The sequence below is a fragment of the Arachis stenosperma genome, chromosome 2 (genome assembly GCF_014773155.1).
Source record: "Arachis stenosperma cultivar V10309 chromosome 2, arast.V10309.gnm1.PFL2, whole genome shotgun sequence".
NCBI lineage: Eukaryota > Viridiplantae > Streptophyta > Magnoliopsida > Fabales > Fabaceae > Arachis > Arachis stenosperma.
This window is the reverse complement of record NC_080378.1, coordinates 82,776,855-82,848,943: the sequence shown is the minus strand read 5'-3', so window position 1 is coordinate 82,848,943 and position 72,089 is coordinate 82,776,855. Positions and strand designations below refer to the sequence as shown.

General features: G+C 36.1%; 5 protein-coding genes across 7 annotated transcripts; all 5 read left to right on the top strand.

The window, feature by feature from the left end:
- Positions 1-22,764: 22,764 nt before the first annotated feature.
- LOC130963063 (uncharacterized) lies at positions 22,765-23,860 on the top strand. The gene is made up of 2 exons (XM_057889211.1): positions 22,765-23,703; positions 23,780-23,860. Exons 1-2 carry the CDS (start codon positions 22,765-22,767, stop codon positions 23,858-23,860), a joined length of 1,020 nt encoding a protein of 339 aa, XP_057745194.1.
- A 7,435-nt stretch (positions 23,861-31,295) lies between these two features.
- On the top strand, positions 31,296-34,374 carry LOC130960829 (putative pentatricopeptide repeat-containing protein At3g13770, mitochondrial). Its single transcript, XM_057886312.1, has 2 exons — positions 31,296-31,796; positions 32,417-34,374. The coding sequence occupies exons 1-2, from the start codon at positions 31,301-31,303 to the stop codon at positions 33,859-33,861; spliced, it is 1,941 nt and encodes a 646-aa protein (XP_057742295.1). The 5' UTR covers positions 31,296-31,300; the 3' UTR covers positions 33,862-34,374.
- A 12,499-nt stretch (positions 34,375-46,873) lies between these two features.
- On the top strand, positions 46,874-47,675 carry LOC130961229 (uncharacterized). The gene has a single exon (XM_057886986.1). The coding sequence runs from the start codon at positions 46,973-46,975 to the stop codon at positions 47,399-47,401; it is 429 nt and encodes a 142-aa protein (XP_057742969.1). The 5' UTR covers positions 46,874-46,972; the 3' UTR covers positions 47,402-47,675.
- Positions 47,676-47,764: 89 nt separating this feature from the next.
- Positions 47,765-59,054, top strand: LOC130961228 (uncharacterized). 3 transcript variants are annotated; one of them, XM_057886984.1, is made up of 17 exons: positions 47,765-47,843; positions 47,943-47,994; positions 48,120-48,293; positions 49,359-49,528; positions 49,627-49,711; positions 50,726-50,828; positions 50,926-51,010; positions 51,345-51,428; positions 52,025-52,425; positions 52,587-52,668; positions 52,762-52,938; positions 53,073-53,126; positions 55,998-56,084; positions 56,174-56,242; positions 57,315-57,361; positions 57,628-58,344; positions 58,635-59,054. In XM_057886984.1, the coding sequence occupies exons 3-17, from the start codon at positions 48,254-48,256 to the stop codon at positions 58,981-58,983; spliced, it is 2,550 nt and encodes an 849-aa protein (XP_057742967.1). In that variant the 5' UTR covers positions 47,765-47,843; positions 47,943-47,994; positions 48,120-48,253; the 3' UTR covers positions 58,984-59,054. The 3 variants fall into 3 exon arrangements, with proteins under 3 accessions (XP_057742967.1, XP_057742968.1, XP_057742965.1); XM_057886985.1 differs by having other exon boundaries at positions 47,822-47,994; positions 58,638-59,054; XM_057886982.1 differs by having other exon boundaries at positions 47,822-47,994.
- A 962-nt stretch (positions 59,055-60,016) lies between these two features.
- On the top strand, positions 60,017-60,758 carry LOC130960794 (uncharacterized). Its single transcript, XM_057886256.1, has 2 exons — positions 60,017-60,438; positions 60,557-60,758. Exons 1-2 carry the CDS (start codon positions 60,286-60,288, stop codon positions 60,749-60,751), a joined length of 348 nt encoding a protein of 115 aa, XP_057742239.1. The 5' UTR covers positions 60,017-60,285; the 3' UTR covers positions 60,752-60,758.
- The last annotated feature ends 11,331 nt before the right edge of the window (positions 60,759-72,089 follow it).

Here is a 72,089-nt window from a genome sequence, read left to right as displayed (position 1 = left end):
TTAGTAAGAAGCAACGACATATCTATTGATGACATCTCAAACTTTGGTGACTTCAACATACCAAACAATGATGGTATAGACATTGAACTGTTGAAGAGTGAAGACTCAAACAAACACAGTAATCACACGGTGCCACATTGACACAGGGGACGATGCAATTTCTCCAAAGTCATCAACAGGCCCTCTTCACAACATTACAGCCACAAACTGTTGGACTAGGACCAAGACATCTCCTATGTATACAAGTCTTTTTTATTTATGGTATAAATCTAATAAAACAGACGCGCATTATTCCCACATTCAAGAGTAAATATATGCACGTTATTCAATTACTTTCTATTTTCAAAGCATGCTACTCACGATACATTATGAACAACTCTTCTTCTTCTTCCTCCATGAAAATGAGTTTTTGCTAAATTGTTCGATCTCTTTCGTGCGTTCTCTCTTTGCCTTTTCATTCGTTGTTTTACCTACGTTTATCACTAGTATTCTTGCTTCGTTTTTTTTCGATTTTCATGGTTTTTGAAATCAAGCTTTGAAATTGTTTTGAAGATAATGGAATTTCAGAAATACACCCAAACGATTACAGAAATACACCCAAACGGTTACAGAAATACCCAAAGAATTAGAAAAATACACTCAAAAAATTTAAGAAATACATCCAAAATTCGTTGAAGTACACTTATGCATAATTCAGAACTCTTTCTCTTTCTCCTCCTCATCTTCTGCTGCTTCTTCTTTATTTTCTTATTTCATATTCTCATAATTTTTTTTGGGAGAAAAAAATCAAACAAAGAAGAAAAAAATACATAATGTTGCAAAATCAAAAGAAGAACGAGGAGAAACATGACGATGAAGATGAAACACTTCAAAAACGATTTCAGAGCTTGATGTCAAAAAAACAATGGAAATCGAAATAACGAAGAAAGAAAACAGAGAGAAAAGCACGTAAATGAAGAAAGAGAAAGAGAAGGCAAGAAATTCAAAAAAAGAAACGGAATCCTTTCAAAAATTAAAAATCTATTAGAGACGTGTTTGAGCGTATTATCAATTAGAAGATTTGTAAGACTTGTATAGCAGAATCACTTGTATGTAAAGATTAATTCTAGGAGGACCAAATCCTCTACAATCAAACTTGGTAGTGCTAGTTTCTTTGATTTCAACAATTTTCTCTTTCACAATATTACTATTGTGGATTCTCATAGAGGCCTTGGATTCCATATTCCTGATGGAGGTATCTTTTTATTTTTCTTTCTTTCTTCTATTAAATACATTCTCAAATTTAGTATTAAAACACTTTTTTTTTGGAGTTAGGATTAAGAAAATCATTTTTAGTAGAAAAATTATTTTTAATAAAAATTCTTAAATACTCCATTATATATATTCCTCCGCACTCAGGAACGGATTTATAGGGGGAGTGGAGGCCTTTTCCAGCTTTTTTTTAAAGAAAAATTAATAATAATGAGTTATTAAGTATGATTTAATTTTAAAAAAATTATTTAGTATTTAGTCTAGTATAAATAAAAGTTTAGTTTAACTTAAATATTAATGATTTTTAATATCTAAAAAATAAGTAATAATATTTAAAAAATCTAAAAAGAATATTAATCACAACTAGAAAATGGATTAATACAGACAGATTTACAGACGGATTTAGTCTTTATTACAGACGGATTTTTGGTTACCGACAAAATTACCGACGGATTTTGTCCCTCTGTAAAAGCCCCGTCGAAAATTATTTACCGACGGATTTTTTTCTGTCAAAAAATTACAGACGGATTTTCTCAGTTACCGACAGATTTTTCCTCTGTAAATTTTCTATCCATTTCCCAAAGGCGACGAACTTTTCGACGGATTTTCCGTCTGTAATTACAGACGGATTTTTCGTCTGTAATTTGAACTTTGGAAAATCATCTTACACTCTAATTACAGACAGAAAATCCGTCTGTAAATCCGTCAGTAAGGTAAAATAGAATTTTTTTATTTTTCTAATTACAAAATAAACTTATTTTCATACAAAATAAATATAAATTTAATAAATACAAATTTTATTGATGGTATAAATAGAAAAACACACCAGTGAGTACAAAACGCTTTCTTTATAATAAGAAGCAATTATTTCCATGCAATAATACAATCTAAATACATTAGATGACAAATAACTACTAGTGGACTCATCGAGATTCGATATCCTAATTTATGGATAGCTTCATTCTTTCTTGAGCTTCTTAGTGATGATGGCAATATACTTGCTTTCTTGAGATTCTTGGTCCATCAAAATTATTCGATGCTTTCCACTTTCTGAACAGAGGATGTCTACCTTACTATATCCGATCTACACTCAGATAACAAATAAGGCAGTTATTAGAAAAAAGAACCAAAAAGCTTATACCTTCCTTTCTTGTCAATTTTTGTTCAGTCAACTGTCAAACAAGAACACATTCAAATAATTAGAATAAAACAACAAAATTTGGTTTAATGAGGAGAAATAAGCTACAAGACATGTCCTAAATATTAAATTAAATTACCTTATCCATTATTATCTAAGAAACCTAAGAATACAACAGATAATGTGTGCACAAGAAAGATAATGGTAGCAGAAGGGGCAAATTCCAATAATGGAAGAAAATGTACTTGGCACGTTGCAACTGTATCCTTACAGTTCTGAAGGCTGTCAATAACAAGATTCGAAAGAATGAAAGGAAAAAGAAGGGTTAATAGTAACTATACTTAAAGGGAAAAAGGGAAGAAGTCTCATTAGACATTCAAGCCAGTAGCAACTAAGTTGTTTCACTCATTATGACATGACGAGTTGCCCCCTGCTCATTCTAACTAACAGCAAGTAATTTGAAGTTTTCTGTATCTATTATAAATGCATACTTGTGAAAAATTTCAGCTTAGGTCTCTCCACTTCTACTAGGGTTACATAAATAACATGGAAAAGATAGACCTACCTCCAGAAGCTGTTTGTTTTGAGGTAAATTCTTTATGCCATCTACCAAGATGTCTCTAGCAGCATCCATGTTGTTTGTACTCTTGAAACCAAGAAAGGAACATGGAAGTAACAGGATTGGTTAACTACACCTCAGATCAGCATGCAAAATGAGAAGGATCAATATTTACTCTGTTTATGATTATGATATGTTAGCTGCAACAAATTTTCAGGCACTTCATACAGAAAACCTTGTAGCTACTAATTGCTAGTAGTAACCATAGCCTAAAAACTTCATTTACAGCTTTTATAGAATGATGCTTAGCCTTTTAGAATGAAAATTCAACAAAAAATGATAAATATGCCACGTACCATATATTTTAGGTGAGAGAAATGGGCATATAAATTAGGGAGGGCATGCTATAAATTCTCCTCAGCTACAGCCATCTCTATTGCTTCTTTGTATATACCACAAGCTGACTCCAAATTTCCCTGCAAAAAAAAAATGTAACAAGTAGCACATGTAGTCATCTTTTCTGTATCAGCTTATCATCAAAGAGTAAAGCTTATCATCAAAGAGTAAAATTTATCAAAGCCTTCAAAAATTTCAAGTCAAAGATAGCGAAACTTTAATCTTAGCAAGTAACCTCAAACAAGAAAAGCTTATACCTTCCTTTCTTGTCAATTTTTGTTCAGTCAACTATCAAACAAGAACACATTCAAATAATTAGAATAAAGCAACAAAATTTGGTTTAATGAGGAGAAATAAGCTACAAGACATGTCCTGAATATTAAATTAAATTACCTTATCCATTAAACTCCAAGGAAGTAGTAGTAGTAGTAGTAGTAACAATAAACAAACATAATAAAAGTTGTTGAAGTTGAAGTAAGATATGGCCTAAGAAAATTAAATTACCTTATCCATTAGAGGAACTCTTCCATATGGAGTTGATCTCTCAAAGTATTGGCAATAGAGATGACCTAATCTATCATTAAAATGCAATTAATGAGAATCTTGTTCTACATTATTCATTCCACCTTCTTCTGAGGAACTCCCATCCCATCTCCATAACTTCTCACATTCACTCTCATCGCTCAAGGTATCACTACATGAATCCCTTGTTTCACACTCCCCTGTCTCAAACTCTTCCCTGAAATTCAATATCAATTCATCAATTAACTAACCTACTACTAAATCATTATGCTCACAAACATAATCCCCTAAACCAACAAAAAAAGAAAAAGTTTTGAGAGAGAGAGAAACCTGAATCTGTACTCAACAACTCTTGCACGTTATCAAGTTAAAGCTGAGTCTGTACTCAACAAAACAAAACAGCACTAAATTCTTGTAAATATAAGGTGTAGCAGAATATCAAAGACTCATAAACAACAGAAAAATTGTGGCATTTCCCTTATAATAGAAAAGGAGCATAAATACCTGAGCATTGGCTTTAAGAGTGAGATTTTCAGAGACGTCGCACTTGACTCTTGCATTGAGCCTTCCATCAGTCAATATTCTCCCCAACAGCATCAACTAAACCAAGCACAATAATATCATCGTCAATGAGTGTTGGAACTTACAACAACGAAACGAAACTAAGCAAAATCAGCCTTTGTTACAACAGTCAAGGTTCTCAAACCAGTTTTATCCACAGACTGAACCTTATTAGTACATGAATGAAACAAATAAATAGGCTTGTAGTGTTTCTATTTATGGTATGAGTTGCACTTTTATAATTATGGTGAAAGACACATCATCAGCTTATAATTTTGAGACAAGAAACTTAGCATGACTAATGCACTAGCAAAAATTTGTGGTAACCATCACATTTTTACAATTATATGTAAATACGATATCACATTTTTACAATTATATATACATTTTACATTTAGATTTTATTCCATTTCTACTTCACCTTGTTGTCCTTTCTCTAATTTTAAATCCTTATTTTATTGAGGGAACCAATGGTTGCAATAATACATTAGCCAAACAAGAGAGAAAACAAAGTCAGAGATTCATATAACTCATCTAAAAGAAAACAACGTGGCAATAAGCAAGAGCAGCAAGCAAAGACAAGTTAGAGTAATATAATATTAAGCAGCAGCCAAGAAAAGATCTTCCTACCCAGCCAAGAATATTAAGCAAAAACAAGAATCAATGATCTTCCTACCCAGCCAAAACCAAGCCTACTTGCTAATTAGCTTACAGTCACATGCATTCAACTAAATCAATTAACTAAGAATATCCTACCAGAATGTCAACATGGTTCCAGAGAAAATCAACATGAATCAGAAGCAAAATGAAAAAATGGAAGAGAAACTCACTTTTTCTTCTCCTTTGGAGGCAGAGATCAAAATCCAGAAACAGGGGAAAGATTGAAGCTTCTTGCTGTTGTTCAAAAGCTGCTGCTGCTGCATCATCTTTTAGATTCTGACAAAGAAAAGAAGATAGCTATAACTTCACATCAAATATCAGAGTACACCATATATATATATAGTAATCTAAATATGGAAAGAGATGCATGCTTTCTTAAAAAATTACCTGAATTTCCACACGAAGGGCTGTGATTTCCTCATCTCTCCCATCCTGTGTTTGTTTGCCAGCCTTGAGAGCACCCTATGACAATAAATAAATAAAAAAGTGAGTATTCCACGAAGGGGGCTGTGATTTCCTCAGTTCATATTTCTGTCACATATGATATGATTAATATCCATTCTTCTGGCATACCTCTCTTTGTCGCAAAGCAGCTTCCTTCCTACATAAATAGCAAACAAGCTAGCTTACCTGCTCAGAAGTTTGGTTTCTAGGGATACACCTTCTCTAAGAGAAGCAACCTGCCAAAATTAAAATAAACAAGGACACGAAAAATCAGCAAAGGCAGCACAAGGTGTAAAGTAGTTTCTATTGGTAAGTATTAAGCAAATGAAAAGTCAAATTCTTTCACGAATGAAAATATCAAAGTACCTTTGAAAACAAATCTTCTACTTCTCTTTCACGAATATCACCAGGGAGGTTCCCAACGTAGACTATTCTGCTCCCACGCCTACTCATTTTCAATCTGCGGCAATAAAATAATCAAAAAATAAGGAACAACAATAAAACTGAAAGGTGATTAGAAGACCTAAAATTAAGCTAATTCAGCCAGCAATTTCAATTCTCAGCAAAATAAAAACAGAACATCGAAAGGGAGAGAATAAAGAGGAAAATAAAATTGTACAATTGAATTAGAGAGAGTATATAGAGACTGTTGGGGGGCGGAGAAGGGTTGAAATGGGCGAAAGGGATTTTATTTTACCTCTGATGATGAGACGGAATTAGGGATCGGTAGGTTTGCAGTGGAAGGCCTCCAGGTTAGGGTTTTTCAATTTTGTTTGGAGGAAGGTGAAGCTACGGCGGCCATTGTTGAATTGATTCGAATTGGTGAAGCCACTGAGGGGTTCACCTTGTCGAGATCCTCACGAGAACGAGAGGTTCTCATAGTTCTTGTACTACTTCAATCGACTCTCGCGGTACTTCTGTAGCTGTGGTTAAGCTTCACCCATGGAGGAAGGAGCGACGTTTGAAGGCTTATGACAGAGTGAGCACGACGGAGGCTTTGAGATGGAGGGAGCGTCGACGGAGGGAGCGGCGAAGCAGGGGTTGGAAGCGCGACGAAGTTCTGGGATTAGGGTTGGAGGCGCGACGAAGCTCTGGGGTTAGGGTTGGATGCGGCGGCAGAGGGAGCCCGTACGACGCAAAGGACGACGGAGAGAGATCTGTGACGCCAGCGGCAGCGACAGCGGCGGAAGAAACTGGTGCGACGGAGAGAAGAAGCAACTCGGTGACGGCAATTAAAATGACATTTGATATGGGTGGAGTGTAAATGGATCGAGTGGATAGAGATAAGATTAGTGTTATCTCAATATTACCGACGGAAAATTTAAATTACAGACGGATTTTTTGTCTGTAATAATTTAATAAAATGTAGCGTTTTGTCTATTTAATTATAGACGGATTTTCCGTCTGTAACCATTTTTCACGGAAAAAAAATTAATTTTTCTGACGGAATTATCGACGGATTCTATTTTCCGTCTGTAATTTATGCTAATCTATTTTTTTGTTTTTCGACAAAAAATCCCTCTGAAATTCCCTCTGTATTTCAGTGGGATAAAATTCGTCGGAAATATCTGTCTGTAATAACTAGTTTTCTAGTAGTGATTACTAATATTTTTTAATTAAACAAAATTTTTCAAATCCCATAAAACGGATTTTTTTCTTATTGCAACCGTCCTTCTTGATTCTTTTGGTATTAATTCTCACTGTTTTAACGGCTACGATTGAGAGATATTTTTCAACTATGAATATTGTGAAGAATAATTCAGAAACAGGATAAAAGATGAATCTTTTGCTAATTGTCTTTTAATTATATTAAAAAAATTGTTGAAAAATTTGACACATATTCTATTATCGATGAATTTTATGAAACGAAGAATCGACCACTTCGTTAGTAAAAAGTACATACATATTTTTTGTACTTTAAAATATATTCTCTATCGGTATATTTTTATAATACATCTTATATTATATAATTTTTACATAATTTTTTAATATTATATTATTAGTCCCCCATAATAATATTTTCAGATCCGTTCCTATCTACACTGGTTTTAACCACAAAATCTATCTAAAAGTAAAGAAGAAAAAGTATAATAAACTAAAATTCAACTAAAGAATTAATTATTTTTAATCAATATAAATCCTTTTTTTTTGAAATGATTCTTTTATTCTAAATTATAAATCCTAAATCTTAAATTTTAAACCTTAACTTTTAAATTCTAAATTTTAACTCTAAACCCTATATTGTACTCTTCAAAAAGTAAAAATAAAAAAAATATATAGTAAAAAATTACTAATATTAATCAATTAAAAATTAATTCTATATAATTATTAAATAAAATATAATGCAACATTAACTTTGTGATTTAAAATTAAAGTGATTATAATTTTTTTCCCTCAAAAAAAAAAATAATAGAACTTCTCGTATTTATGTTCTTCCTCTAGTATCAACTGTATCGACATAACATATCTCATTTTAACATTATCAACTTATATCTATTTAAAATATCTACATGTATTTGTCTTCCCATGCATAAACAAGTGAACAAAAATAACATGAAACTATGAAAGCATATCCATTACCAATTGTTATAGTTTATATCACATGAGAATTTCACATTAATGCATGGATTATTTCAATTAAAATAAGATGCTTTGAACTTTTTTTTGCAGGAAATGTGAGTGACATTGTCTTCTCAAACATAAACACAAGCACAAGATACTATTGTAACACCCTACCATACAGAGTCTTATGCTTAAGTCATAATTCAGAGATGGCAAGGTATTACGACCTCTAAAATAAAAATTTAGTACGTATAGTAGTATGAATGATTGATTATAACTAGGAGCCTTTGTAGAAAAAGGGGTAAACAAAAGCCGCAACTCAAAAGCGCATCACTCCGATCGATAACGTAACGAACAAGGATAAACCAACGCGAGATTATATATATACAAAGGAGTGTCAAAAACAGGAATATCAAGACTCAAGATCCGGCTGCGAAGATAACCGGTCCGAGCATAATATATATACATATGATAAAAATAAGGAAAACCCCAAAGGAAACCCAAAGAGACACAAATACATAAAACCTATTCTCCAAAATCTCCCATAAGAGGAGTCATCACAGTTTGTATTATTTAATGGAGATAAAAGTATCTAAGCAAAACGTATAAACTAAACAGAGTTCCCAAGAACAAAGAATCTTCGCGAATCTAGAAGTCTCCAGCATGCCTTAGCGGGAAACCTCACGTCCTGCATCTGAAAACCACAAAATCCGCATGGGTGAGAACCAGAGGTCCCCAGCATGGTAACAGCTTCCACATATATAATACATAATAATAGAGGAAAGCCAAAGGCAATCCTAGAACTTCCTCCAGATAATATCAAAGCTTATAAACAAGCTAAACCATATAAGGGCATCTGACTAAAGATTCTTCAGTCTAACTAATACTTCCCTTTCCAATTCCTTCAAACCTCCCAACCACCAACAGGAGTATATTATAGCAAACACAGTTATATCAGACAAAGAATATACAAATAGGAGCAGTTAAGACATTTAGGTAATTAGCAAGTAATATGCAGTCAAATAGGCAATCTCAAACAATTCACATAGTATGCATATGATGAATGCCTGTCCCTAGTGGCCGATGATATCATCTGTCGGTTACCAAGCCAACCCGACGTGTCCGGTAGCTAACCCGGATACAGTCTCTCTGTTGCGTATTAATATCATTAGAGGGAATATGTGCCCTGTCACCATTAGAGGGTATCTGCGCCCTGTCGCCATTAGAGGGTATCTGCGCCCTGTCGCCATTAGAGGGTATCTGCGCCCTGTCGCCATTAGAGGGTATCGGTGCCCTGTCACCCTTACAACCAGAGAGAAAACAGAGTATCAAGTCTCAACCTGGAGCACGTGGTGGCTAGCCACTGCTACTACCCAGGGAAACTCGTATCTCAGATAGTGGAAGTGCAAAATCACAATTATCAATAATTCAGCATAAACATGCATGAATCCTCATCCATGGATCAACATCCATATCAGCCATCCGGCTCACGGTTCAGTCCAGAACCAGCCAATATTCATAGCATACACAGCTACTCCGGCTCACGGTTAAATCCATAACCAGCCAATATTCATAGCATACACAGTTATTCCGGCTCACGGTTAATTCCATAACCAGCCATTTCATTAACAATTACAGCCTTTCGGCCCATGGCATAACAAGCACTTCCACCACCATCCTCCGCATCTCACATAATCATCTTGATCCTCATTGATCATTCATATTTCCCTTGCTTCACTCGCAAGTTACCTCATTCACTAGCCCCTTTTTAATAGCTAGGCATGCCATAATGATTTAAGACATAAATGGTGAGATCGGAGGCTTAGAAGTATGAGATTTGGCTTTTAAAACTCAAAAATCAACTTTGGGATGAAAACAGGGCCGCGCGTACGCGCACTCCACGCGCACGCGTGGATGGCCTCAACAACTCATCGACGCGTAAGCGTCATGCACGCTAACGCGTGGATTCCAAACTTGCCCATCGACGCGCACGCGTCAACCACGCGTACGCGCGGGTGTTCTTGTGCCCCAGGCACAACACCGGCACAGTTCTGGCATAACTCTCGGGAAAATGACTGGGCATTGGGTGCAGCACAATCGGCGCGCCCGCGCACATTACGCGTACGCGTGGATGGCATGTTTCGGAAGATCGGCGCGCACGCGCCAGGTGCGCCCACGCGCAAGGGGTCATTCTGCTAAAAATTTTCTAAGTTAAAAGCTGCAGAATTTCACAGATTTAGACCCCAATCTTCCAACGGACATAACTTCATCATTTCAAATCATTTTTCACCCGTTCTTCGAACGGCATGGACATCCCGGATCCAATTTCATTTTTAAACAGATTTGGTACAAAACGGAGATCCGTAGTCCAAGTTATGTCCCGTCAAAGTATGCCCAAAAAACCATAATTTCATACAAAACCACAATATGCCATTTTCAAAACAAACCATTTTCAACTCTTTCCAAAATCAATCAAAACATACCAATTTCATCCCTTTTCTTTGAAATCAATCAAAATGTATCAAATTCAACATCAAGCCTCCTCAACTCACACATTGACACTTTACCACAATATACAAAATCACTATCTCATCATTTTAGCCCACTTCACCCAAGTGGCTCAAACTCAAACATATTGACATATCATATACTATTCCTCATGCCAATTCTCAACAACATCAATTCCAATAAATCATCATTTACATAATCAACATCATACTCACCAACAATATGGTTCAACCCACAATTCAACCATAACCAATCATCAAGCATATATCACAACATGCATATTTCTCATACATCATACCACCAAGGCATCAATAATCATCATCACATATATGACCACATCATATATCTCAATCATTCAACAACATCAACCATTCAATGCCTATCTTAGGGCCTCTAGCCTAAGCATTTCCTACCACATTACATATTAGATACGGGAAACCGAAACCATACCTTAGCCGATTTTCCCAAGCTCCACCGGAGCACTTCCAAACCACTTATCCACAAGCTCTCAAGGCCTCAACACCTCCAAGAACAGATTTTGCACCACCAAACCCTTTCCAAGCTTTTCAAAGTTACCAATCAAGCTCCAATATACACATATACACAACCTAAGCCACAATCATCATACCCATACACAACATCTCAAAACCCAAACATCATAAAACCACAAATTACACTAGGGTTGAGAGTCTTACCACATCCAAGGTCCAAGGAGACAAGATTAACCTTCTCCTTCAAGAGAGTTGGGTCCTATAACATCAAAGAACCCAAAATCTCAACATTTCACCCAAGAAACTCGAAAATAAGGGCTGAGATTTCGAACAGCAACACGTGGCCTACCTCAAGAATGGTTGTATGGGTTTTGTAGAGCTCTCCGCGGTGAACGCGTGGCCACAAACGGAGCGGCAATCGGAGCTCTAGATCAAAAGTTATGGTGGTTTGAAGATCAAGTGAGAGAAAGAACTTTGAGAGAGTGTTCTTCTCCCATAGCCTCCATTTCAGCGTGAATTGAGTGTTGTGAGGAGAGAGAATGCTGAAAACTAGGGTTTTGGTTAAGTTATGTTGGGCCAAGGGCCCACTTTGGGTCCGGTTGGCCCGATTTGGCCCGTTCGGTCTAATCTTGGTCCGAATTCTATAAAATTGGTACCAAAATTCTCGTCTCGATCTCCTCTATCACATTAAGCCATAAAAATCACATTTTAGGCTTTCTAGAATAAATTCTCATTTATGGGTTAATTAGCCGTTAATTAACCGGGTTTTACATCCTACCCACCTAATTGGGAATTTTGCCCACAAAATTCAAATGCAATTACCTGAGAACAAATGCGGATAGTCCGTTCGCATCTCCGACTCAAGTTCCCAAGTGTGTTCCTCAACACCGCCTCGACTCCAAGCCACTTTCACTAAAGAAACCTCTTTTCCACGCAACCGTTTGATACTAGTATCATCAATTCTGACCGGAGCCACTGGAAGCGTCAAATCTTCCCTTAACTGAACCGATTCAGGTTCCAACACATGGCTAGCATCAGGAGTGTACTTCCGAAGCTGCGACACGTGAAACACGTCGTGCAGGTTCGAAAGATGAGGTGGTAGAGCCATCCGATACGCCACCGGTCCAATCCTCTCTAGGATCTGAAATGGACCAATGTATCTAGGATTCAACTTCTTTGCTTTAATCGCCCTACCTACTCCCGTGGTCGGAGTAACCTTAAGGAAAACATGGTCTCCTTCCTCAAATTCTAAGGGCTTTCGCCTCTGATCAGCGTAACTCTTTTGACGACTCTGCGCCGTAAACATCCTATCACGGATTTTCTTGACTTGTTCAGTAGTCTCAGCTATCATTTCTGGCCCCAACAAGCTTTTCTCTCCAGCTTCATACCAACATAGCGGAGATTGACATTTTCTCCCATACAAGGCCTCATACGGAGCCATTCCGATGCTCGCATGATAACTATTATTGTATGCAAACTCAACTAATGGCATATACCGATCCCAACTCACCGGTTGGTCCAAAACACAAGCTCTCAACATATCTTCTAATGTTTGGATCGTCCTCTCAGATTGGCCATCTGTTTGAGGATGGTAAGCCGTGCTCAAGCTTAATCGGGTTCCAAAAGCCTTCTGAAATGCACCCCAAAACCTTGAAGTGAAACGAGGATCTCTATCAGAGATTATAGTAGCAGGTACACCATGAAGTCTCACAATCTTCTTTATGTATAACCGTGCTAGCTCCTCAAGGGTGTAAGTCATCCGAATGGGTAAAAAGTGAGCTGACTTCGTCAGTCGGTCCACAATCACCCAGATAGCATCAAAACCAGCCCTAGTCCTTGGCAATCCCGACACAAAGTCCATTGCAATACTTTCCCACTTCCATTGTGGAATCTCTAAAAGATGCAACATCCCAGAAGGTCTTTGATGTTCAATCTTTACCTTTTGACAAGTTAAGCACTTCGAAACATATTCCGCCACATCATTCTTCCTTCCCGGCCATCAGAACATTGCCTTTAAATCATGGTACATCTTAGTACTTCTCGGGTGAATGGAGAATCCGCTTTTGTGTGCCTCCTTTAAAATATCTTGCCTCAAAGTGCCAACATCCGGCACAATGATCCTACCCTTGAATCTCCATAACCCATCTTTTTCTTCCGACACTCTCCATTGTTTTCCTTGCTCAATAGCCGGTAACACCTTCCATAACGCTTCATCATTTTGATGAGCCTTTAGGAGTTCGGATTTAAAGTCACTTGAGATTTCTAATCGGCTCAAACACAAAGTTCCGGATACTTCTCGAGCACCGATTTTTAAACTCTCAAATCCCTTGAGCAACTTCTCCTCTTGTAGCATCATCCAAGCCGCATATAGTGACTTCCGACTCAACGCATCCGCCACTACGTTCGCCTTTCCCGGATGGTAATTCAACTCAAAGTCGTAGTCCTTCAACAATTCCATCCACCTTCTCTGCCTCATATTAAGCTCTTTCTGATCAAAGAGATACTTCAAGCTCTTATGATCAGAGAAGACTTGGAACTTAACCCCATAGAGATAATGCCTCCACACCTTCAAGGCAAACACAACCGCAGCGAGTTCCAAATCGTGCGTAGGGTAACTAACCTCATGAGGTCTCAACTGTCGTGAGGCATACGCCACCACATTATGGTGCTGCATCAGCACGCACCCTAGACCCTTCAATGAGGCATCACAATACACCTCAAATGGCTCATTCGGCTCGGGCAACACTAACACAGGTGCAGTAGTCAACTTTTTCTTCAATGTCTGAAAGCTCTCCTCGCATTCAGGAGTCCAAACAAACGGAGTGTCTTTGCGGGTTAACTTTGTCATTGGCAAGGCTATCTGTGAAAAGCCCTTGATAAATCTTCGGTAATAGCCAGCTAAACCCAGAAAACTCCTTACCTCTGTTACGGTGGTTGGTTGCTTCCAATCCATCACAGCCTCCACCTTTGTTGGATCTACGGCTATTCCCCTCTTACTCACCACATGGCCCAAAAACTTCACCTCACTCTTCCAAAACTCACACTTAGACAGTTTTGCATAGAGTTTCTTCTCCTTTAGAATCTGCAACACGGTCCTCAAGTGTTCCGCATGCTCTTCTTCAGTCTTGGAGTAAATCAGTATGTCATCAATGAAGACAACAACGAATTTATCCAGAAACGGGCGGAAAACTCTATTCATATAATCCATGAATACTGCAGGAGCATTCGTCAACCCAAAAGACATTACAGTGTACTCGTAATGACCATAACGAGTCCTGAAAGCGGTCTTAGGGATATCCTCACCCCTCACCCTTATCTGGTGATAACCGGATCGCAAATCAATCTTGGAGAAAACTCCAGCTCCTTGTAACTGATCCATGAGATCATCAATTCTCGGCAATGGGTATTTATTCTTTATTGTAACCTTGTTCAACTGCCTGTAATCCACACAGAGCCGCATACTCCCATCCTTCTTCTTTACCAATAACACTGGAGCACCCCATGGAGAAACACTTGGCCGTATAAAATTCTTTCCCAACAAATCCTCTAACTGAGACTTTAGCTCGTTCATCTCTAACGGTGACATCCTATAAGGAGCACTTGAGATTGGTCCCGCCCTGGGCACCAATTCAATAGCAAACTCAACCTCTCGGTTAGGTGGAAACTCATCAATATCATCAGGAAACACTTCCGGAAACTCACACACAACCGGAATCTGTTCCAACTTTTGGTCATCACCCGAAACGCCCGCGGTTAACAACATGATACCCTGACATTCGATCCCAGAACAGTTCACTATCATCGAGTTCAAGTAATAATTATTCACCACGACCGGCCCTTCCGTATCTTCCGGCATAAAGTATACCGACTTTGTAGAACAATCAAGCAGAACATGGTTCTTAGATAACCAGTCCAATCCCAAGATAAGATCAAGACCGATCATCGGTAAGCAGACTAAATTATGAACAAAATCACGCTGCTTGAACCTAAAGGAAACTTCCGGGCATCCTAGCCTAGTTACCATGGCTTCGTGGGTAGCATTATATACTCTTAGATCATAACCTAAAGTTACAATCTTCAATCCTAACTCATGGGCTTTCTCAAATGCAATAAATGAATGCGATGCTCCCGAATCAAATAAAGCATTTAAAGTTTGACCAGCTATTTCACAGTTACCTCGAATGAGTGTTTCGGATCCCTCTGCACCCACAGCTGAGGTGGTGAACACCCGACCAGTCTGTTGTGCCTTCCCAGCACCTTGTTTCTGCTTCTCCGGGCAGTTGGCGGCTTTATGCCCCGCCTTTCCACAATAGTAGCACAAGCCCCATCCGGCCTTGCATGGTGCTCCCGGATGGTGACTCCCACACCTAGCACAAGCTTGTTCATTCTGAGGTTGCTTCCCAAACCTTTTCCCTTGGGAATTGTTGTTGTTGTTGGGCCTCTTGAAAGAGCCTCCCCTCTTGAAAGACGGACCTCTAGGTGCAAAGCTCTTCCCTCGATTCTGTGGGAATGATCCTTTGTGACTTTCCTTCTTAGCGGCTGCCCTCTTCACACACTCTTCAACAACCCCACACTTGTTCACCAACACAACAAAAGTTCTGATCTCCATTGGTCCCTGAGCTCCATTTCCGTCGTTGCCATGGTTGTTCATCTGTTGACCAAGGGCATCAGCAGTAGCTTGCATAGCAGCAGCCATGTTCTCCAACGCAGTCATAAAGTTCACCGGGTCATTAGGGTTATTCTCCGGTGCACGAGCATTCGTACGACCTCTCGCACTACCTCTACCGCGTCCACGAGGCGCCATCTGGTTCCTATACACACCCAACAATCGATATTAAGTTGATCAGTCTCAATATCGAAAGTCTAGTGCTTCAAAGTCCCAAATGCATGCTCATGAACGTTTATGCCAATTATATCAAACAGATATACTAATAGCACATAACACACACACAGAGAATGCACAGAAGCATAGTCAGTCCATCCCTCAGGCTCTACAGGAACGAACTGCTCTGATACCATAATGTAACACCCTACCATACAGAGTCTTATGCTTAAGTCATAATTCAGAGATGGCAAGGTATTACGACCTCTAAAATAAAAATTTAGTACGTATAGTAGTATGAATGATTGATTATAACTAGGAGCCTTTGTAGAAAAAGGGGTAAACAAAAGCCGCAACTCAAAAGCGCATCACTCCGATCGATAACGTAACGAACAAGGATAAACCAACGCGAGATTATATATATACAAAGGAGTGTCAAAAACAGGAATATCAAGACTCAAGATCCGGCTGCGAAGATAACCGGTCCGAGCATAATATATATACATATGATAAAAATAAGGAAAACCCCAAAGGAAACCCAAAGAGACACAAATACATAAAACCTATTCTCCAAAATCTCCCATAAGAGGAGTCATCACAGTTTGTATTATTTAATGGAGATAAAAGTATCTAAGCAAAACGTATAAACTAAACAGAGTTCCCAAGAACAAAGAATCTTCGCGAATCTAGAAGTCTCCAGCATGCCTCAGCGGGAAACCTCACGTCCTGCATCTGAAAACCACAAAATCCGCATGGGTGAGAACCAGAGGTCCCCAGCATGGTAACAGCTTCCACATATATAATACATAATAATAGAGGAAAGCCAAAGGCAATCCTAGAACTTCCTCCAGATAATATCAAAGCTTATAAACAAGCTAAACCATATAAGGGCATCTGACTAAAGATTCTTCAGTCTAACTAATACTTCCCTTTCCAATTCCTTCAAACCTCCCAACCACCAACAGGAGTATATTATAGCAAACACAGTTATATCAGACAAAGAATATACAAATAGGAGCAGTTAAGACGTTTAGGCAATTAGCAAGTAATATGCAGTCAAATAGGCAATCTCAAACAATTCACATAGTATGCATATGATGAATGCCTGTCCCTAGTGGCCGATGATATCATCTGTCGGTTACCAAGCCAACCCGACGTGTCCGGTAGCTAACCCGGATACAGTCTCTCTGTTGCGTATTAATATCATTAGAGGGAATATGTGCCCTGTCACCATTAGAGGGTATCTGCGCCCTGTCGCCATTAGAGGGTATCTGCGCCCTGTCGCCATTAGAGGGTATCGGTGCCCTGTCACCCTTACAACCAGAGAGAAAACAGAGTATCAAGTCTCAACCTGGAGCACGTGGTGGCTAGCCACTGCTACTACCCAGGGAAACTCGTATCTCAGATAGTGGAAGTGCAAAATCACAATTATCAATAATTCAGCATAAACATGCATGAATCCTCATCCATGGATCAACATCCATATCAGCCATCCGGCTCACGGTTCAGTCCAGAACCAGCCAATATTCATAGCATACACAGCTACTCCGGCTCACGGTTAAATCCATAACCAGCCAATATTCATAGCATACACAGTTATTCCGGCTCACGATTAATTCCATAACCAGCCATTTCATTAACAATTACAGCCTTTCGGCCCATGGCATAACAAGCACTTCCACCACCATCCTCCGCATCTCACATAATCATCTTGATCCTCATTGATCATTCATATTTCCCTTGCTTCACTCGCAAGTTACCTCATTCACTAGCCCCTTTTTAATAGCTAGGCATGCCATAATGATTTAAGACATAAATGGTGAGATCGGAGGCTTAGAAGTATGAGATTTGGCTTTTAAAACTCAAAAATCAACTTTGGGATGAAAACAGGGCCGCGCGTACGCGCACTCCACGCGCACGCGTGGATGGCCTCAACAACTCATCGACGCGTAAGCGTCATGCACGCTAACGCGTGGATTCCAAACTTGCCCATCGACGCGCACGCGTCAACCACGCGTACGCACGGGTGTTCTTGTGCCCCAGGCACAACACCGGCACAGTTCTGGCATAACTCTCGGGAAAATGACTGGGCATTGGGTGCAGCACAATCGGCGCGCCCGCGCACATTACGCGTACGCGTGGATGGCATGTTTCGGAAGATCGGCGCGCACGCGCCAGGTGCGCCCACGCGCAAGGGGTCATTCTGCTAAAAATTTTCTAAGTTAAAAGCTGCAGAATTTCACAGATTTAGACCCCAATCTTCCAACGGACATAACTTCATCATTTCAAATCATTTTTCACCCGTTCTTCGAACGGCATGGACATCCCGGATCCAATTTCATTTTTAAACAGATTTGGTACAAAACGGAGATCCGTAGTCCAAGTTATGTCCCGTCAAAGTATGCCCAAAAACCATAATTTCATACAAAACCACAATATGCCATTTTCAAAACAAACCATTTTCAACTCTTTCCAAAATCAATCAAAACATACCAATTTCATCCCTTTTCTTTGAAATCAATCAAAATGTATCAAATTCAACATCAAGCCTCCTCAACTCACACATTGACACTTTACCACAATATACAAAATCACTATCTCATCATTTTAGCCCACTTCACCCAAGTGGCTCAAACTCAAACATATTGACATATCATATACTATTCCTCATGCCAATTCTCAACAACATCAATTCCAATAAATCATCATTTTACATAATCAACATCATACTCACCAACAATATGGTTCAACCCACAATTCAACCATAACCAATCATCAAGCATATATCACAACATGCATATTTCTCATACATCATACCACCAAGGCATCAATAATCATCATCACATATATGACCACATCATATATCTCATTCATTCAACAACATCAACCATTCAATGCCTATCTTAGGGCCTCTAGCCTAAGCATTTCCTACCACATTACATATTAGATACGGGAAACCGAAACCATACCTTAGCCGATTTTCCCAAGCTCCACCGGAGCACTTCCAAACCACTTATCCACAAGCTCTCAAGGCCTCAACACCTCCAAGAACAGATTTTGCACCACCAAACCCTTTCCAAGCTTTTCAAAGTTACCAATCAAGCTCCAATATACACATATACACAACCTAAGCCACAACCATCATACCCATACACAACATCTCAAAACCCAAACATCATAAAACCACAAATTACACTAGGGTTGAGAGTCTTACCACATCCAAGGTCCAAGGAGACAAGATTAACCTTCTCCTTCAAGAGAGTTGGGTCCTATAACATCAAAGAACCCAAAATCTCAACATTTCACCCAAGAAACTCGAAAATAAGGGCTGAGATTTCGAACAGCAACACGTGGCTTACCTCAAGAATGGTTGTATGGGTTTTGTAGAGCTCTCCGCGGTGAACGCGTGGCCACAAACGGAGCGGCAATCGGAGCTCTAGATCAAAAGTTATGGTGGTTTGAAGATCAAGTGAGAGAAAGAACTTTGAGAGAGTGTTCTTCTCCCATAGCCTCCATTTCAGCGTGAATTGAGTGTTGTGAGGAGGGAGAATGCTGAAAACTAGGGTTTTGGTTAAGTTATGTTGGGCCAAGGGCCCACTTTGGGTCCGGTTGGCCCGATTTGGCCCGTTCGGTCTAATCTTGGTCCGAATTCTATAAAATTGGTACCAAAATTCTCGTCTCGATCTCCTCTATCACATTAAGCCATAAAAATCACATTTTAGGCTTTCTAGAATAAATTCTCATTTATGGGTTAATTAGCCGTTAATTAACCGGGTTTTACAACTATCACCCAGTAACGGAACAGAAAATTTATGTTGAGGGGCAAAACTAATACACATTATTATCAAAAGATATATTAATTTAAATTTAATAAAATAAAAATGCACATTAATTATTTGAATATAAAAAAATTAAAAATTACATTAGTTATTAACCTTTTTTTCTTCAAATATTAAAGGTATTTTTCTTTTTATTTTTATATTTTAAAAATATTAAATAATTGTTTCATTATCAACTTAATTAAATGTCTCTCTGTATATATGTAACCAAATAATTATTACTATTTTAAAATATTTTTTCATTACTATTTTTAAAAACAAAAAATATATATTCTAAACTAATAAATTGATCAATTGACTTTTATATGCAATATAATTACATATAATAAAATAGAATAAAAAATAAATAAATAAATAATAAAGATCACTAAATTGAGAATAACTAAATAAAAGATATAAATTCATGAAGAGAATAAAAAATTAGATTAGTATCTAATCTATAATTGCTTAAATTAAAATTTACAATTGAAAATATTAAAAAAATAATAAAATTAAAAAAATACATAGAGTCATAAAGAGGTATATAAAAAAATAAAGGATTTAAAATTTACCTTTTGATGAAGAGAAGATAACCACTAAACAAAGAATAGAAAAAAAAAGTTAAAAATATGAAATTGAGAAAATGGTTTAAGAGAATAAAGAAGTGGTGACGACTGAAATTTGAGAATGAAAAAAGATTAAATTTGATTAGGTTAACTAATAGTCCAAATAATAAAAAAATAAAGTGAATTTGAAACTTTAAATAATTGAATTTAATTTATTTATAGTAGAATCATTTAAAATTTAAAATAAAAATATATTATATATGTATTTTTTTAAAAAAATTAAAATGAGAGTGAGGCAAGTGCCTCCTTCCTGCCCAATGTAGGTCCGTCCCTGCTATGACCCATGATGGTGGGGGTAGAGCTGAGCCTATGTATGTGACAACATGTCCAAGAAAGACTGATTTTTTTGGTTATGAAAGAGATGAAGGTGTTGTGCCGGGTTATGAAAGATGGGGGTGCTACACCAATTTGTGAGACAGTCTTTTGCTCAGATTTGGTGTGAAAAAATTGGACCCTCCGAGTTCTTTGTTCTTAAAATTTTGTAAGTAAATCGGAGGGTCCGTTTTGTTTGGAGGATACAAAATTCACATAAACAAAATCGGACCGTGCGATATCTCCGTGATCAAATCAGATGGTCCATTTTCTCCGTTGATTTAGTTTTTGAATTTGGTTCTACTAGTTGCTGGGTCCGAGTTGTGCATGAGGACTATTTTTTTTAATTTACAGTAAATGAAATCGGACGGTCTATTTTTATTATTATATAATATTTTTTAATTAGGTTAAACAACTCGGTTGGTCCGAGTTGTGTGTGTATATATATACTTGTGAAGGTGTGCGAACCGTAGACAGCCGACCAGATCCAAGTTTTTTCATCTTGTTCAACTTCTCTTCTTCTTTCTCTGGGTCAGGTGTCTGTTTACGTGGGTTGGAAAAAAAAAGTTGATGGTGAAGTTTCTATTTTTGTTTAAGTGAGTGAGAGGAATGGATGATAGAGTCCTTTTGAAAGTGTATTATTTTAGTCAGATTTTGTTGCAGATGCCTGAAAGAGTAAAATTTGTTTGTGAAGATCCGTTAGATGTTGTTATTCCCTTCACAATTTCGTTTGAAGAGCTTAAAGGTGTGATTTGTGAGAAGATAGATTTAGAGATGTCAAGAAAAATATCATGTATTTTATACAGATATCCTGTACAGTATTTGGTGGATTCGTTCAATTTCAGACCAAATATATAACGGACAAAGCGAGCATGCAAGAGATATTTTCAATGTATATTGAAAGTCGTGCTCAAATCTCGTTCATCAAGTTGTACATTGAATTCGAACAATTTGAGGCCTACCGAAATATTTAACGGAAAGACTACAATAGTGACAGTGAGGAAGAGTTCGAAAGCAATTACAAAGTTGTTGGTCCAGACGGAGATGAAGAGTAAGGTGACGACACTGTGGCTTCGAATGTGACAGACGTGACGAATGCACTCACGAACGAGGTGCCATTTGAGGAGCCATCTTTCATGCGAGTTTTGGATTTGGAAGTCATGCATACTCCAAAGTTTTCGGGCTATATGAGTGCAGGTACTCAATCTATGATTTGTAAAAGAGTTTATTTAGTCAAGTTTAAGATAAAAATATTTTGAAATAATTAGTATTTATTAACCAGTATTTATTTAGTTATTTAGTTAATTAGGATTTATTAATAAGTATTTATTATAGTATTTATGAAGTTATTTAGGCGATTGGTATTTATTTTTAGTTATTTAGTTAATTTGTATTTATTTAGTTATTTAGTTAATTAGGATTTATTAATAAGTATTTATTATAGTATTTATTATAGTATTTATGAAATTATTTAGGCAATTGGTATTTATTTTTAGTTATTTAGTTAATTTGTATTTATTTAATTATTTAATTAATTAGGATTTATTAATAAGTATTTATTATGATATTTATGAAGTTATTTAGGGTATTGGTATTTATTTTTAGTTATTTAGTTAATTTGTATTAATTTAGTTATTTAGTTAATTAGGGTTTATTCATTAGTATTTGTGATAGTATTTATTTTTAGTTATTTAGGCGATTACTATTTATTTTTAGTGTTTAGTTAATTTGTATTTATTTATTTATTTTGTTAATTAGGGTTTATTAATGAGTATTTGTTATAGTATTTATTTTTAGTTATTTAGGCGATTAGTATTTATTTTTAGTTATTTAGATAATTTGTATTAATTAATAGTATGTATTAATGTGTTTGTGTTTTTATTTTATTGAGATTGAGATAATAACGTAATGTAAAGCTTATTTATATCATTATTTATGTTGTCAATACTGATTTAATTTTAATTTTGGTCATTACACAATCATTTATTAAATATTTATGGTATGGCTGCAGTCCTGGCAGAAGTTTCTTTTGTCGCAGATGGTGAATTCACTGTGGGGATGTAATTCAGTTCTAGGGAACTTGTTATTAAAGCGATGAAGGAGTATACCCTCCGAAGAAGTGTAGACTACCATGTGTATGAGTCGGAGCCGTTGATATTTTATACGAAGTGTACACAGTACGGGTCAGGGTGTGATTGGCTTATCAGAGTTAGCATGATCAGCAGAAAGTATTGTTGGGTTATTAAGAGGTACAACGGCAGTCACACTTGTACCAGAGCAACCATTTCTCAGGATCATTCGAAGCTAGATTCAAATACAATTGCAGAAACCATAAAGCCGTTGGTTGAGGCTGACCCCTCGTTAAAGGTAAAATCAGTTATTGCTGAAGTACAGTCGAAGTTCAACTACACCGTCAATTATTGGAAAGCTTGGTTGGCTAAGCAAAAGTCAGTTGAGAAAATATTTGGAGGTTGGGAAGCATCGTACGAAGCGTTGCCCATATGGTTTGAGGCCATGTGTCATAAGGAGCCATCAGTTGTCGTACATTTTGAGACTATGCCTACATATCAAGGGGATGACTTGGTAACTGATATCCGAGTATTGCATCGAGTCTTCTGGAGCTATTATCTCTGCATTAGAGTATTCAGACATTGTAAGGCAGTTGTCCAAGTGAACGGGACTCACTTCTACGGAAAGTATAAGGGTTGCTTATTAGTGACCGTTTCACAGGATGGTAACAATAATATCGTCCCGATTGCATTTGCTATTGTCGAGGGAGAGACTTCTGATGCGTGGCACTTTTTTCTTAGTAACCTGCATGAACATGTTGTGACTCGGGATGGTGTCAGACTTATATCGGACCGATATGAGTCCATAAATGCAGCTGTAGAACGCAGTAACGGAGCTTGGTCACCTCATAGAGCTTTTCACATGTTTTGCATCAGACATATAGAGTCGAACTTTCTAAGAAAATTCAAGGCACCATACCTTCAAAAGCTTGTCGTCAATATAGGTAACATTAAGTTCTTCAAAGTTCGTTATTAACATAGCTGCGATAAATATAAACTTCGTGAACCTTATCTTTTGTATGGTATCTGATATTGTGCAGGATATTCGAGGACGTTTCGCGAGTATGAAGTGTGTTACCAGTGTTTATGAGAGCGGGGCGAGGCGTACACTAACTGGTTAGACCGTATACCCCATGGACAGTATGTGTTGGCATTCGACGGTGGTTACCGATGGGTCACATGACGACTAATCTAGTGGAATGCATCAACTCAGTCTTAAAAGGTGCACGCAATCTCCCCATCACTGCACTTGTGAAAGCAACATTCTACAGACTTAATGAGTTATTCACATGGAAAAGAGCTGAAGCGGAGGTTCGGATCAATGCTGGCCATGTCTTTTCTGAGCATGTGACCTCCAAAATTCATGCAAATCAACTTGCATTAGGAAACATTCAGGTTAATTGCTTCGACAGGCAGAATGAGGTCTTTGAAGTGCACAAGATGCCAAGTGGAGTGGAGTATGCTGTTGACCTCTGTCGTCAATGATGTGACTGTGGTGAGTTCCAGGTGGACCATATTCCTTGCCGACATGTGTTTGCATGTTGTGCAAATCAACAACTAGATTTGCAGATGTATGTGCATGACGTTTTTAAGATAGACCAAGTTAGACGCGTTTAACGGGCTAGGTTTAGGCCACTCGGGAATCCAACTACGTGGCCTTCTTACAATGGTCCTCAATTCGTACTGAATCCGTATCTGAGACGCGTTTCCAAAGGTCGCCCCAGGATGATGCGCTTCTTGAATGAGATGGACACACGGATGTTACGTCGTCCGAGGCGATGTAGGCAATGTGGGGCTGAGGGACACAATCATAGTAGATGCCGTCAGGGAGGTGGTCGAGGTACTGACCATAATGCGTAGTAGATTCATATGATATTTGAAAAATTGTAACTTATGTACATGTACTTTATGATAATTGAATCGTTGTAACCTGTGTCAATGTAATTTATGATAATTGAATCATTGTAACCTGTGTCAATGTAATTTATGATAATTAAATCATAATTGAATCATTGTAACCTATGTCCAAGTAAAGATTCACATGCAAAGTCATCATAAGTATAATTGTTTAATGAAATTTAGAAAATTCAACTGAAACATACAATACTTAGTTGGTACTTAGGAAAGTTTAGTCATACATAAATAGTTAAAGTATACTTGATGAAAGATAACTGATACATAGAGAAAACTAGCTACACCACAACTACTTTCTCGCTGCCCATTCTCCAAAGTTCACAAGGTTCTTGCATTTCTTCATGGCCTTTTTAAACACAGACGGCGTGTATCGACTCGCGCTATGACGCGGTGGATCAATCTTGAGATTGTAGCATTTGCTTGTCTCATTTGGAGTACTTTTGTCACCTGTATATAATGCAATCAGACCAATCAAGTATATAGTATAATCAACATTAACCAACATATCATATATGAATATAATATCATCAATTGACCAAACAAGTATATAATTTAATCATTCCTACCCAACAAACCATACAATACTATGATAACATCAATTGACTGAAGAAGTAAAGCAATATTGAACCTGCGTCATTACGGGATTCTTCATCCTGGTCCATGTCCTCATCTTCTTCCTCCTCCGTGTCCTCGTCCTTGTCCTCCTCGTCTTCCTCGTCATCTGGCTCATCCGCTAAGTACTCATCAGTCTCATGCTCAAATGTCTTAGTATTTTCTTCAATCAGAGACATCAAAACACGGTTTGGGTTTTGACTATTCAGAACTCCTCAACCACCGTCACTCCTACTAGAATCACCAGATACAAACCCTCCAGAAGCACCCGAGTATGTGAGAAATGGATACCTCGCGTCAAACGAATGCCTACCCACCATGAAGTCGGCCTGATGGCCATGTTGTGCATGGCCGGCATCTAAGGACATGAACCTAAGCAACTAGCTAAAAGAACCTCTGTCTCCTGAGTCAAACTGTGGCGTAACCCAATGCTGTTGATGTATCGGGAACGACGTAGTAAACTGTGTCTGAGGTACATATTGGCTTGTGGAATGACGTTGTTCTTCTGGCGGTAGAGGTGGAGGTGGAGATGGCGATGGAGGCGGCGGTGACTGTGGCTCCTGCTCTTCATTTTTATCATCCATAACCTGGTCACCCTCAACATCCTTTTGGACCACAATATCCGACAAGTTCAAGTGATCGCCATACTTTGAACGGTACCAGTACATATAAGTATCTAATAGCTGCTGCGAAGCACTGGGTTCCTCAATAAGAACGTGATTATACCTATTTGTCCACTGCATCACCCAAAATGAATGAGTCGTGGCTGTGGCCCAGTTCAGATTCTTAGGACCAGTTAAGACTTCTCCGTGTGCCTGGTCTAGATTCCATTCCTGATGAGGAACTCCCTGAATGAAACCGAACTGTCGTCTAAACCTGTCGATAGCATGCCATTCAATACACTCAAAAGACACCAATGGCACCGTTGCACTCCGAGTGCATGTAGATGTCTGCAGGAATTATGTTCGGATCAACATGATCAACAGAATATGCAACCCATAAAAACTGGTAACAATAAAGCAAACAAATAATTAAAATCCAAATAACTAAATCATTAGACCTGACCCAAATACAACATTAATGCAAACACACCTGGCCTTCCTGAAGATCATCCAAGGCCTTCTTAAAATGAGCAAGCTTAAGATATCTATAGACTCGGTTTCCACGCTCCCAGTTACGCCACCTAATATAACGCATCTCATTAACACAATTGGATTCTAAATATGAATATACCAGGTAAATGTAAGATAATGTTACCTATTTGCAAGCGGAAAACTGCGGGGTTCCCTAGGAACCGACGCTAGATATGGTAGGCGAATCCATGCCCAACACAGTAGAAGTGTTAGCGGACCATCGATTTTCTTACAGTCAAAACATGATGCCCTGCATAAACTCCTGTACAGGTGTGTTAGGCATGCTGATCCCCAACTGTACTGTCTAATACTAGCAAAATCACTCAGCAAAGGCAGAAACTTCCAGTGGACAGATGTCCCAGACTTGTCTCCAAATAAGATCATACTGATCAACAACATGATGTGGCACTTAACGTACACCTGTATACTGTTTTCATCAGTCAACTGTAACCGTTCTTTTAAATCACGTAGCCACGTCAGTTTTATGCTGCTTCCTCGATAATCCAACTTTCTCGGTGCGACCCCAAATTGGTGTAGACACTCTGCCTCTAAGACTTCAAAACTACTCAAAGTCATCCCTGTCACTGGAAGGCCATCGGTCGGAAGACCAAATATCATAGCCACATCTTCCAGTGTTACGGCACATTCACCAACCAGAAGGTGAAAGGTATGTGTGTCTGGGTGCCACCTTTCCACTAAAGCATTTACCAGTGCTTTCTGACATTGAACTACTCCAATCTGGGCGACATGGTAAAACCCAGTTGATCGTAAATGCTCCTCCACTCTCTTATTGTACCGATTCGGAGGGACATGGTGATCACATGTCAATATCCGTAAAGCCTACAAAAGCATAGCAAAAGCACGATTCAAATTACACAACTATCATACATAATTTTAAAAAATCTAATTAAAACATATAATTATATTGAATCCGATTTACAAAGTAATAACATTTTCATTTCTAATTTTAATTAATGTACATAGAGCCTATATCTAACTTACTGCAGATAATAGTCACTAATACATACTTTTACTTTCTATCTAACTAATAATATTCCAATGTAATAATAATAAAACCTCAACTAAAATAACATACTTCTGTCCATTAAAAGGCTAACAGAAAACAAGTAATTACTACCAAAAATGCAAATACATTATACTTTATAGATCCTAATTTACTATTTGAAATTATCAAGATTGTTCCAAAAAAATATACACCGAAAGTATCCTAAAATTATAATTTTTAGAATTAACTATAATAGTTAACTAATTAATTATTATTTCTAAAATTATTATAAAAAATTATAAACAAGTCATTTTTAATACTAATATATTATATTGGAAAAAAGTCTAAACAAGAATTACTTATTTTTAAACACACATGTTTCTAACTATTATTTAAACATATAACCATAAATTCTTAAAATTAAACATAACAGTTAACTACTTAACTCTAATTTCAAATATTATTACAAAAATTTATAAATAAGTCATTTTTAATACTGAACTATTCATATTCGAAAAAAAATTTTAAACAAGAATTAATTATATTTAAACCCACTTATCTAACTATTATTTAAATACATATTTCTAAATTTTTAAATTTAATTAGAATAGTTAACCACTTAACTATAATTTCTAATATTATTACAAAAAATTCTAAACAACAATTTTTTTGCTTCTAATATGTTAAATTAAAAAAAATCTAAACAACAATTAACTACATTTAAATATATATATATATATATATATATAACTATTATTTAAATATATATTCCTAAATTTCTACAATTAACCATAACTTCTAATATTATTCCAAAAAATTCTAAAAATTAATTTTTTTTTAATAATCTGTTATATTACACACAACTCTAAACAAGAACCAACTACATTTACACTTTATTTAAACATTTATTTTTAAATTTCTATCAATAAAATTATACACTAACTCATATATATGTTTTTCAGTTCAACTCCTAACAACCATAAATATAATTAAATTTCTAAAAATAAAAAATATAATTCTGACAATATAAAAAGAATTTAACAAAAAAAACTTACATAATCAGAATAGTTGAGATATTTTACAATGTGAAGTTTCGGACGATCAACATTTCTAGGTTTTGATTTCTTTGACATTTTAGCTTTTTTTTTTTCCTCAACCAGATGAAGCTGAAGACATTGAGGGAAGAAGAAGATGAAGTTCTGTATGCTGGGTGGGGAAGGAAGGGAAAGTGAATTCTCTGGGTACGCATGCAATGACTCTTAAAGGGGCACCGTCTGTGAGGAGCACCACGCCAACGACACGTGGCTTGGGGAAGGACAAATTGGATGGTCCGTTTTTAGACGAAAAAATCGAAGAGTTCGAATTTTCCTAAGCAACTCGCACGGTCCAATTAGTGTCTTCCTGATACCACAATCCGGTAAAACTCTCCTGCTCTCCATATCTGCATCCTACACTAATATAACCTCCATAATAAAATTAATTTGCGCCCAAGAAACTCAACCTCAAAGGAAGGTTCAATCTCAAATATAATTTTCATCAACATATCAGCAAATTTAGAAAATGGGGTATTCCTATCTGGCTCAAAGAGAGGGTTACTAAGGAACTTGAGATTCATCAATGTGGATCTCAATTACAAAAGAGTCACCAATGATTTTGGTGAAACATAAAACAGTAGGGGTGATGATGGAACACATTGAAAGTATTGAGTTAAAAAATGTTAATATCAGATGGTCATATAATGATAATGATAATTTGAAAGAGTGGAATAATCCTATGGAGTTTAGGCCTTCTACTGTGAATAACATTACTTTTTTTTTATTTTCATTTTGGATTGTACACAAACAGCAAGTAAAGTGAAAAAATGGTTAGAAATTTAGGAAAGGCAATAACTTTGTGCATTTGTAGCTTACAATGAATCACCATAACTTTGTAGCTTCTAGGTTGAAAATTTGTGATACGGAATCCCCCCCCCCTTTCTTCTCTCTCTCCTTAGATCACGGTCACTTCTATTACTGCATGTTTGGGCGCCATTATTTTGTTAAAAAAAAAGATCTTTTTTCAATAAAAAAGATCTTTTTTAATTTTTTAATGTGTTTGGCAAATTTCTAGTAGTAAAAATAAAAGCACTAGTAAAATCAAAAAAAGAATTTTTTTTGAGAAGCTGTAATTTACATCTTTTTTTAAAAGATCTTTTTTTCTTAAAAAAAAGATATTTTTCATGTAATAAATAAACAAAAAAGTACTTTTATATTGTTATACCCAAACATAATTGATAGATAAAAAGACCTTTTTACATGAGATATCCAAACATAAAATTACTTTTATTTCTCTATAAGATCTTTTAAAAAAAGATAACTCGAAAAAAGATCTTTTCTTAAAAGCTCACCCAAACAAACCCTTAGTCTTTTTTTTTTCTTCTCTTTAAGCTAATTGTTTTTCTTTTCTAATTTTTGTTTATTTTAATTTCAATTAAATATATATTTTTTTCATTTTCAACACACAAGCTTAAAATTCTTAATTAAGATACTAAAGTATTTATTACTTTGACCAATTATAACCGGTGTATTCTTTTTTTTTCCTACCAATATATTTACATTCCGTTGATTTAGAATTCTTTTAACATTATTCAAGATGATTAATCCCAAAAAGGAAATAATAAAAAATAAATAAATTTCTAGCTGGTGCAAAAAGCAGAAAGTTCATAGTAAGTTTTTTTTAAGGTTAAATTATTACTTTAATCTCTATATTTTTATTAAATTTTTATTTTTTAATTAGATTTTTAAGTCATTTAAATATTTTAATTAGGTTCCTACTATAGTACTATGATAATAATGTTTTAGCTAATGGAATATTTCGTTAGTTCACAAATTAAAGTTACCATTAATAATTATTAAATTTCTAAATATGATTCTCTACAAGATATCTCCTATCTTATCCTATTTTATTTGGAATATAGATATTTGGATATAATTTTTTAAAGGTATTTAATTTTTACTAGAAAAAAATATTTTATTTTAAAAATAATGATTAAATTAATTTCTAAAAAATTATTCAATCATCATTTTTATCTCCAAATAATTGTTTTAATTAAATTAGTCTCTGAAATTAAGGATAATAATCATTCTTAATCCACTTTTATCATTTTTAAACTTTTTACTATAATAAAAAACAAATGTCATTAAATGATTTTTCATTTACAAATAAAAAATAACAAGGAATAACAAAGAATATAAAATTAAAATGATATAAGTGAATATAATTAATTTAAATATAAGTAAATATAAAATTAAAATACTAATAAGTTATAATTTAAATGACATAGTCTCTTCATACTCAGCTAAAGATTTTTTGTGGGTTCGAGTTTCACTCCTAACTTAAAAAAAATATAAAATTAAAATAATATCTACAAAAATTATTGTACAATTTTATTATATAATTAATAATTAACATACAAAATAACAAGAAATAACTCATAGTTTAGTAACTATGGAAATATAAAATACAAAGAGAATCTAAGTTTAAACTATATCTTCATTTTTCATAGGTAGTTAATCCGGTCCGATTTTTATAACTATGCAATCAACATTCAAAATCAATTGATATCATACCACATATTCATAAAAAAAAAGAAGGCACAGTAACTAGACGATCTCGTCGGTTGTAAGAATAAATGAGATTGATATTAAATCTTTTAGAAACTATTTTGATTAAAAAATTATTTGGGGACAAAAATGACGGTCGAGCAATCTTTCGAAAACTAATTTGATCATTAACCCTTTTATTATAAGTGAATAAAATGTTATTTATAAAAAACAAAATTTTAAAAATATTTTAAAGGAATAAAGGGGCACTATTTGTTCCTCTAGTTTATTGAATTTGGAAGAGAAAATTTCAAAATGCACGTTATTCTCCCTACAAGACATGTCATACGTTCCATCATCCACAAAACCTTAATCCAACAAAAACAACACCATCACCAACTAAAACTTCTTCTTCCAACTCATCCTTCAAACTCACTACATGTTCTCAGCACATTCATTCCCTCTAACAACAATCTCCAACAATCACTTCTACAAATGGCCCTTTGTGGATATGACATGAACTTCCAAGAATACAACACACTCTTGAACGAGTGTGTGATCAGAAGAGCATTTAGGGAAGGGCAAAGGGTACATGCCCACATGATCAAAACCCGCTATCTTCCTGCAGTGTACCTCAGGACAAGGTTGATTGTGTTCTACGCTAAGTGTGATTCCTTGGCAGATGCCCACCGGGTGCTCGATGAAATGCCTGAACAGAATGTGGTCTCGTGGACTGCCATGATTTCTGCGTATTCTCAGAGAGGGTATGCCATTCAAGCCTTGAATCTTTTTGTACAGATGTTAAGATCAGGTATTGTTCATGAAAGTGGGCAATTTAATAAATCGGTGTTTGGTGATTTTGGAATTAAACTTGATTTTTCTTTTTCTAATATGGTGGTTGGTTTTGGCTTGTTAAGAATTCATTCTACCATGTGGTTTATATTGGTGGATGGTAGTTAACTTAGTTGTTAATTGTTCAGAGTTACTGGTTAGTTTGTAAATCTTTGTTGCTAAATTAACTCTAGTTAGTAAACGTTAATTGTTACTTAGTTGCTAAATTAACTCTACTTGGTAAACTTTTTTTCTTTTTCCCTTTTTTTTCATCTTGCTATTGAGTGCTTGATATTTGTTGTTATGGATTCGTTTTAATGCGTGAAAGATGTGTTATTCCTTGTTAAATTCTAGTTGATAATTTAGGTGTCTATATTAAGATTCTCATTTAATGAAGTTAATTGCCATTGACTAATTGTGACTAGTACTCTGTTGAATTTGACAAACACACTGAAAATCTATGCTAATTATGTTTCAATGAGGAATTAGATCATGGGAATTTTATATTTCTGTAGATTTATTGACTTTTGCTGTTTTGGTAATTGCTGTGTAATTGGTTCCCTGTGCTTATGGTAACTATGGTTTTTTTTTTTTTTGCAGGTACAGAACCTAACGAGTTCACTTTTGCTACTGTACTTACTTCTTGTACAGGTTCTCTGGGATTCTTCTTGGGGAGGCAAATCCACTCCCTTATCATAAGATTAAATTACGAAGTGCATGTTTTTGTTGGAAGTTCACTCCTTGATATGTATGCTAAAGATGGTAAAATTCATGAAGCTCGAGACATATTTGAATGCTTGCCAGAAAGGGATGTAGTTTCTTGCACTGCTATAATCGCTGGATATGCTCAACTGAGTTTGGATGAGGAAGCACTGGAGCTGTTTCGCCGGTTACAGGGGGAAGGAATGCAATCCAATTATGTTACTTACACTAGTGTCTTAACTGCGCTTTCTGGACTTGCTGCTTTAGATCATGGGAAGCAAGTGCACAACCATGTTCTTCGCGCTGAACTTCCATCATATGTGGTTCTCCAAAATTCATTGATTGACATGTACTCAAAATGTGGCAACCTCACTTATTCTAGAAGAATTTTCGATACCATGCATGAGAGAACAGTTATCTCTTGGAATGCAATGCTGGTTGGTTATAGCAAACATGGAATGGGAAGAGAAGTGCTTGAGCTTTTCACTTTAATGAGAGATGAAAACAAAGTCAAGCCTGACAGGGTCACAATTTTGGCCGTTTTATCTGGCTGCAGTCACGGGGGACTGGAAAACAAGGGGATGGATATATTTTATGATATGATCGATGAAAAAATCGCAGTTGAGCCAGAGCCTGAGCATTATGGTTGTGTTGTTGATTTGCTTGGTCGTGCTGGTCGGGTAGAAGAAGCTCTTGAGTTCATAAAAAAAATGCCTTTTGAACCAACAGCCGCTATATTGGGTTCCCTTTTAGGTGCTTGCAGAGTTCATTCAAATGTTGACATTGGTGAATTTGTGGGGCGTCGTCTTCTAGAGATCGAACCTGGGAATGCCGGAAACTATGTTATTCTTTCCAACTTATATGCTTCAGCAGGAAAATGGGAAGATGTAAGATCATTAAGGGACCTGATGTTGAAGAAGGCTGTAACAAAAGAACCAGGAAGAAGCTGGATTGAGCTTGATCAAGTACTTCATACTTTCCATGCAAGTGATCGATCTCATCCGAGAAGAGAAGAAGTGGCTGCAAAAGTGAAGGAATTGTCTGTCATATTCAAGGAAGCAGGCTATCTTCCTGATTTGAGTTGTGTTTTGCATGACGTCGATGAGGAGCAGAAGGAGAAGATGCTTTTAGGCCACAGTGAAAAGCTAGCATTGTCTTTTGGGCTAATTGCCACACCTGAAAGCGTGCCAATCCGTGTCATAAAAAATCTTCGAATTTGTGTTGATTGCCATAATTTTGCTAAATATATCTCCAAGATATATGGAAGAGAGGTGTGCTTGAGAGATAAAAACCGATTTCATCGAATTGTTGGAGGAAAGTGTTCCTGTGGAGATTATTGGTGAGAAAACATTGGTAGAGAGCATTCAATGAAACTTCTAGGATTCAAGAAGTGTGTGGCTTTTGGATCTTTTGACGCATTCAGTGATAACACTGAAATTGGCTTCCAATTTAACGAAAGTATACAATTGCTCCAAGATCGGGGAAACAGGGAAAAAGTAGGCCAACCAAGATTAATGGTCAGTTTTTTATAAGAACAGATGAGTTTTTATATCAGCTAATCTCAGTTGATTATGCTGAAGAGAGAACTGGCTTGACCACATGGAATGTGTCTTAGCCCCATGAACATGTTCAAAAATATGTTCAGAAACTATCAAACTGGAACCAAGTACTTATATCTTTCCCATTTTCGTTTTTAAACGAAATTGATAATATGATTATGATTGTTGTACAGAAAGCTTGTAAGTATTAACTTACATAGACTTTATTGGTGGCTATTTCAAGAAGAAATATATTCTATGAAGCAGGGCGGAATGGAGCCAGTATTAAGAAATAAATATATCTCTATTTTACCTATGTTAAGGACATCTTTTAACCAATATAAATAGAGAAAAATGAACTAATTTAATGAAAAAATATGTATGCAAGGTATTTTTTATTTCAAGAAATGTTGAGGTGTTTTTGGACATCATAATACCATTGGTTTAAATTTTATATGCTTCTTTTTTCTCAATTGATATTTTGGATTCAAATCATGAATACCAAAAAAAAAAAAAAAAAAAAAAAAAAAAACTGGTGTTAGTAGAGCTATATTTCTTACAAGATTTCAAATGCTGAAAATTGATTGTATCCACTAGAAAGATATTGAAAAAAATGGAGGAACATAGCACACAATAGCCCCCTTGGTTTCAATATAGTCGTATACTGTTAACAGAGAAAAGATTGAAAGCCGATCCTTTCGATATGCACAAAAACAAGTTTTCAGGATATTCTAATCTTTCGACCGTCTCTTAAGAAAATTTACCCTTGCTCTCGATTTGCGTAGAATTTATATGTGGAGAATTTTAGGATATAATATTTTTAGTAATTTTGAGAATTAAATAGAATTAACTTAATACAAAACAAATTTAAAGAAAAAATGTCATTTTAAATTTTTTATGTTAATATATCCAACAATACGAAGATGATTTAGTTTCGAGTGAAGTGACTTAGTTTCGAGTGAAGTGACTTAGTTTCGAGTGAAGCCACCACCTATAAATGTGTTTGAAGTGTTGATTAGATGTTTTCACTAGTTCTAGGCTCTAAGACGGTTAAAAAGAATTTTGAATTGAAGAGTTTATTTAGAGTAAACACCTAATTTCGATTCTTGTCCATTCTAAATTACGATAAGCTGATTTTTGTCAAAAAAAAAAGACACTTATTTCAATTCTTATTCGATCTTAAAATGAGCCATCGCGATCCTTCTATCGTATCTCCTGACCAAAATTGATGAAAAAAACTTATGTGATAGCTACCGGTACTGATATGGATATTTGTTCAGAATGAAGTGTCATGTTGGATTAGGAAGAATAGACATGGGTCAATTTGTCCCCTTGCCTCATCCAAATCGATACTGTCCATTCTTCCTAAGATGGACCCACATGTAACAAAGAAGAAGCATTTGCCTCTACAAAGTTTAAAAAAAAAGTACTAACACTTATATACATTTGTCTCTTATTATATTATATTTATCCTAAAATAAAATATAAATGATTTTCTTGTGATTTATGTTAAATTTTTTGTTGTTAAACTTAACATATAATCATTATATTATTAAATTTGAGTTAGTATAATAATAAAAAATAAATAAATAAACTCAAAAAATAGTGATAATTTTTATCATATTAGTTAATTAGTTAATAATTAAATTAAAACTTAATTTTTTAATTAAATATAATTTAAATTATTAGTAATTTTTAAAAAATTATTTAAGATAAAAAAAATATTATCTACATATTACTATACTATATTAATATTCATTATTAAAATGGTCTTGATGATGTGCCTCTTCCTTCTCTGAATGAGGAAGCTTGCAATGATCTTACAGCACCAATTACTATGGAGGAAGTCAGAACAACTGTTTTTCACATGAACTCTTTTAAAGCTCCGGATCTTGATGGATTTCAAGCTTTTTTTCTTCAAAGAATATTGGGAGATAGTTGGTCTTGATGTTTGGAAGATGGTTAAGCAGGCATTCTCCAGTGTTGCTCTTGATCCGAGAATGATGGAGACTTTACTGGTTCTTATTCCAAAGGTTGAATCGCTGGTATCTATGAAAGATTTCAGGCCGATTAGTCTCTGCAATGTAGTTTACAATATCATCACGAAGGTCCTTGTTAATAGGCTCCGTCCTTATCTTGCGGAGATTGTTGGCCCGCTTCAAGGAGGATTTATTCCGGGACGAGGAACTCCTGACAACATCATTATTTCTCAAGAGGTCATCTACTTTATGAAGAAGACTAAATCAAAGAAAGGCAAACTAACCTTTAAGATTGATCTAGAGAAAGCTTATGACAGAGTTGACTGGAGGTTTTTAGCCCATACCCTTAAGAGTTTTAGTTTTTCCAGTCCTATAATTAATAATTTGATTATGAAATATTTAACTGCTTCCTCATTATCTATTCTTTAGAATGGGAATCGTCTGAATGGTTTTACTCCTAACCAGGGTCTTAGATAAGGAGACCCTATGTCACTCTATCTTTTTGTGTTGTGTATGGAGAGATTGACTTGCTTTATTAGTCATCAGGTTGATTTGGGCTTGTGAGAGCCAATTAATATTTCTAGAGGGGGACCAAGAATATCCCACTTAATGTTTGTGGATGACTTGCTTTTATTCTGTAAAGCTACAAAGAGACAAGTGCAAAATGTGATGTTAGTTTTAGAGACTTTTTGCAAAACATCTGGAATGAAGATTAATGTGAAGTCTAAAGTACTTTGCTCCAAGAATGTCTCTGCAACAAGAAAAGAAGTTTTCACTGGGGTATCCTCTATCAGATTTGTCCAGGACTTGGACAAGTATCTTAGGATTACCCTTAGCCATTTTAAGGTGACCCGTTCAACTTTTAATGGCGTCTTGGATAAGATTCGGGATAGACTAGCAAGTTGAAAAGGGAGTTTACTCAATCGGGTTGGTAGACTCTGCTTGGTTAATTCCGTTGCAGCCGCTATTCCCACGTACCAGATGCATGTTCTCAAAGGAATCATTAGTAAATTGGAGTCTATGATGAGGAATTTTCTTTGGAAAGGACAAGTTGATGGAAGAGGATTGCATATTGTTAGTTGGAAGGTATTGGTTACTACAAAAAATATGGAGGTTTGGGGATTTTTTAATCCTTATTGTGTGAATATTGCTCTTCTCGGGAAGCTAGTTTGGACTTTTTTCTAGCAGCTAGACAAGTTATGGGTCCAATTGTTGGATGCAAAATACCGATCATCTCTATATGACTATTTTGGTTGTCCTAAGAACAAGGGCTCTCCCATTTGGAGGAGTCTTTGCAAGGCTTGAGAAGTGTTGAAGGATGAGTTTGCTTGGTGTATTGAGAATTTGAACCAGAATTTTTAGTTTTCTAGCTGGAGGAGAAAAGGACAGTTATCTAATGAGATGGATTATGTTCACATTTCTTATTCGAACCTCCGAATACAGTATATCTGGTTGGTTGGTAGGTGGCATTTGGATATTCTTTATTCTCCTTTATCTCAAAATTTGAAAGGTAATATTCTTTCTTACAATCCAGATGTGCAGGGTTGATATTAGTTTGGGTTTGCTGTCAAAGTCTATGATTCAAGTAATGGTTACTTGTGGTTGTGTAAGCAGCTGTTTGGTTGGGAGGACAGGAGAATTGGCTTTGACTTTGGAGTCAGCTTGTTCCGGAAAAGCACAAGTTTTTAGCTTGACTATGTCTTAAGGAGACTCTTCCTACTGCAAGTTTTCGCTTCAGAAGAGGTATGTCGGCATCGGATAGGTGCCAAATATGTCTTTCTAGCCAGGAATCGGTTTTACATTGTATTTGAGATTGTCCAAAAGCTCAGCTTGTATGGTATAGGTTGGATATTTCTTGTCATCCTCTGGATTTGAAGAACTGGTTCTTGTATCATACTAGAGAGCATCTGTTCAGGTTCTTTTTGGAACTTTGGTGGATATGGCGAGTAAGGGATAATGATATCTTTAATCCTCATGAGACTTGTCCTCCGAAAAAAGTGATTTGTCTGGAATTAGTTTCAGAAACAGAGCTTAGGAATACTTCTGAATTACAACGTACGACTCTTCCCTCTATTCTAAATGGTTTTTGGAATCCCCATCTATTGGTACTTTTAAGATTAATTATGATTCTAGCTATCCTGGTTCGGGTGATAGTGTTGGTTTTGCTTGCATTATTAGAGATTGTAATGGGAGTTGGCAAAGGGAATGTTTGGGAATGATTAAAAGTAATAGTATTCTTCAAGAGAAATTGTTTGCTATTTGGAGAGGATATCTCTTAGCTTGGGATGTGAGTCAACGAGATGTTATTTGTGAGACAGATTGTGTGGAAGCGTTTAATCTTGTTACTAATCACCAAGATAGTTTTAGGTTTATTGATCCATTAGTGCTAAAAATAAGGGATATCATGCATTGGAATTGGCGTGTTGACTTTCGCTTGATTATGAAAAATACAAACATGGTGGCAGACTGATGCGTGTGTATCTTTCTTATCTTTTTCTAGTGAATTTGCATTTAATTTGTTAAGTTTAATCAAGAATTAATTGTCTTTTAGCCACTATAGATGCTACTTTGAGTCTTATGTAATTCTGTTTATTTTAGGTAGCATTCGGCTGGATTTGATGGAGTTTCTGCAGCACAAGAATTAAAGGAGATGACAGCGAAGAGTGACGTGCACGCGTACCTGACGCGTGCGCGTGATTTGGAGCTTTTCATGGTGACGCGGGCGCGTAGATGACGCGTACGCGTGATTTGAATATTTGCACGGCGATGCGTGCACGTACCTGACGCGTTCGCGTGACATGCGAAGAAGACCATCGACACGTACGCGTGACTAACGCGTACGCATGACATGCGCCACGTGCAGAAAATGCAAAAAACGTTGGGGGCAATTTTTGGACTGTTTTCGACCTAGTTTTCGGCCCAGAAAGCACATATCAGAGGCTGCAGAATGGAGGAATCAGGGGAACACTTCTCGTTACTTCCCAAGTTAGACGTGGATCCTACGAAGTCAAGTGGTCCCCATCCATCACTTAAAGACTTGCTGATTGTCATAATTAATTCTGATTTAAATTTAAATATTACAGGAAAAGATATTATTTTTAAAAACTAGATTTTAAATTAATCAGGATTAGATATAAAAGACAATTCCATTCTATACCAATTTACATTCCGTCTTTCACATTTTACTAGAATTATTATTTTTCTTCTCTGAGTCATGAGCAACTAAACCTCCACTGTTAAGGTTAGGAGCTCTGTCTATTGTATGGATTGATACTATTATTTTTCTATTTTAATTCATGTTTAGATTTATATTTCAAGAATTGTTTTCGTTCTTTATTTTATGAATTTGGGTGGAACGGAAGTATGACCCATGTTCTAATTGAGTTCTTGTATAACTTGAAAAACTCTTTACTTGAACAACAGCTTGAAAACATATTCTACTGAATTTTTAATTGTTTGTATTTAACGGGATACGTGACATATAATCCCCTTATATTTGGATAATTAGGATTTTTGTGGCATATAAACTGGAATTTGATCATCACCCTCTAATTGGAATTAATTGGCCAAAGAATTGGCATTTAATGAAGTTTAGAGGAGACTAGGAAGGTCTAAGAAATTAGGGCATAGTCACATATAGTTTGCCATGAATTAAATCTCACATGATTAAAATAGTTAGTAAGAAAAATCAATCAAGAAAATAGATAACTCTGAAACCTTAATTGTTTTCTCCCATATTTTATTCCCGACTTATTCACCTGTTGTCTTCAAACTCTGAATTTACTATTTAATGCTCTTTGAACACTCAAACACTAATTTTTTGTTTGCCTAACTAAGTAGTTTAACCAACCATTGTTGCTTGATCCATCAAACCTCGTGGGATCGACCCTCACTCACCTGAGGTATTACTTGGTATGACCCGGTGCACTTGCCGGTTAGTCTGTGGTTGTAAAAACCATGCACCACAGACACCATGGCAAAGATGGAAGAAATTCAAATGGAAAAAGAAAGAGGAGGAGGAGGAGATGGAAGAAATTCAAATGGAAAAAGAAAGAGGAGGAGGAGGAGATGGAGGTGCGGGCGTGGTGATGGTGACAACGACAATAATGAAAGAGAAAAATGAGGAAAAAGGAGGAGAATGAGAAGAAAAAACAATAGCATCAGGGGTGGAAAGAAGAAGAAGAACATAGATAAATTAAAAAAAAGACGAAATTCGTAGGAAAAGAAACCGTCAAAAAGTAGTTACATATAATGACATATTTAGTGGCACATGAATGTCAATTAGGTTATACCAATTTGGTTGAATAATTAATTTGATTGTAGAGTATTATTCTTATTGTAGATGGTGATTAGTTTTTTTTTGTTAATGCAATATTTTTGTTAGTTATATGCTAACTAGGTTTATTTTTTTAATATAGATAATTTTAAAAATTTTAAAATAATTATCTTATCTACTAATATGTCTATGAATTAGTAATTAATAGTAATTATTTGAATTTAAAGTTTAGAAAATATTTTTTTTATAAAATTATTAATCTTGTAACAAAAATGAGAAAGAAAAATAGAAAAAATAAATATTGTCATTATTATTTTAATAATATTATTTTTTAATAAAATATACAAAATATATAACACAAAAAATCTATATATGATCATATATGGAAAATTTTAAAATAAGAATATTATTTTTAGAAATTAAATTATAAAAAAAATCTTATTACGCATATATTTTTTATAGTAAATATTATTTTCTTAATAATTAATTCTCATTTTCTTATTTTATTAATTAAAATAAATTAAATATATAATTAATTAATTTTATGTTTATGGAAGTGTCAAGAGTAAAGTTAAGTCCTACTTTGGTTCTTGAGATTGGCGAATTACATTGATTTAGTCTCTGACTTTTTAATTCCTACAATTTGAACTTCCAGATTAAAAAAAAGTGCACCAATATAGTTCTTCCTCAACGCCGTTCGTGAGATAGCTCAAATCTTGCCATGTTGGACATTTTAAAACGACGTTGTCCACGTTTTGACGCTAAAAGAGTACTAAATGATGTCATTACAGGGTTTGAGTAATATTAAAAGGGAGGGGTATAACGTTTTAGTATTGTTCAAACCCTCAAATGACGTCATTTAGTGTCTTCTTTAGCGCTAAAATGCATACTACTTCGTTTTAATATGTCTAGTATGATAAGGTTTGAGCTATGCCACTAACGGTGTTGAGTTCTGGCGACGGAAGATACATGAGAGACTATATTGGTGCACCCTTTTTAATTTGGAAGACTGTTGTAGAATAAATAAAGACGATATATAAACTAAAGAAGTATAAATAGAAGACTCTAGCATTAATATAATTAGCTCAATAAAGATGATTCATATATTTATATGTAGTAACGAAGAGAGAGAGAGAGAGAGAGAGAGAGAGAGAGAGAGAGAGAGAGAGAGAGAGAGAGAGAGAGAGAGACTATTAATAGTGTATAAAGAGAGAGAGTGGTGTTTTATTACTTCTGTGTGTGTATCCCCTTTGCCTCAGTACATATATTTATAGGCACACAAGAGGTAACATTTTCAACTCTCATTAAACTTATCTTTCTTGAGAATGTGAGCCGCCCATATTAAATGATGGTCATTCACCTTATTTGATCTTATCACACACTCCCCCTTGGATGACCATTTAGGATTATGCCTCATTAAAACCTTACTAAAGAAAACTCAATGGGAAAAACTTTAGTAAAGAAAAAAAAGTACAATATCCTTTGTGATGGGGACTGCCTCATTAAAAACCTTGTCAAGAAAAACCTAATGGGAAGAAAACCTGACCAAGGAAAAAAGAGTACAGTCTCCTCCTCTTGTTGACATCATTTAATGTCTCGAAATCGGTGCATCCCAATCTGATGTACAAATCTTTCAAAAGAGAATTTTGGGAGTGATTTTGTGAATAAATATGCTAGATTATCACTTAAGCGGATATGCTGGACATCAATTGTCCCTTGATTTTGAAGATCATGAGTGAAGAAGAATTTGGGAGAAATATACTTTGTTCTATCGCCTTTGATATAATCGCCCTTAAGTTGAGCAATGCATGATGTATTATCTTCAAATAGGACAGTTGGAGCTATCTCTTGATCAATCAATCTACATGATGACATAATATATTGGATCAAACTCTTGAGCCAAAAACACTCACGACTAGCTTAATGTATCGCGAGTATTTCAGCATGACTAGAGGAGGTTGCTACTATCGTCTATTTTGTGGACCTCCATGATATCGCAGTACCACCATATGTGAATAGGTATCCTGTTTGAGATCTCCCTTTATGTGGATCAGACAAGTATCCAGCATCTACATAGCCAACTAATTGTGACTTGGATCCATAGGGATAAAACAACCCCATATCAACCGTTTCATGAAGATATTGAAAGATTTGTTTGATTCCATTCCAATGTCTTCTGGTTGGAGATGAACTATATCTTGCTAGTAAATTCATAGCAAATGATATATCAGGTCGTATATTATTAGCAAGATACATTAGCGCTCCAATAGCACTAAGATATGGTACTTCAGGATCAAGGATATCTTCATTTTCTTGCTTAGGACGGAATTGATCCTTTTCCACATCCAAAGATCTTACAATCATTGGGGTACTTAATGGATGCGACTTATCCATATAAAATCTTTTCAAGATCTTTTCTGTGTATGTTGTTTGATAAATAAAGATCCCATTTTTCATATGCTCGATCTGCAGGTCGAGACAAAATTTAGTCTTTCCAAGATCTTTCATCTCAAACTCTTCTTTTAGAGTTTTAATAATTGTTGGAATCTCTTCGGGAGTTCCAATGATATTTAAATCATCAACGTATACAGCAATTATAATGAATCCCGATGCGGATTTCTTTATGAAAACAGATGGGCAGATATCATCATTCTTGAATCCGTTTCTGGCCAAATACTCAGTAAGATGATTATACCACATTCGTCCAGATTGCTTCAGACCATATAAAGATCTTTACAATTTGATTGAGTATAATCCCTGCGAATATTCATTGGATGGTTTAGATATCTTCAGTCCGTCAGGGACTTTCATATAGATATCACGATCTAATGAGCCGTATAAGTAAGCTGTTACCACATCCATTAAATGTATATGTAGTTTATGATATGCGGATAAACTAACCAAATAACGCAATGTTATCGCATCCACTACAAGGGAATACGTTTCTTCATAATCTATACTAGGCCTTTGTGAAAAACCTTGTGCCACAAGCCGAGTTTTGTAGCGTACAACTTCATTTTTCTCATTTCGTTTTCTCACAAATACCCATCGGTATCCAATAGGTTTTACATCTTCTGGTGTAAGGACTACAGGTCCAAAGACTTCACATTTTGCAAGTGAGTTTAATTCAGCCTTCATGGCTTCTTCCCACTTTGGCTAATCATTCCTTTGTTGACATTCTTCAACTGATATTGGCTTAAGATCCTTACTTTCATGCATGATATTTAATGCCACATTATATGCAAATATTTCATTGACAATTGTCTTATTTCGGTCCCATTCTCTCATGTAAAGACATAATTTATCGAGATCTCGTCATTTTCACAATTTTCAGGTACCTGGACGTCTTCTGGCGTTAAAACTATATCAAAATTTTGGACAACTGCAGGTGTCTCTACTATGTCTTTTTCAACAGGAATCGTATTTATCTCTTTTCTTTTTCGAGGATTTTTATCTTTGGAACTGATAGGCCTACCACGCTTCTGGCATGAATTGCTTTAGTGGCTACTTGTCCTACTGGGACATCAATTCGAATTGAGGCATTTTTCACTGGTATATAAGATTTGGTTATCCTCTTTTGTATCGAAAAATACATCAGGCAATTCATTTGCTATCCTTTACAAATGTATAATCTTTTGAACTTCTAGTTCACATTGCCCTGATCGAGGATCTAAATGCATCAAAGATGATGCTTTCTAATTAAGTTCCTTTTCAGGAAGTTTATTCTCTCCCCCTAATGTTGAAAATTTTGATTTATCAAAATGAAAATCCGCAAACTGGGCTTTAAATATATCTCCAGTTTGTATCTCAAGATACCTCACTATAGAGGGAGAATCATATCCAACATATATCCCCAATTTTCTTTGGGGTCCTATTTTGGTGCGATTAGGTGGTGCAATGGGAACATATATCGCACACCCAAATGTTCTTAAATGGAAAACATTTGGCTGCTGGCCAAAAACTAATTGCATAGGAGAGAACTGATGGTAACTCGTTGGCCTCAAACGAATAAGTGTTGCGGCATGTAAAATAGCATGCCCCCAAACTGAGGTTGGGAGATTTGTTCTCATAAGTAAGGGTCTAGCAATTAATTGGAGGCGTTTAACAAGTGATTCTGCTAATCTATTTTGTGTGTGAACATAAGCTACTGGATGTTCAACACTTATTCCATTAGCCATACAATAAACATCAAATGCTCGGGAAGTAAATTCACCAACATTATCAAGACAAATTGCTTTGATTGAATTTTCTGGAAACTGTGCTTTTAATCAAATAACTTGAGCCAAAAATCTCGCAAACGCCAGGTTGCGAGAAAACAATAAGCACACATATGACCAATTCGAAGATGCGTCTATTAGGACCATAAAATATCTAAAAGATCCACATGATGGATGAATAGGTTCACATATATCCCCTTGAATCCTTTTTAGGAATTCAGGGGACTCAAATCCAATCTTTACTGGTGATGACCTTAAAATTAACTTTCCCTGAGAAATGCAACACAACAAAATTCACTAGATTTAAAAATCTTCTGGTTTTTAGTGAATGTCCATGGGAGTTTTCAATAATTCTCCACATCATAATTGTTCCCGGATGACCCAATCGGTCGTGCCAAGTTATGAATTCATTTCGGCTAGTAAACTTCTGGTTTACAATGGCATGTGATTCAATTGCACTAATTTTGGTATAATATAACCCAGATGAAAGTGAGGATAACTTTTCTAATATAACATTTTTATTTAAATCATGAGTTGTGATACGTAAGTACTCACGATTTCCCTCATTCATTGTTTTAATATAATATCCATTTCGTCGAATATTTTTAAATCTCAACAAGTTTCTTAGAGACTTGGTAGATAATAGTGCATTATTTATTATGAATTTTGTTCCTCCGAGAAACAAAATTATAGCTCTTCCGGAACCTTCAATCACATTGCCTGAGCCAATAATAATATTAACATATTCTTCTTTTGGCACAAGATGGATAAAATATATATCTCTTATGAGAATGGTGTGCAAACTTGCACTATACGCAAGGCATACATCATCATTATATATCCTTGCCATTTTTTTCAAAGACAAATAATAATAATAATAAAATGAGTAAAAGTACATGCACAGTAAACTTATTCACATATATACTTAACAAACACATATATTAAACTATTCCATCATTGATCAAATAGCCAATATTTCTTTTAGGATTCTCAAAAAAATTAGATACATCTTAATGAGTGGTGGAATTTTCAGCATCATTTGAAACAAAATTTGATTATTTTCCCTTGTTATCCTTTTTCAAGGATGCTTGATAAAGATCAACTAGGTGCCTTGGGGTACGACAGGTACGTGACCAATGACCCTTTCCACCACAACGGAAGTATTTATCCTCAATTGATTTACTTTACCCATTGTTTCTTTCTTTATCGCACTTCTGATGAGATCCTTTTATGAACATAATTCATTTTCCTTCCATAATTTTTCTTGTTACTAAAACCTTGCCATTTATCTCTTCTGAGATAATGATTTGCCACATTTGCTTCAGGAAATGGGACGGCGCCAGCTGGGCAGACTTCATGATTCCTTAGAAGTAATTCATTATTGCGTTCAGCAATAAGAAGGCAAGAAATCAACTCAGAATATTTTTTAAATCTTTTTTCTCGATACTGCTACTACAGGAGCATATTCGAGGCATGGAAGGTTGAGAAAGTTTTCTCTAACAATATCGGATTTGAGGAAGTATCACCGTCTTTGGATGATTGTACCTTTCTTCAAGGTCTTTTCACAGATCTGCAAGATCTTTTAATGTGTGATATTCATTTTTCAATCATACGTCAAGATGACAACAAAAAAATTATGACTTTGCCTTTTATCCTTCTCGGATGTATTATTTTCAGCTTTAATGGTATCTCCAAGATTCATTGAATCAAGATGGATTTTAGCATCAAGTATCCATAATAAATAATTGTTCCCAGATATATCAAAAGCATTAAATTCAAGATGAGAGAGTTTCGACATAATAAAAATTTATTACCTTGAGTCTTCTTAAAATTTGATTAACGTGTTGTAGAATAAATAAAGACGATATATAAACTAAAGAAGTATAAATAGAAGACTCTAGCATTAATATAATTAGCTCAATAAAAATGATTCATATATTTATATGTAGTAACGAAAAGAGAGAAAGAAACTATTAATAATGTATAAAGAGAGAGAATGGTGTTTTATTGTTTTTATGTGTATTCTCTTTACTTCAGCACATGTATTTATAGGTACACAAGAGGTAATATTTTTAACTCTCATTAAACTCATCTCTTAAAAATGTGAGCCGTCCATATTAAATAATGGTCATCTATCTTATTTAATCTTATCATAACAAAGATTAAATTGTGACAATTGAAAGTGTAATTGGCCAATTTCAAAGACCAACATAGAGTTATAAAGTTCACCCGTATTTAATTTAACAACAATGTTACTGTAAATATTAAAAAACAGAAAAAAAAACTGTTAATTTTTTAAGGGAAAAAAAAAGTAATTGCAATTTACAAACACGAGAGAGATTCACTAACTTCATTCTTTTTCGGCCAAAACTATTCTCTCTCTTCAGGTCTCACTATACTCCCTCTCTGGAGAGAGAAAAAGAAGGAAAATAGGCAAAACCACAATGCCAGCTCCAACACCTTTCACGAGCGCATCGGCCATGATCCGCCGCCGCCTCCTTCAATCCACCCGCACGCGCGGAGGTGCATCCTCCGGGCCTAGCCGCTGGACAAGCCCGGGCCATGAGGAAACTCCCAAGGGCCTTCTCTTCAACCGCACCCCTCCTCCCCCGGGTCAGTCCCGCAAGTGGGAGGATTGGGAGCTTCCTTGCTACGTCACCAGCTTCCTCACCATCGTCATCCTCGGCGTCGGGCTCAACGCCAAGCCCGACCTCACCATCGAGACCTGGGCCCACGAGAAGGCCCTCGAGCGCCTCAAGATGGAGAACAGCCTCGCCGCCTCAACCGGAGCAACAACCACCACTACCGACAACAATAACAACAACAGCGATAACGGCGATAACGTTGAAGATGTGCCCCACTCTGAGTCTTGATCCAATTACTGTCGATTCGGATCGGACTTTGATTGGTTTGTTTAGTTTCTTTTTCCTTTCTTTCGTGTTAGGGTTTATAAATGGGATGGGTGCAGTGTAATAATTGGTATAAAATAACTGTGAGGGGAACATGAGCTCCTTTGAACTCTAGCTTTGCGGTTACTACTGCATTTGAGGTAGTTTTAATTCACTGTTTTTTAGCTTGTTAAACGTGAGATTGTTGACTCGCTTTTGTTGCTATATTTCTATGAATGTGGATAAAGACATTCCTGAATCTAAAAGTTATGGTACATAATTTTGTTTTTGTTTCCTCATATATAATTCCTCAAATCCGCAAATTTTGTTAGCTACTGGAAGCTCTGATGGGAGGCGAGTTAAAATGAATGATTCTGGACATGGCACCATAACCTCCTCGACCAAGTGGTCGATATATCGATATTCAGTTCCCTCACCACTCTCTCTTCTCTTTACTTTCTGGTTTCCTTCCTTACACTTTTTATTCCAAAAACTTGCTTTTTCTCATATACTCTAGTAATTGCAGGTTTTTCGTACTTTGCTGATGGTCATTGGATTTATTCTCTCAAGTGGAGGAGGTAACTTGGGTTTAATTAGCTCTGAATCTTGTTTAAAAAAATCATAATGTAAATTCTAATTAATTAATTTATTTTTATAAACAATATTGTTCTTGCTGTAATTTTGGTGCAATTTTGGTGCACAGATAGTTGCCTGGTTCTATTCCATTGAAAAAATAAGTGAATTTAGCAAGGTGTGGCTTTAGCTTCTAGAATATTTGGAATTCGATTCAATTTAGGGGAAGGATGGGATTGTGGCCAATTTCTATAGTCTTCATTCATGGATGGGTTTGATTTGCACTTTCCTCTTTGGAACAAAGGTACTCATACACCTTCACATGATTGTTGATTTCTCTCTCTATTTCGTTTCGTTTTCATTTTAATTTTGTGTTACTAATTTTTCCTTTATCAAATGCAATCAACCTTTAGTCATGTTTATTAACTTGCTTATAAAAATAATTGCATTCTAAAGAAGCTATAGTGCATCTACAACTATTAATATTGTATTAGGATAAGTACTCTGAATAGTAGTAGTATATAGTGTTAGTACAATATAATAGTATATAGTGTTAGTACAATATACAGAGATACGTTAATTAGCAGTGAGCAATAATGTCATTCAAAAATAAAAAATGGGCAGAAGTGAAGTGAATCCCTTTGATTTCTCTTGGTCTTCATACTGAGTCAACCAAGTTATAAGTTTTGATTGTTTTATTCTCATTGCTAATTGATAGCTTATTTTGATTTTTTTATTTTGATTTACTCTATGACTTATGTGCATTTTGATTTTCTCTTAATTATAAATTTTGATGTTTGGACTTGAATGTAAAATTTTAATGATGAAATATAGATAAATTATTATGTGAGTTGTGAAATTTTGAATTTTATTATTGTTATTATACCAGTCATTGAAATTAAATATTTAAAAAATTATAATGTATTTTAATAATTTTATTTTATATTTAATTAAACAAGTTCGACTGTATTCAGAACATTGAACTAGTCACTTGACCGATTCATTGACCGATTTGGTTCTCGCAACTTTGGTATATACTAAACTAACCTCATAATCCGAATGGCTTGCAATATGCATGTCACGATCCAACCAGTTGATATTGTTGGAACACACCATTCTTCTCTCAACATTGCACTACTCAGTTTCCCTTCTTTCCTGTTTTTCTCTCTAAAAATTTTCTCTGTCTCGCTCTCTAAAATCTTCCACAATTTCACAACTAAAACCCTAAGATTAGATTACATTATGTAGAGATGGTTCTCACCTATCTTATATGCAGTTCAACCAAGATGGGTTTGGTTTATTTCGTTGGCACTGTCACTACCGCTCTTTTCAATTTTTAGTTTTGTCATTTTGATTTTTATTTAAACAGAAGAAGGACGAGCTACATTGACGAGTGATAAACACATGGCTTCTTCCTCTTCCTCTCCAGCACCGTTACAGACTACTATGCTTCTTGGTTCGCCTAGTTTCCCAAACGCCATTGCTTGGTCCCAAGACAACCTCCTTGCTGTTGCTACCGCCCACTTCGTTACCATTCTTGTTTGTACTCTTCCCTTCTTTCTCTTTTATTTATGTATTTTTATAAAAATATATGTTTTTATATCTAACTTTTTTTGTCCTTTTTTTCCCTTGGTCAGAGACCAGACATGCCTCATGGACCACGTGGAATAATCAAAATCTCTCCAATTGAGCCATTCCTCTTTGGCTTTGTTGAAAGAAAAGGTCAAATTCATAAGCTACTCACTTATTATGTTTTTTCTTTTATTTTCATAAGATTTTATTTTATTTTAATGGTTGGATCATGAAATTCATTGGGGCTTTAAAAGTTATTCATCACCTGGTTTAAACGGTTCCATAACCACAAAGCACAAAGCATTGGCTACACAAATGTAGGAAGCAGCTTTGTTAGTCGCTAAGGCTGTGTTTGGGAAGGTGACGGAGACTGAGACTAAGACTAAATTAAGTCTCTATATTATGTTTGGTGTAAAGTGTATATGACTACATTATGTCTTAGTATCTTGTTTGGTTCAAGATGAATATGGAGATGAAATAAAGATATTTACTAAAATACCTTTAGTTATTAAAGAAAATGTTAAAAGTTTCAGTCTCCATCTTTAGAAATTTCAGTCCCGTTTCTCCACTTTTTGAGGTACTAAAGGGATTGGAATTTTGTGTTGCGAAACTAAAATTTTAGTTCTAGTATCTGGCAACCAAACACAATACTGAGTCCCAGTTTCAGTCTCTGAAAGCAAACACTACCTAAGAGTGGTTTAGTGGTGAGGAGTTTGGGTAGTATGCATGAAGAACTAGGTTCAAACCTTGCTATAGTCGATATACAACACTATGGAGTATCCCATTCAATTATGAGTTGAGAGGACCTGATTGGGAGGGAAGCCTGACTATTACTGAAGAGGGGTTAGCCTTTTTTCCTAGTAGTAGGGATGGGTAATCCCTTGAGAAACCAGAAAAATAAAGGAACCATTAACGGGAAAACCACATTACCTTACATGGTCAATGCCAAACATGTGAAACTACTCATTTGTTATATAGTATATGGAGATTTTAATTTTTGGTAGTGCTCATATAGGGATGAGTTTTATGGTTTCTTTGTCATGTAGCATTGTCAATCTTGTTGTTTATTATTAATATTTGGTAAAGGGAATTTTTAATAATTTTGAATTAGAGCTGCCAACCACAGAATGCTAACATGTCTGAATTGAATCATGCATTGCACAGATTTAATCTCTGGATGCCTCCTCCCTATTAGTTTGTACCGTGATGATAAGCCTGTTGTTCAGTCAATATCATGGTCGCCACTTGGCATTTCTTTGAATTCAGGGTAAGAATTTGATGATTAGCAAGCAAAGATGCACAGTTATTTCTATTCAATGACAAAATTGATATTTTATTCGATAAGTAATATATATTATTCACAGGTGCTTGTTGGCTGTTTGCACTAGCGAAGGACACGTGAAGGTTTATCGTCCACCCTTTTGTGATTTCTGTTCAGAATGGATTGAGGTGTGTGCAATAAAAGTGGTTTATCGTGTGGAATAGGAACTGATGCCATCTTTGTGTGCCTAAAGAAAACATGAAACTGAAAACTGTGAACTGCATAATTTATATTGGGATTGGGATAGGGATATTGCTTCTTTTGAAAGCAGATCTGATTGAGAAAAGTTGTAATTTGTAGCATCTTCGGAGAAAAATTAAATGTTAGCTGTAAATATGTAAAATAGAAAGTATGTTGTGTCTAATTCCTTTTTGCGTTTCCATTTATGGAACTGAAATAGAAAGTGTTTATAGTTTTCATGTTTACTTGCCTGCCAACTGCCACTATTCTTATTTTGTTTAGGTTGTGAACGTTAGTGAACGTCTATTTGAATATTTGCAATGTACTGAGTTTCAAGGCACGGGGACTCCATTAGAGTTTTCCAAAGTAAGTTATCTTATCCATCCATGTTCTTGGTTGGTTTTCTTTTTTCATACTCTACTTGGGGTAGAATTAGTTATTCTGAGACCAGTCGTGCTCATGATATATATCATCTTTTGACATCATCTATTTTATGCCAGCAGAAAAGAAAAGATCAGATGATTAATCAATAACTTGAAAAATGCTGTTTCAAAATAAAGGGACATTAACAAAGTTTATATGACCTGGATGTATGTTACTTATATATGTACGCACCCCACACACAGTCTCTAGAGAATCTAATATTGGACTTTTGTTGAAATCGAGTCATGACGATGCTTGTTCTGATACTTAAGTATATATATTAAATATGATATGGATTTAATTTCAAATAAAATAAAAAATCCTTTCTTTTGTCGTATATGCTTCATGAACAAAATGGCCATTTTTCTTGTTGGTAGTATAAACTATGGTTTTTCTATAATAAGTTGTACATTCATTCTCATCAATTTTTTTAACTGTAAATCATAGTTAACTACAGCTAAAACAATTGTGGTTAACTGAAACAATTTTATTCTGTGTTAATTTGATTTTATGTACTTAAAGTTAGATTGTTCATGCAGAGAAATGCATCAGATGAAATAGATTCTGTGGCTAAACCTAAAAAGAAATCCTTGAAAACAGTTCCCGAGAACGACATGTTGCCTGTGATAAGTGCTGATCAATATGCTACTCGCAGCGCAGTGCTAAGCTCAATTGTTGTTTCATGGTCTCCTTTACTGCATGATATTCATGCTACTGTCAGCCTACTTGCTGTTGGAGGGAAGTCTGGTAAAATTTCTTTATGGAGATTTTATGCACCAGATTGCTATACTATTGAGGGTGGAAAAATCCCATCTGCTGTGAAATTTGTTGGATTTCTTGAAGCACACAATTCATGGGTTACAACAATAAGTTGGTTGTCATTTTCTGTTAATTCCTCAAATCCACAAATTTTATTAGTTACTGGAAGCTCTGATGGGAGGTGAGTTAAAATGAATCATTCTTGACATAGCACCTTAGACTCTTGATTAAGTGGTCAATGTATTGATCCTCAGTTCCCTCACACTTCTAATTAGACTGTGTGTATGTTGTTACATTTTGCACCAAATATCTGACCTAAGCTGAAATATATGCACTTATCAGTGTCAAGGTTTGGTTGGGTGACTATCACAAATTGATTAAATCAACAGAAGTGGATCAGAATGTGTTCATTTTGTTGAAGGAGGTAGTTTCTAGTTCTTACTTAAATTTCAGACTCTTTTCACTTCTATCTTTCTTTCTCAGCCGTTCATTTACTGAGTTTTCAATATCTAAATAGGTTATCACTGTCAATGTTGTCCCAGTTTCTGTACTTTCAGTAACTGTGCATGTTCAATGCTCTTCCAAGATGCTTTTAGCAATAGGCAAAGGTTCTGGTTCCTTTGAAATATGGCTATGTGACATATCTTCTAAGGAATTCAACAAGCTTGGTTCATATGATGCACATGACTATATTGTAGGTTTTTTATTTTATTGTTCAAAATTTATAATTCTATTCTTTTAATATTATTATTGTTCCTTTCTCTTGAGTTAGATGACTTCTTGAAGCTGCAATACTTTGTTGATTTCTTCAATGTCGATTTCCTCCAGGTTACTGGCTTGGCATGGGCATTTGGTGGAAGATGTTTGTACAGCTGTAGCCAGGTAAATTTATTTAAATAAAGTTATATCGTATGATTTTTTTTATATATTGTCACTTTATCTTCTATAAGATTTTTGAGAGTCAGAGGTTTAATTGATGTGACTAGATTTTTCTATGTTGAAGAGGGAAGGACATTAAATATGTCTCAGATTTCAAAAGAAGAATGTGCTTACTCTTCCAATTTTCTAAAAATTGGATCTCTAAGCTTCTATCAATAACAGGGTTTCAAACTTGGGCTTGTTTTCCAATATGACACTATTTTTAAAACTTATCATGAAAATGCTACCATTTTGCCACGGTTGCACCTTGTAATTTTTTCCTTCGCAATTTGACTTGGAGGCACTTTAACGGGAAAGCGCCTTCCACGTGGAAAGCTCTAAATAGGGAAGTGTATCCAATTTAAAACGCTAAAGCGTTTAACGCCTTCCTCTTTGGATGCGCTTAATGGGAAGGCCTTTTCAATATTGAAATCAATAAACGTAAAAGTGCTTCAATTGACGTGTGGAAATGAATAGCTTTTTGATTATATGACATAATTATAGTTAATAATCAATAATTAACTAATATTAATATAAATATATTATTAGAGAAACTCTTGGGAGCCCGCATCTTTTAGTATTTTTGGCGATGGCCAGCACAAACACTAAATTGTCTTTAACAAATAAATTTTACTAATTCATGGGTGCAAACTCTGGAAAACTTGGGTGCAAACTGCATTGATTTATGTGTACAAAACTCTGATAAATATAGGTGCAAATTATTGCTTGCCAAATGCTGGCCAAAAATGATAATATTTGCTGGCCATGTAGCATTGCTTATATTATTATATTTAAATATATTTATCAATCAAATTAAGTTTAATAACATAAATTAAAACTGATTATTGTATTTTAATGTAAGAGTATTATTAGTCATAAAGAAATACAAAAATTATACAATGCAGTATAATGAAATACATAATCTTGCTTGAAGAAAATTTTCATGATAAAATATAGTATTCCCATCAATTATAATATATCTTTTAGTAAGTTGATGATAAAAAGTATTAAATACTTGATAAGAGTATTGTATCTTATAAAGTAATTGTTTTTAACTAATGTATTTCGCTATATGGTATTTTAATTTTTTTTACATTTCTTTATGATTAATAATCTTACACTAAGGTTTCAATCATAAAAAAAACACAGGTAAATACTCTTATCAATGACCTGATATTATTTATTGGAGTAAATGGACAAAAGTACACATGAAAAAAAAAAAGTCTCAGTTGACAAAAGTACACACCAAAGTTCATGAATATCAAACTACACGTCAAAGATTGTTTTTGATGGACGAAAGTACTATGCTGTTGCCTGTCAGTTGGTTTGTAAGGCTTGAGGTGTATTTTTGTTGATCGGAAACAATGTTGGCGTGCTTTGATATTTACAAATTTTGGTATGTATTTTTGTCTGTCTTCAACTCTTTCATGTGTACCTTTGTCTATTTATTTATTTTTATTGTGATAAAAAGCATCAAGTAACTGATGGGAGTACTATATTTTATATCATGAGTATTTTCTTTAACCTATTTCAATATACTATATTTAAAAAAAAATTGTATTTTTTTTATGACTAATACTCTTACATTAAGATTACAATCATGATAATACTCACATCAATTATTATGATATTTTATTTTGATGATGGATGATATGGCAAAATATATTTAAATTAATAAAATATAGTACGTTAATCAATAATTTAAAGTTTCAATCATCAATTTTATTTATGTTATTAATTAAACTTAGTCAGATTGATAAACATATTTAAATTTATATTAATATTAGTTAATGATTTATTATTTTGTTATTTAAATCACGAAAATATTCATTTGTACATGTCATTGGAGGCTCTTTCACGCTTATTGATTTAAATATTGAAAAACTTCTATTCAGCCGTTCCAAAGTGGAAGGTGCTAAATGCTTGAGCATTTTTGCATTTGATAAGCTTCCCTATTTAGCATTTTCTACGTGGAAGGTGTTTTTCAGTTAAGTGCCTCCAAGTCAAATTGTGAAAAAAAGAAGAAGAAAGAATACAAGGTGCCACTATTTTGAGTAAATAGTTTGAAAAGGGTGGCATTTTGGTAATAAGTTTTAAAAATAGTGGCATATTGGAAAACAAAAGCTAACTTGTTTGGTTCTGATATTATAGAAAGAAATAAATGATGAGTTTAAAGAATAATTAGCAAATCAGTCTTTAAAATATGTTCACTATAATGTTGCAATTCCTTCCTGTTTAATTTTAGCATATCTAATCAGTAGTTTAATATCTGTATTATGTATTTTTGACTGGTGATTGGTTGATTAAATCCCCAAAGTGGTTCTCTAGATTCACAGCTTTCACCATTTTAGTCCCTCAAATCCAAAATTTACTACATTGGTCTCCGAGATCCAGCACTAGGTACCATATTGGTCCTTGGACCCTTTCCAGCATTAGGTCAGGAAACAAAGTGTTGAGCTGACATAGGGCTTAATGCTGTCATTTAGTTTTGGCACTTAAACAAGGCAAAAACGAGAAGATGAAGAAAAGTTTATATGATGTGCAAATTGTTTTATCTCCTCATTCTCCAAAACAATCTCATTTTCGCCTTGTTCAAGCCCTAAAATAAAACGACGTCATTTAGCCCTGTGTTTAGCGTGGCAAGTCAAAGCTAGCTTAGCATTTCGTTCGTAGACTCAACGTCGGAAAGGGTCCAGGGACCAATATGGTGCCTGAAGCTGAATCTCGGGGACCAGTATAGTGAATTTTGAATATGAGAGACTAAAATAATGAAAGCCGTGAATCTCAAGGACCATATGGGGATTTAGTCGTGATTGTTTTTTTAAATATTTGTAGGATAATTTAGTGCGTAGCTGGATTTTGCGCGATAGATGCCTAGATGAAGTACCTGTTCATATGCCTCATAATAACAATTCATCCAGCGTATGTTATTTTTGTCCTTTTTTACTCTCTTTTCATATGACTTCTGCCATTTCCACCCCTTAAGCAGACATGCACCTTTTTCCTTGCAGGCTTCAGATGATGTATATGATTCATGCCTTGGTGCAGCAGTTTCACCTGGAAATCTTGTCGTCGCTACTGTATGGTATTTTCTTTTATTTTCAGAAAAATCTTTTCACTTGTATATACCCTGTGTGCATTGTCCAAAGGTACAGGATTCTTGATTGCCCAGACAAAAATTAAAGGCAGTGCCCAAAAATCTAGGAATTTTGTATATCCCATCATCCTTGAATATGAAAAAAGCAAGAAACAGAGAATGAACTAGCAATCATCTTATAGATGCTATTTTTAAGAACATTTAGCTATCTAGTACTTGTTGTGTTCAAGGAACCTTGTCACTATATAGGGAATCTCAATCAGAGATAGGGATTAGGTAGGGGTCTTTTGACATTTGTTAGTGAGTAGAGGAGCTCTAAGTCTTCCTCATATTAGTAACTTCGTATATTGATGGACAGATGAACAGATTGTTTCTCATTTTTTCCCCTTTCTAACTACCAGTTCTAACATTGTTCTTTGCATTCATTTTGCAACGTTAACTAAACCATGTGTGATGAGTGAAGCAAATGCTCAAGGGGGGAACTTAATAGTGTTGTTTTTCTTTCTTCTTTTTTTTTCCTCTTCTGAATTTGTTTTATTGATTCCAAATAAGTGTGCGTGATTCCCAAGCTAAAAAATGATCTTGGCTTTCTGGAAGTTTTATGCATTTATCCAGAATATCTAAATCATTCTTCTATTAATTCAAAGCATGTTGCTCTGGCCCTTTTGTTGGGACATAATCATAATATTCTCTGGTTTGAATCTGTTTTCCCTACCTGTTGTCTGAAATCTGAATCACAGCTATTGAATGATATTCTTACTGATCACATCAGTAGTATCTTTCCACAGCTGTTCAAATTTTTTTAGTTGTTTAATCCAATTTTCTATTTAGCCAATGCATTCACTAATAGAAGCAGTCACCTTAGAGTTTAGCATTGATTTGTTAGCCCTAATTTAAAAGAAGATAATTCATGTTAATTTGAAGTTCCTACCTCTAATTTTATTTTATCTTTTAATTCCTCAACCAGGCATATGCTGCAAGAATATTTAGAAGTTTAATTTTTCTTCTTTGACTATATGAGGTTGCTATTGAGTATTTATACTTGTTTATTGCAGGTTCATTGCTTTGATGTTGAGAAACTGAATCGAATGTATGAAGGAAGGTACAAAATGATTTCTCAGCCTATGTTCCCCTTTTGGCATTCTGTTTTGGCTGTGTGCGAAGAGAAGGGGGGAATAGTTTGGAGATAAAAAAGTGTATAATTACCCAAATAATTAGTGTTTTGAACCAATCTTGAATACATGTCAATAGTTATTTTCCTACTAAGTATTTGTTTTCTTTCTCCTTTTGTCTTTTGCTAATGAAGTTTCAATGAAAAAATTCCACAAATATGCAATTGTGATATTTGTATTCTTGAACCATGAGCAGGGTACTGAGAGCAGCTATTGAATACCATTGGATTGGTGGGCTACATGTGGATATTTGCTTGAATCGTCCTGTTCCATTTTACACTGAAGAACTTTCCGGTTTGGCAGAGAAAGATTTAACCAATTGGGGTTCCAATATCATATGGTCTTTGAACCAATATCAGTGTCTTGATAGGCCCCTAGTTCTTTTGGATATAATTTTGGCATTATTGGACTTCAAGGTCAGCATGCCAAGATATGTAGAGCATTTACTCATCAAGTGGATCTCTCTGTCTTTTCCGGGATTTCATACGGACCTTCCCAATGAAAAGACTTTACTGCAGGTCTCTTCAAGTTTGTCAGGTGTTCCTTCTCGCATGCTACACTTGCTCAATATAATTTGTAGACGAGTAATGTTGGCGCAGCTGGATGCTGATGAAATCACACGAATATCCAGCGAAGTTCAAAACACTAAAGGGGAATGCTGTTCTATGGACGAACAAGTAACCAAGTGGATAGCAATTCTTGGAAGCAGTGAAAGAGAACTCCGTGAAAGGCTTGTCGGTTTTGGTTTTTGTGCTTCTCAAACTAGCAAGTCCCGTCCAGGGGCAACTCCTTTCCAAACTGGTCATTGGTATCCTGTTGGACTAGCACAAATGGAACAATGGATTGCGCTAAACAACGATCATGTACGTGGCGAGTTGAAATCCATTGCATCAGAGGTTACCAATGAGAAAAGGTAATATTTAGTACTAGAGTTTCAATTTTGAATTATATCGCTGCATGTTAAAATCATTTACTGATTACCTGACCACTAAGGTGGTTAAATATTGAAAAGTTGGAAACTTGGAATCATTTAATTAATGCTTTTATTATTCATCATTGTCTTGGTAATTTCTTGCTAAAGTTTCCTTGTGCAATAGAAAACTGCTTTAACTAAATTCCACAATGCTGCAAAATCATTACTCAGTACATCAAATATGATAGTTTCAAATTTTTTGTTCATTTCTCATGATTATTTCTGTCCAGTAGATGTTCAGCTGTGGAGTCATGCAGTTATTGTTCAGCATCAGTTCCATTTGAGTCCCCAGAGTTTGGTTTATGTCAAGGCAAAACTTCAGGCAGTGGCAGCAATGATAAGCGGCATAAGTTATCAAGATGCGCCGTTAGTATGCAGGTTTGCCCTAGTATCCCACTGTGGTTTTGTGTGTGCTGCCATAGGGTGGCGTTTAGGTTGGCGCCTGACCCACTTTTTCGAATGTCTTCGTCTCAGTTTGATTCTGATTTTGTAACCAATCTTTGTCTCGAGCAGTTTCCTCAAAACCATTGTGTCCCTATTGTGGGATATTGCTACAGAGACGTCAACCTGATTTTCTAGTTTCTCCATTACCTGTATGAGAAGACTTGAATTGTTAACGAATGTGATCATTTAATTTAACTTTAAGAGGATGTCATGCACTCATGCTGTTATAGTAACTTGAACTTTGTGGCATTGAATAATGTGGACTTTGGTTTACATTATTAATGTGTAAACTCTATCATCCTCTATGGTACGGTAAAACACTAGAACCTAAAACCCCAGAAAAAAGAGATCATAAAGCCACTATAAAATTATTTTGATGAAAAGAAAACGAGTGCTCCACATGAGCAAGTGGAAGATATTTATGAACTATGATTCCACAAATGATCGAATATAATATATTATAATTCAACCGGAAATCAATAAAAATGTTACTGAAGGTGTTAATTTTCTAATCTTAAGCCCGTGTAAGAGTTTATTTCACATTTTAATATAATATTTAAATGTTCAGTTTTACTCTTCATATAATAATATTAAACACAATAAACAATGGAATATTTACATTGCAAATTAGTAATTAAGAGTTTATTTTAACAAACATCAGGCTAATGCTTGACACGGGATAACAAGAATATTAATTACAGGTTTAAATATATTTTTAGTCTCTAGATATGTAATATTTTGATAGTTTCCCTTAAAATATTTGAGCTTGTTTTGATCAATTTTTTTTGATGCGTTTATTTTACCTTTAGTTTGTATTGTTCATCGCTCTCCTAAGTGATGCCTTTGTTCTTAGATGGAGGTATTGTTTTTTCAAGATTATTTTTGTTAGTATTTAAATCATTTGAATGCATATTTGGTAATTAATCCCAAATTTAATAGGGCATAACTGCAGCTAACTAACGGGGGGACACTACAAAATAGCACCAAACGTAATGATCATTTTACCAAATCTTATTCAATAAATTGATTACGAAAATGGACTATGAAGCACAAACACAACATCTAAGTATTTGTGTCTCATATAAGCAATTGTCCAACGTACACCATATGCTATGTATTCAGATACGTACAAGAATAGAGATAACAATAAGGGTAAACTATTATTTTGGTCCCCTACGTTTGGGGTGAATTCTATTTTAGTCCCCAACGTTTAAACTGTTCTATTTAAATCCTAAAAAGATTTGATTTGCATCAATCAAGTCCTTCCGTTAAGTGGGTGTCAAATTATTGACGCCGTGTCCGATGTGGCAAAGTTGGCAGTTTGCCTGTAGTTAACAGTTGGAATTGGAAGCAGGAAAAAAAAAAGGAAAATGAAATGCTGCCCAGTCCAATAAGTAAACCCTAATCCCCAAAGATGATGTTCTTCGTCTGCTGAGAATGGCTACCCAGTCGTCCTCCCAAGGTTCGCGTAGCAGCACCAAGAGTCGTGGGAGAAGGAGGACTTGCTTCTGTGGAGAGAGACCGGTATTGCGCACGTCATCTACAGCGGAGAACCCAGGAAGAAGATTCTGGGGCTGCGTCAACTTTCAGGTGAGTCTCATCTTTTCTGTCTCCTGTTTGAAAATAGCATTGGGTGTTAGTGTTTGAAGGATCTGAAGTGTTTGGTGTGTTCGTGCTGGTGTGTTCGTGTTGGTTTGGTTGAGAACAGATAGGAGATGGATGCGATTATTTTGCTTGGGCAGAGCCTGAAGGACAAGATCCACAAATTCAAAGACTGAAGAACAAAGCAAGCTCGTTGAAAGAAGAACTGCAGAAAGCTGAAAGGAAGTTTGCATTGGCACTTGGTGTTGGAATTCTTGGATGGACACTGGCTGGGCTGCTGCTATGTGATCGACTCAATTGAGGTTTAGGGGGTTAGCATTTTGTTTATTTTTGCCATTCTGTTGTTGTCTCCTAGTTTGTAGGGAATGTCAATTGTTTAGGGATTGAAAAAATTGACATACAGTTGGGTGATAACAGTAATGTAAAGAGAATGAAATTTTTTTGTGGCTGTGTCTGTAAAGCCATTTGCTGTAAACATTGTAAGGTTTTTGATTGAAATGAATAGCAATGAGTTCCTGTATTGTGACATACATTATTTGGCTCTGTACAAGTTTATTTCAGTTTCATCTACTAATAAAAACAAGGCTTAATTTGTCAATTCACATAACTTTGCTGCTGAAAATTCATGTAATTCATTAGATAATGGAGAAGTCTTAAAGTAGCTTCTCTTAACCATAACAATATCCAAACAAGCCTTAAATACAACCATGAAAAGGTAACAACACAAAAGAGATTAACATGATAGTAGTAGTCTTAAAGTAGGGTGTCTAAAGTATCACATGGACATTAGCCCTTGGTCATTGACAGATTCATTACAAAACAGATGGAATCACTAAAATCTACTATGTTCTTCATCCCAATGCCTTCCAGGCCATAGGTGGTGTTTTTGCCATGAACCTCAGGGTCCTCCTAGATGGGCTAGTGACTGTTGCTGTTGATGGTTGTGGTTGACTGACACTGCTGCTGCATCTAGCTCTCTTGGATGATGTCTGTGACTCCTGGCTTCCTCCAACTTGTGTACTGCTCTTCCTCTTTGGATGAACTCTTGTTGCTGGCTGTGTTGTTGTCTTGGCAGGGATCTTGTTGGGTTTTGGAGTCCTAGTTGTGCCAGCCCCTTTCTTGGCCCCTTTCTTGGATTGTGCAGTTGCATTCTGCTATAAACAGTAACAACAAATTGGGTTAATGGGACAGTATAAACATTCACATGTAAGGAATTCAAATCAAATTGACAATAACAACTTTACCTTATTTGCTGCGGCCTCCATCTTACGTTTTCTAGGGCAGGTTCTTTTGTTGTGACCAAGTGCAAAACAATATGAACATTTTTGTTGCTGTCCATTCCTGGCTAACTTAGACAGTGGTCCATTGTTGCGTGGCTCATCACCAGTCTTGTTCCTCCTCAGTTTTGGGCGTCCTATTGGTTTCCTAAACACTGGTGGCAGCACATCATCATTCTCAGTCCGGGACCAGAGATTTGGTCCATTCAATGGGTAGATTACATGTTGGTAGCAGTCCACGTAGGTCTCTTTCCTATAACACTTGTTGACATAGTTCTTAACATCTAGACACATTTTCCTAATGCAGCTCATGGCATGCTCACAAGGGTAACCTGTTAGTTGAAATTTTCTACAGGAGCACTCATGTAAGTTTAAGTCCACAACAAACTTGGCTCTATTACCCTGACTGCTAGACACTTCATATTTGTCCCTACCAGCATATATGGCCAGCCACTCCCCACCCTTATCAAACTCCCTTTCAATTTTCTTGTTTATTTTTGGCAATATTTCTCCGGCATATGTTACTATACTTTGCCTGTTATCAGACCACCTATTCATTAGATAAACCCTAATGTCTTCTAGCATAGACACAATCGGTTTCTCTCTAGCCTCTACAATAACAGAGTTAAAACACTCACACATGTTGTTAACAAGTGTATCAACTCTAGGAAAATAATTAAACCTGGACTTGCTCCAATACTTGGCAGGGATCTCCATGAGATGATTATAAGCTCCTTGATCAACCTGCTGAATCTCCTTCATCCTCCTCTTCCATTCCTGGACATATGTTGCCTTTGCAGCCTTCCACATCATCATCTTTAGCTGAACACCTGGGAACCTTTTTCTGAAGTTGCTATATAAGTGCCTGACACAAAAACGGTGGTCTATGCCAGGCAGCAACTCATCAAAGGTTGGGATCAATCCCTTTGAAGTAAAATTTAAAAACATCACCAGTCAATAACAACAAGACATGAATTAAAGAAAGAATTAATTACACAAGTTTAGGTTGAGAGTTACCTTTTGTTGGTCGCTCATGAATGTACACCATCTGATCTTATCAACTCCCAAATCATCACACAGATTCAACAAAAACCATCTCCACGAATCTTTCATCTCTGCTTCAACAACAGCATAGGCAATTGGTAGGATCTGATCATTGGGGTCCCATCCAATTGCTGTTAGCAATTGACCCCCATATGGAGTCTTAATGAAGCATCCATCAAGGCCAATCATGGGTCTGCACACCATGAAACTCCGTTTACAAGCTTCCAAGCAGATATAGATCCTCTGAAATCGTGGTCTCAGGTCCGTACCAGGAGGTGGTGTCTCTAGCTCAAATTCAGGAGGTCTCTCCACTTGTATCTGAACAGTGGACCCTGGATTAGACCTCAGTAACTCCGCAGCATAGTCATGAATCCTCCTATATTTCTCTCCATAGGTACCATTAATTTCATCCAGGGCTTGCTGCTTCACTCTGGCAGCTTTGGTCATTGTGAGATCCACATTCCACTTGCTATGAGCCTTCTTTATCAAACTTCTCAACTTGACTTTCGGGTTTTCACAGATCTTCTTCATAAAAGCCTTACTTAGCCACTGAGAACTCATTATACCAATCTTGGTGGCCTTAGAGCATGTGTGTTTTTTGTAACAGCTTGTCAGTTGCCATGAATCCTCTCTCTTCATCTTATGGCAGTAAGCAAACCACTTGCAGCCTTCTTTGCAAACAGCTTTGCACCTGTGGCTATCACACTTCGAGAACCATATTCTTCTGCCACTGTGCACGGCATAGCTCGTTACACATTCCTTAAAAGCATTCCTATCTACGTACATTGTCCCAACCTCCCATTTATACTCCTTCATATTCTTCAATCCCTTATACACCGGGTACCTCCTGAACAAGGGATCCCCTTCATCATCACTTATAGGGACATCCCACAACCCCTCACTGTCATACCCATCATCCTCATCCCTTAATCCAGCAGCCACCACTTGCTCTTTACCCTTATTAACACTGCCACTTTGCTCTCCTTGTTCTCTCTCAGTTGGAACACTCTGTTTCGGCCTTTGATGATCTTTTGTAGTTATGACTTCAACATCATACAAACCCCCATCAGCATTCCAATCATCATCGCTGTCATCAAATGCAACCTGCAGATCAGTATCTCCAGAGCTATTTTCACTCCATTGTTCATCACTGTCCCCCTCATCATCAATTCCTGGCTGGTAGTCATCATCCTCAGATTCTTCATCACCTGAGAAATCTGACCCCTCTGACCTCTCTTCATCACTATCCTCCAGCACATCATTCTGGGCTTTTGTCACCACATTGGGCTTCTCACCCACCTTGGCCTGAGCAAGAGATTGGGCCTTGTGCAACACAATTGGACCAGGCCCAATAGTGTCTGCAGTGGGTGCAGCAGCCTCATCACCATCTATCTCTTCAACTTCCTCAATAGTGCAGCCTTTCCTAGTAGTAGCAGCAGCATCTTTGTGAACAACAAAAAGCTCCACCATGTTGTCCCTCATTCCAATTCTAGCCATGTCCATGGCATCCTTGTCTGTGGGAAGCATCCTCAACCCTACATCTGTTTCATCGTTCAGAGACTTATACCACATTGCAGCGATATTCTCTACCACATATCCCTGTTCGAGCACTATCTCCATAGCCTCGAACCTGCTCCACCTATCTTCATCACAGTAGTCCACTATCGAAGTCTCACCCCCACATAGTGTAAAGGTTCACCATCAAACCCAAACTTCCCCCCATGGTGTATCTTGACACTAAAATAGCTCATCTCTCGACCAAACTGTTACACAAACACAATACACTTCATAAAATTCTCATATTGACCAACAACAACAGAAATGCATAAATAAAATCACTAGGGCAAAATAAAAACTTTCAAAACAGAACAAGAAACGAATATGAAACTATAAAACAAAACAATCACACATCAACATACATCATTACATATAAACCCGCATTAAGATGAAAACTAAATGGGTTCAGAAGATTTGACAATGGAATACCTGACACGATCTTCTCCCGGAAAGCAACGGTTTCAAACTCACTGCTGCTGTGGAGCTTAAACGTAACTGAACGACAATGTCACTTCTCTGGCTGTGAATCGCAAGCTTTCAGTGACTAGTGGTAGGGTTTCTGGCTTTTCCTTTGCGTTTCGTGCTTCACAAGAAGAAGAAGAAGTAGAAGAAGAAGAGTCAGGGTAAGCAGCATGCGTTATGTCCAAAGGCGGGAAGGCTTACACGTTTACTAACCACTATCACCTATTCCTTGCCACGTCGGACACGGCGTCAATAATTTGACACCCACTTAACGGAAGGACTTGATTGATGCAAATCAAATCTTTTTAGGATTTAAATAGAACAGTTTAAACGTTGGGGACTAAAATAGAATTCACCCCAAACGTAGGGGACCAAAATAATAGTTTACCCTAACAATAAAAATGGTCCATTTTAATTCGACAGTAAAAATGATTCTCTAGTTTTTAAATTAATCAAAATAATCTCTCAATTTTAAACCGAACATTAAAATACTCTCTCAATCAATAACTAAGTTAACGGCATTAACAAAAATTTTATGTGGCACATGAACTTCACATTGGCATAATATTAGACAGAAATAATAATCAAAATGTTCCTTTAGTTTTTAAAATTAATCAAAAGGATCGCTCTATTAGATTTGTTCGCTGGTCCCAAAAAAAAAAACACTAGACCCAAAGTGAATAGAGCCCAAATCAACAAAAGCCAAAAAGTCTAAGTCCACTCTATCAGAGTGTCCGACCCTTTCACATTAACCTCAGTGTAGAATCTCAATTACACTTACAAATATGCTCATATATCTAAATATGAGATCTCAATAACTCTGAGAATAAAAGAGGAGAATACTCACTCATCATGATAGATGAATAAGTTACAGATAGATAACAACTTATTTTTTCTACAATATAAATATCCCATCAAACTCACATATTTTGGAACTCTAATCTACACAAAATTTGCTTAAAACCTTTTTTAACTTAAGCATCGGAGTCCCTTGTAGTTACCACACCCCAACCTTTTCGAAGAACATGAACGGCATTGCTTCGCTGGAGGAAATGTCGGAGCATCCCAAAAAAAAGAGCTTGGACCTCACGTTCAAGCCCAACTCACATTGGTTCAGGTAAGCCTTAGAACATTAGCATCATTGCCAGGGACCTGGTTTACCCAGAAGATGGACACACGACATCCGAATCAGAAAACTAAGAAAAAGAATAGATCAATGACTATCAAGCACTTGTTATCGATTCACAAAGAAATAGGAGACCGACAAAGGAAGAGACAGAAACGACCATGGAGGACGAAGATTAGGATCTGAAGTTCATAGACCTAGGGGCTCGGGAGATAGAGATGCAATGAAGCTAATGGAGCTGGTCCATGGACATCAAGGTCGGTTGGAATGGTTTGAGATTGAGCTAAAACAATAATGTGAATCTGAGCAGGCCCTGTAAAGAGAAGTATGATAATGCAGGGAGCTGGAGAAAAAACTGGAGAAATTGGTGTTTGATCTCAAGGGTAGACAACCTCGAACTGATCGAGAATCCACACTCTTGGAAGTGAAAACCCCTTCTCAGAAGAGATCATGCGAGCAATGGTCCCCAAAAATTTTAAGAGCCCGGACATGAACCTCTGTGACGGTACAATCGACCCCGCTATTACCTAAGCAATTTCAAAAGTCAAATGTATTTGGCCGATGCCTCAGATGCAACTCGGTGCAAAGTATTTCTAACTACCTTAACTAAGGCTGCAATGAAGTGGTTCGACAATCTCCCTCCTAGACTAGTCACCTGTTTAGATGACTTGGCAAGGAGTTTTCTCACCTGATTCTCCATCCAAAAAGACAAAGCTAAGTATGCTTCAAGTCTCTTGGATATTTGGCAAGAGGTTGGAGAGACCCTCAGGTCCTGCATGGAAAGTTTCAACAAAGAATGTTTGGAGATTCAGAACTTTTCCACTGAAACAGCTATCATGGGGATCAGTAATGGCTCAGAGAGGTCCTTTCTTACAATCCATCTCAGAAAGGCACCAGACTTCTCTGTACGAGGTCCAAGAGCAAGTCGATAAGTACATCAACATGGAAGAAATTACACAACTAAAGAAACCGATGTTGGGACAAAGCAGTCAACATCAGTCTCGAGAAAAAGAGAGAATCAAAGAAAAAAAAAGAGTACGACTCGAACAGGCCTAGAAGATGCCATTCCTATATGGTGCGGATTTAGAAAATCACAAACTAACCGGTAAGTACATTAGGTCGTACCAAGTAATACCTTAGGTGATGAGTGAGGGTCGATCCCACGAAGATTGATGGACCAAGCAACAATAATTGAATGATTTACTTAGTCAGACAATCACAAAGGAGTGTTTTGGGTTCAAATTGCATTAAACAGTAATAAGAGAAATTAAGAAAGTAAACAGTGAATTGAGGTGTGAAAATTATATGAGAAAATAGTTAAGGTTTTGGAGATATTTATTTTTTCGGATTAACAATTCTTATTAACCACTTTGATTATGCAAAGATTCAATTCACAATAAACTTTAAGTGATTAGATTCCAATTCCTTGGTAATTTAATCCTCCCCTAACTCAATCAGCTGCCAATTTCTTAGTCACTTAATCTAATTAGAGGGTTTAGGTTCAAATCCTAGTTTATAAGCCACATAAAGCCCTAATAATCCAAAGACGATATGATTATATGTCACGTATCACATTAAGTTCAGATAGTTAGAGAATTACAAGAATTCAATTTCAAGTTATTATTCAGGTAAGATAACTTTTTCAAGATTCAACAAGAATTTAAGTTAGAAAAGAGTTATTTTTCAATATACTCTAATCCATAGGATGAAGAACGAAACTGATTCTTAAATGTAAATTAATGCATAAATCAGAAGTAGAAAATAATAGTTATTAATACATCCGAATAAACAAAGCTCCTAACCTTAATCATGGAGGTTTAGTTGCTCATGGTGCAAAGAATCCTAAAAAATTGTACAAATTGAAAGTGCGGAAAAAGAGAAGAGAGCCCACAGGGTTGAGATATCTTCTCTTTTATATCTGATCCTAATTGATTCAGAAATTAAATTAAAAAGCTTAATTAATATCTTTTTCTAATTAAAAATAAATTAAAATATAATTTAAAATATACAGACTTGCTTTTCTGAGAGTGGGGGACCACCCTGGGTCCAGGTACTGGCGCCAAATGCCAAATTGGCCAGGCGGCGTTTGGCACCACATGAAGCAATTGGGTGGCGCCATACTTGGAGATCTTGGCGTTTGGCTTGAAAGGCAATTGATGGTGCCAAACTTGGAGATCATGGCACCATACTTGAGAATAATGGCGCCATATATGCACTACAGAACAAAACACATAGAAATCACCTACAAAAGAAAAACAAAAAAAATACTTTAAAAAAGTCAGACATCACTAGAGAAATGAATCCAGGCATATCTTGCCATGATAAAAAAACAACATGGACCAGAAAAATGGCCTTAACACACAATTTCAAAATGGAACCATCATCAAGAGGAGATAATGGCACAATTTTAGGGGCAAGATAAAACCGCTAAATCACAAGGTATTAAGCACACTATTGCAGAAAAAAATCCATTACACAGAGAAATTTAACTACATAATCAGAACCCACTCCAAGAAACTCAGGAGCATGAATTTACAATAAAATGGCATTCATAGCTATTCGCAAGCAAGATTTTACAAGGATCAGTAACTACAAAGGCTACATTGTCAGAAGCAACATTATAAAAAGCACTAGAAACCCAGGAAAATCACATCTAGCACTATTTTCACAGAAGAGATTACACAAAAGATCATAACTACAATGAAACAGCAAATGCAAAAACAATATGGAAGAAAAACCAACCTTGAAGACGAAGATTCGGTGAAAAAAAGCTATGCCGATAATGTAATCGTTAAGAAAGGAAAATTCCAAAAATTCACAAGAAGGAGGCTCTGGAGAAGGAATCGTCTTTTAGCAATGTTAGAGATATTGTAAAATAACTTGAGAAAGAGAAAATGGTTCCGCAGTGAAAGTGAGAGAAGAGTTTACACAAAGATAAAGAAATGGAAAAAGAAGAAGGGAAGGAGGCATGCTTATACAGATATAAATAGGGCCAAAATTGTGAAATTCGCTACTTTAAATAACGTGTGCGGTTACCAAAGTAACTGAAAAGACGCGTAATGTTGTGACAGTTTCAAATCAAGTCAAGAATTCTGACCTGTCCCTTCGGACGTTGAGAACCTGACTTGGTCAAACTGCTCAAGCAACAATGGCGAGGCTCGAAGAAATGACTTGATTGAATGCTCGAGCCCAATCTATAAGAAATCGAACTCAAGTAGGGACACTGTTCATATCCTGACCTAGATATAAAAGCCAGGCCCAAAGTGAATAGAGCTCAAATCAATAAAAGCCAAAAAGTCTAAGTCCACTCTATCAGTGTGTCCGACCTCTGCACAAAATATCAACTGCACTAACAAATATGCTCATATATTTAAATATGAGATCTCAACAATTCCTAGATAAAATAGGAGAATACTCACCTACCATGATAGATGGATAAGTTACAGAAAGATAAAAACTTATCTTTCCTACAATATAAATATCCTATCAAACTCAAATACTTTTCAACTTTTAATATATACAAAACTTGCCTAAAATCTCTGTTAACTTAATCATTGGAGCCCCTTGCAGATACCACTCCCAACCTCTCCGAAGAACTCAGATGGCATTACTTTGCCAGAAGAGACATCAGAGTATCGTACCAAAAAAGAGCTTGGATCTAACGTTTAGGCCCAAATCAAACTAGTTTCAGATAAGCCTCAAAATGTAACTCTTATCATAAATGGGGATAAAAATAGAGTTCATAGACCTTAAGTATGTAATTAGAAATTTATATAATCAAATCTAACATTAATGACTCAAAATAAAAGGCTATTGTTTATACCCTGGCCCAAAAAATAAAAGCCAGGTCCAATAAGAGATTAAAGGCCCATCAGAAAAGGTGGCCTTCTCTATGTACCCGGCCTCTTTAAATACCCATGGAAATCTTGACTGGAATTTTTATTTTCTCTGATAAGATAAGTCCTAACAAACTCCCAAGATAAAGGGAACAGTTATCCATCATAAAAGATGGAACTACTCTAACAAAGGTGGTTATCGACTCTACTATAAATACACTGACACCTTTAAGGTACCACCCCAACCTCCTCATGAGAAACTCGGACAGGCGGCACCTCGGCACCAAAAAGGTCGGACGCTGCCATACTAAGGGATCTGGACCTCACATTCAGGCCCAAATCAATATTTCAGGTAACCCTCGAAATATTGGTGCTGTTGCCGGGGAACCTGGAATTCACCCTCTGACAATGGCATACCACCAGTATGAAGACGGCCACACGGCATCTAAATCTGAGCAAGAAGCTCAGCTAGAAGGCCAGACCATCGTGCTTCCACCTCCACCACAAATCCTCAAGGGCCTCACAGAGAAGGGACTTCGGGAAATCCTCACCCAAGAAGGATCCATTCTGAAGTCCATCATCTCGAGGATGAGGACCTTTCTCATACAATCGAGATCCTGGACTTGGTTCATGGCCAGGGGGTTTGACTGCAACAGATCGAACACGAGGCTGAACGACAAAAGGAAGCAGAACGGGAGTTACGAAGAGAGGTGAGACAACGAAAGGAGCTAGAAGACAAGCTCCGGAAGCTGGAAGCTGATCTACAAAATAGGAATGACCGGGCGGTTCGTGGTGAAAGCCCCTTGGGAGGAGAAGATCTGTTCACAGAAAAGATCATGAGGGCTAAAGTTTCCAGAAATTTCAAATCACCCAACATGGATCTCTATGACAGAACGTCTGACCCAAGCCACCACCTCAGCAACTTTAAAAGTAGAATGTACTTGGCCGATGTTTCCGACACCACCCGTTGTAAAGCCTTCCCGAATACTCTAACAAAGGTAGCCATGAAGTGGTTTGATAACTTACCACCCCGATCAATAACCAGTTTCGACGACCTTGCTAGAAAGTTTTTAACCAGATTTTCTATCCAAAAGGATAAAACCAAGCACGCCCCAAGCTTGTTGGGAGTTAAGCAAGAAGTCGGCGAGACTCTTCGTGACTATATGGAAAGGTTCAACAAGGCCTGCTTGGAAATTCAAAATCTGCCCACTAAAGCCATGATCATGGGCATAGTCAATGGTCTTAAAGAGGGACCATTCTCCCAGTCAATATCCAAACGATACCTAACTTCTTTGAACAAAGTTCAAGGAAAAAAATTCCTGACTCAGGAAACCTTTTCCACAGACAAACCTGCCCTACTACCCTCGAACAAAGGAAAAGGAGCCCAAAAAGAGAGAAGAACAGAACATAGAAAATATCATAACTACACTCTTTTAAGGGTTTTCCTGGTGAATGTGTACAGAGAAATATGCCATATGGAGATGCTCCCACCTCCTCGTCTGATTAAACACAAGAAAGCTGAAAGTCAGAAAGAATATTGTGAGTATCATAAGTTCTACGAGCATTCCGCCAATGAATGTTATGACTTAAAGAATATCATAGGAAAGTTGGCCAGAGAAGGCTGACTTAAAAGATACTTGGCCGACAGATCGGACGACCCAAGAAAAAGAAGACGGGATGAAAAAGAGGATGACTAGAACGCCTTCCTCACACCCCAAAATGACATATACACATGATCAATGGGGGTTTGCAGGAGGAGGAATATCAAAATCCTCACAAAAAACACCTCAAGAAGGTATATCAAGTCAGGGAAGACAACCAATTGACTGACCTACCCACTATCTCGTTCACTAAAGAACATGCTAAAGGAATACTAACTATGATCTTGGCAAATGCTAACCTCCACAGAACCTTGATAGACTAAAGTAGCTCGGCTGATATCTTGTTTGAACCCGCTTTTGACAAGCTCAAATTAGAAGAAAAGGATCTAAAAGTATACCAGACAACGTCTTCGGACTAGGAGATACCCCAATCTGACCTCTTGGTTACATCTCATTGTACACCACTTTCAGAAAAGGTACCAGGGCAAAGACACTGAGCGTCAACTACATCGTAACCGATGTAAGCTCGTATAATGCCTTAATAGGCCAGACCACCTTGAACCGACTTGCTGCTATTGCTTCTACCCCTCACATCTGCATGAAATTTCCCATGGCAGAAGGGATCGCAACTGTAAAGGGTGACAAAAAGTTGGCCCAAAAATGTTATAATGAGAGCCTCAGTTTGAAGGGCAATCCAGGGAGGAAAGAAGTCAACACCATCAAGTTAGAAGCGGTC

Coding starts and splice junctions, on each gene's coding strand:
- LOC130963063 (XM_057889211.1), top strand. CDS start 22,765: ATGAAGGAGTATACCCTCCGAAGAAGTGTAGACTACCATGTGTATGAG. Junction 23,704..23,779: donor GTAACATTAAGTTCTTCAAA/GTTCGTTATTAA, acceptor GATATTGTGCAG/GATATTCGAGGACGTTTCGC.
- LOC130960829 (XM_057886312.1), top strand. CDS start 31,301: ATGCACGTTATTCTCCCTACAAGACATGTCATACGTTCCATCATCCAC. Junction 31,797..32,416: donor TGTACAGATGTTAAGATCAG/GTATTGTTCATG, acceptor TTTTTTTTGCAG/GTACAGAACCTAACGAGTTC.
- LOC130961229 (XM_057886986.1), top strand. CDS start 46,973: ATGCCAGCTCCAACACCTTTCACGAGCGCATCGGCCATGATCCGCCGC.
- LOC130961228 (XM_057886984.1), top strand. CDS start 48,254: ATGGATGGGTTTGATTTGCACTTTCCTCTTTGGAACAAAG. Junction 48,294..49,358: donor CTTTCCTCTTTGGAACAAAG/GTACTCATACAC, acceptor TTATTTAAACAG/AAGAAGGACGAGCTACATTG. Junction 50,829..50,925: donor GGCATTTCTTTGAATTCAGG/GTAAGAATTTGA, acceptor TATTATTCACAG/GTGCTTGTTGGCTGTTTGCA.
- LOC130960794 (XM_057886256.1), top strand. CDS start 60,286: ATGGCTACCCAGTCGTCCTCCCAAGGTTCGCGTAGCAGCACCAAGAGT. Junction 60,439..60,556: donor GGGGCTGCGTCAACTTTCAG/GTGAGTCTCATC, acceptor GGTTGAGAACAG/ATAGGAGATGGATGCGATTA.